The sequence below is a fragment of the Balaenoptera acutorostrata genome, chromosome 9 (genome assembly GCF_949987535.1).
Source record: "Balaenoptera acutorostrata chromosome 9, mBalAcu1.1, whole genome shotgun sequence".
NCBI lineage: Eukaryota > Metazoa > Chordata > Mammalia > Artiodactyla > Balaenopteridae > Balaenoptera > Balaenoptera acutorostrata.
In genome coordinates, this window is record NC_080072.1 from 26,073,100 (window position 1) to 26,136,415 (window position 63,316).

Consider the following 63,316-nt stretch of genomic DNA (forward strand, 5'->3'; position numbering starts at 1 on the left):
GGCCTCAGGTCCTGAAGCTGTGAAATGGGAGCAGACGGGCTGAGATGGGTGAGTCCAAAAAGTCTGTACAGTTTTCAGGATTCAGTGTTCTCCATTAGTGATTCTTAACCCTTCATAGATATTAGAATCACCTGAGAAACTTAAACACTAGCAACGCCTGTGCCCCATTCCCAGGGATGTAAGATGCAGTTGGCTTGTGGTGGAGCCCAGGCAGTCGTGATTTTATAAAAGTTCATCGGATGATTCCAATGTGCAGACAGGATTGGGAACCCGAGATCCTCACGTTTAGTGGGGAAGCGCTCATTAGGAGGGACCTGGTCAATGCTCAGACACAGCCATGGTCTCATGCTGCCTTCTGGTGGTCAGGTTGCTCACTACAGGAAGACTTCCACCTCCAAGTGTTTCAACCTGGGTCAGGAAAAATGTAACTGAGAAGAGGAACAGGAAGAATTAAAAAGAAGAGGAAGAAGAGGAGGAAAGAGAGAAGGCCTGGCTTCTCCATGATCCGTGGGTTCACAGACCTTTCCATTCCCATTTTTCCCCTACAACAACTAATGTGCCCCCAGGACCAGCCCTCTGGATCTCCCTGCTGGATGTAAGGGGAAATCAGAAGGATAAAGGTTCAGAGGAGCTCCTGAGACAGCAAAGCCAAGTAGGAGACTTGAGATGATGCAGTAATATTTGTAAAGTGCCTGGGAAATGGGGGCTCAGTGTGAGCTTTATCATTATTCACTGCAACTTTGGGCAAGATCATTTCTCTGAGCCTTGGTCATCACTGCCCACCTCACAGCACTACTGGTTTTTCTTTCTTTCCATGTCACATTATTCTCTAGTTCTATGCAATGAATTCATCTCCAGGGTATAGGACTTTGGGATCAATTTCTCAAAATGAACTAAGTTTTGAACTCTGATAGCATTTTTTTTAATTGTATAGTATTTAGATTTTTAAAAATCACTTTGTAGTCAATTAAAATAAATACTTCTCATCAGTTTTTCTTTTTTTAATTTTTAAAAAAATTTTATACAATTTTAAAGGATACTTTCCATTTACAGTTATTACAAAATACTAGTTATATTCCCCATGTTGTACAATACATCCTTGAGCCTATCTTACACCCAATAGTTTGTACCTCTCACTCCTCCACCCCTTTATTGCCCCTCCCCACTGGTAACCGCTAGTTTGTTCTCTATATCTGTGAATGTGCTTCTTTCTTTGTTAAATTCACTAATTTGTTGTATTCTTAGATTCCACGTATAAGTGATATCATACAGCATTTGTCTTTCTCTGTCTGACTTATTTCACTTAACATAATGCCCTCCAAGTCCATCCATGTCGCTGCAAATGGCAAAGTTTTGTTCTTTTTTATGGATGAGTAGTATTCCATCTCACAGCATTATTCTGAACACCAAATATTTGTGAACAAAATATTCTGTCAAGGGCCCCAGAACTTTAACAGACTCCAGACTGTGCAAAGTCCAGGCCCATCTGACATGGGCTAGGGCTTCCCAAACCTGGTTGTGAGTCTGGAAAAAAAAAAAAATGGGGAATTTTTTTTTTATTTTTTTAATTTTATTTATGGCTGTGTTGGGTCTTCGTTTCTGTGTGAGGGCTTTCTCTAGTTGTGGCAAGTGGGGGGCCACTCTTCATCGCGGTGCACGGGCCTCTCACTGTTGCGGCCTCCTGCTGCGGAGCACAGGCTCCAGATGCGCAGGCTCAGTAGTTGTGGCGCACAGGCTTAGTTGCTCCACGGCATGTGGGATCCTCCCAGACCAGGGCTCGAACCCGTGTCCCCTGCATTGGCAGGCAGACTCTCAACCACTGCACCACCAGGGAAGCCCGGGGAATTTTTTTTAAACATAAAATGAGAGTATTCAAAAAGTATTACTGTATCATCACAAAGCAATCTATATAGTATATTCTTTACAAGAAAAAGAAATTTTAGGGGCTTCCCTGGTGGCGCAGCGGTTGAGAATCTGCCTGCCAATGCAGGGGACACGGGTTCAAGCCCTGGTCTGGGAAGATCCCACATGCCGCGGAGCAACTGGGCCTGTGAGCCACAATTACTGAGCCTGCGTGTCTGGAGCCTGTGCTCCACAACAAGAGAGGCCACGATAGTGAGAGGCCCGCGCACCGCGATGAAGAGTGGCCCCCGCTTGCCGCAACTGGAGAAAGCCCTCGCACAGAAACGAAGACCCAACACAGCCATAAATAAATAAATAAAAATTTAAAAAAAAAAAAAAAAAGAAAAAGAAATTTTAAAAGCTGGTGCCTTGAAGGCTACAGCCTAAGGATCAGGCTTGGGGGTAGGGAGTAAAGGGGTGGGCTGAACAGCCCCCAGGATGCGGCAGCCACAGGGTCATGTGGGCGTGGGTAAGACCAGGCTGGGCATATATATAAAAGCCCTGGGAGTCTTCAGCATCAGCATTAATTGTGCCAAACCCCACTGCATCAGGCCCCAGATCGGGGAAGATTATGTATTGCACACCTGGATGACCTCACACCTGGATGACCTCACACGTGGGCCAAACTCCTTCCCACCTTTGGTGCATTCCAACCCCTGCATCTAGTTAATTCCAGCACATACTTCAGATCTCACCTCAAATACCACGTTCTTAGAGAGGCCTTCTTTCACACCTTGATCAAGTCAATTGTCCCAGTTTAAATGCTCTCAAAGTATGCTCCATTTCTCCTCCAGGGATCACAGTTTTAACCCCTTTTAAGAAGAATTGTTTTGGGTCAATATCCCCCAAATGAACGGGAGACTTTGATGGAGGGATTCCAGAACCCAGCACAGAGCCTGGCCCACCACATGAGCTCAATACATTGTTGAACAAATGAATCCCATCCTGAAAATAAATAAATAAATCCCATCTGTCTTTTCTCATTGTGCCATATTTATTCGTCATCCCCAATTTTTACTACCATTAATTCATGTAAAAGTAGTTCATTTCAATGTGGTTGACATAGCTACTTTTTCATTACTGTATATCAAAAAGAAATCATTGACTTCTTAGGCTAAATTAAGAACAGATTATCCACACATTAGAAACGGCAACAAAATTAATACCTTAGCATATTATTGAGCTCCACCTTTTTCCAGAAATACTTTATTCTAACATCCTTCCCCTTGCTGCCCATGTATCCATTGGTCTTTCAGCTTTGTCTCTAAGAGAAAATACACACACACACCCCCAGCACTTGAATGGTAGTGCACTCACTGTACAGGCCAAGGGTCATGTTTAGCTCCATAAAATTCTATGCCTGGCCAGAGACAGTCCTGGTCAGAAGCTCACGCGTAAGAATTACGCTCATTTCCCTTCCACAGGCTGGGGAGGTGCCACTCAAATATGTTTCAGAGACAAACAACATGGGCATCACCTTGGAGCTTGTTGGAGATGAGGAATCTCAGTCCTCACTCCAGACCAAAGAATTAGAATATGTGTCTTAAGCTACATTGGTGATACACATGTACATAAAATTTTGAGAACTGCTCTTCTGGACTATGGAATTACCAAGCTGTTCAAAGGTCATGGATTCTATGCGTAATGTTGAGTACTGATTGATCTGGGGCTGGAAAAGCCTTTCTCCTACAATCTTCATGAAATTAAACCTTAACTAAATCTGAAAAGGCTAAAAAAGTTTGTCAAGAATTTTCCAAGTCATTGTGACTAATAAATACAGTAAGTCTCCCACATATGAACAAGTTCTGTTCTGAGAGGACGTTCATAAGTCCAATTTGTTCGTAAGTCCAGCCAAGTTAGCCTAGGTACCCAACTAATACAATCAGCTATATAGTACTGTACTGTAATAGGTTTATAATACTTTTCACACAAATAATACATAAAGAACGAACAAACAGTAAAGAAAACATTTTAAATCTTTACAGTACAGTACCTTGAAAAGTACAGTAGTCCAGTACAACAGCTGGCATACAAGGGCTGGCATCGAGTGAACAGGCAAGAAGAGTTACTGACTGGAGGAGGGAGAGGAGGTGGGAGATGGTAGAGCTGAAGGATCGTCAGCAATAGGAGACGGAGGGCAAGCTGCAATTTCACTCATGCCTGACGTTGATGGCACAGGTTCTGGTTCCTTGCTGGAACCAGATGCACATTTGCAACTTTGAAAGTTCGCAACTTGAAGATTCGTATGTAAGGGACTTAGTATACTGCTTACAAAATCTGCATCGGCCCTCTCTCTCTAATGAATGCTCCATACTTACCTCTCTTTATCTGCTTGATGTTTTACATTGGTTTGGCAAGGAGGTGGTGGGTTGGTCAGTATCACTGAGCTTTGGCCATGTTTAGAGGCTCATTCTTAGCAAAATCAATCAATTTTCAATTAACAATTAACTTTCACAGCAAAAAGTACATTTAAACCTTGACCTGTCTGGCTAACACATCACATGAGGCCATGGAAAACCAGATAAAGGGTAAAGATGGGTAAGCACTAACAGACTCTACAAATATAGGTTAGTGAAAACAAAAGATAACTCATCCCTTATAAGGTGGACCAGCTCACAGGAGCTTCTCATATGATGACAGCTGGTAGCTGGAATCAGCCTACTTTTGAAGCTCAGATTCCTGCCTAAGCAAGAAACCATGTGAATGTTTTGTGGTGGTTGTTGTTGGTTTCCCCTCCTAGAAGAAAAGATAAACTGCTAAATTGGGTTTCTTATCATTATCACTTTCATATGAGTTTAGTATCAAAAGCCAGGTTTCTGATGATCTGACTACCATTAAAGAAGATGAAAAAGACTTTGTAGACCAAATCTGGCAACTTGGACTTAGATGCAAAACGTAAAAGCTACCCTTTCATAACCAGTCAACTAATTGTCCTCCCAACACTGCATGTTACAAACTCTAAGCTAAATAAGGACCTGTTACAGTTGATAGAGCTCTTAAAACTGTAAAAATCTAGTTTAACCATCTTATTGTTTCAGGTGATACTAAGACATTAAATGACTTGCCCAAGATCACACTGATTTTTCCTATCAAAGCAAAAACTAGCATCTGGGCCTTCTGATATGGAATCAGGTGTTATTATCACCTCTACCAGTGGTACCCAACCTATTTGGCACCAGGGACCAGTTTCGTGGAAGACAATTTTTCCACGGACTGGGGCGGGGGGATGGTTTCAGGATGATTCAAGCACATTACATTTATTGTACACTTTATTTCTATTATTATTACATTGTAATATATAATGAAATAATTATACAACTCACCATAATGCAGAATCAGTGGGAGCCCTGAGATCATTTTCACTTGCTGCTCACTTGATAGGGCTTTAATATGAGTCTGCAAGCAATTGATTTATTATGGTCTCTGTGCAATCAAACCTCTCTGCTAATGATAATCTGTATTTGCAGCCGCTCCCCAGCACTAGCATCACCGCCTCAGCTCCACCTCAGATCATCAGGCATTAGATTCTCATAAGGAGCTCACAACCTCGATGCCTCGCATGCTTAGTTCACAGTAGGGTTCGTGCTCCTATGAGAATCTAATGCCGCCCTGATCTGACAGGAGGCAGAACCCAGGCGGTAATGTGAGGGATGGGGAGTGGCTGTAAATACAGATGAAGCTTCGCTCGCTCGTCCACCACTCACCTCCTACTGCATGGCCCGGTTCCTAACACGCCACGGAACCGTCAGTGGTCCAGGGGACCAGGGGACCCCTGATCTATACCACTATGCATGTGAAACATAATGCCCCTCCTTATGGAAGAAGAACAAGAACGACAAAGCAGAAAACAAAAGCACAGAAGGGCAGGGACCACATCTGTTTATCACTTTGTCAGGTATAGCCTAAAATCATGTACACTAGCACTCAGTAAATATTTGCTGAATGACTTGCAACAGATTACAGTTCAAGAAATGTTTTCTGAGTGTTTATGAGTTTTTAAAACCATTGGTAAGGCAGTGTATGGGGCACATTTACATTACTACCTTCATTTTATACAACTCTATTACCATCACCATTATTGTTATTATCAGAGTTGTACACAGTTACCACATAAGGTAAAGATAGAGGTCATCATTTCCTCTGACTCGAGAGAGAAGAAAAAGAAGGGAGGCAGAAAAGGGTGGATAGTATTTCTTGGAACCTGAAGAAAGAAGGGCTCACTTTAGACATAACTTAAAAACTGGCAACTTCTACAGTTTATAAACAATTGTCTCTTTTCACCACGTATATTTTCAGAGGATAAATTGTGATCCTTGAATTTTGACCAGTTGATGCAATTCCCAAAAGAATGTCACTATTAAAGGCAAGAAGTGAAGGGACATGGTCCACGGGTATTTCAATGTTTATAGGTTTTCAGTCTTCCCCAGGAATTGGTGCTTATCAGCTCCTTTTTTCCCTCTTTTTGCATTGAACAATCTAGAAATATGTGAACATAGGAATAAATGACTTAGAAGACATAAAAAAGAATGGCAGTTATGTCTAAGAATCTGTGCCAAAGCTACCTGATCAACATTTTTCAAAAACAGCCTCTTCAGGAAAGCCTGGTCTTTCACTGTAGCTCAGGCCTGTCCTAGGGAAGAAATACAGACAAAACCCATACCATATAGATCTCTTGATTTAGCGTTAAATTTTATTTTTACTGCTGAAGACTTCTACCTGCTAAAACCTTAAGTAAAAGAGAATATAATACGAATCAAGACAGAACTCAGTTACAACTCTGAGCCCACCCCCTACTGTTTCTTAGAGTGGACCCTGGCACATGATGATTGCTGGATCTATGCTAGCAGTGACCATCACCATGGCTATTTTCTCCATGTTGCCATTGTGGTGGCTTTTCCAGGTCTCCTACTCCATCTTTGATGAGCTTCCCTGCATCTGCATGGATCCACATGGATCTACCGTCTCCATTGCTTCTCCCGAGGTGACAAAAAGTCACTTCTGAACTTCTGCACTTCAGCACTGAATTTTTAATCTAGATTAAAAAGTACCTGCTCCATCTTTTCCTGTCTAGTTAAATTACCAAGAACAATTTTCAGGTTTTTCTTCTAAGATGAATATAAAATGTTAAAAAAACAAACAAACAGAAAAACCCCACTACAGCATGTGAGACCTAATACGAATACTAATGCAATACTAATAAATACTACTATTAATAATACAGTATTAATAAATCAACAGGTATGTTGGAGGTAAGAGCAAGAAATAGACATAGACGGAGAGACTGAATACATCTGAGTGTAGGACACCAAAGAAAGCTCAACTGATCCTGACCCCAGTAGGGACTTAAAAAAACAGCAAAGCCAACCTTTTCTGAGGAATATCCCTCAGATACTGAGTCTAAGCCTTTTGACCATTTTGGCGTCATCTTTGAAAGTTATTGACCCTCTTCACAGAGAAACATTCACATACACAATAAATATTGAATAAATACTACTGGTTGACCCTTGAGAATGATAACTGGACCTTATTTGATTCCCTGAAGCCCTTTTTTCAAAAATTTATTTATTTATTTATTTATGGTTGTGTTGGGTCTTCGTTTCTGTGCGAGGGCTTTCTAGTTGCGGCAAGTGGGGGCCACTCTTCATCGCGGTGCGCAGGCCTCTCACTATCGCGGCCTCTCTTGTTGCGGAGCACAGGCTCCAGGCGCGCAGGCTCAGTAATCGTGGCACACGGGCCTAGTCGCTCCGCGGCATGTGGGATCTTCCCAGACCAGGGCTTGAACCTGTGTCCCCTGCGTTGACAGGCAGATTCTCAACCACTGCGCCACCAGGGAAGCCCCATGAAGCCCATTTTTAAAAAGCCTGGGGACTTGCCTGGCGGTCCAGTGGTTAAGACTTCGCCTTCCAAAGCAGGGGGGTACGTGTCCCATCCCTGGTCAGGGAGCTAAGATCCCACATGCCACGTGGCCATAAAACCAAACTATGAAACAGAAAAAGCAATATTGTAACAAATTCAATAAAGACTTTAAAAAAATGGTCCACATCAAAAAAAAATTTTTTTTAATAAAAAATTTTAAAAGCCTTGGCTAGGATTAGCCCCATACCTTTGAAAATAAGGGGACAAAAGTGGACATTCAGTCTCCTAGGAGAGAAGAGGAAGACAAGGGGATCCCCCGACTACCAAGAACAAGACCAAACTCTGCCCTGAGGTGAGGACAGGTGTAATACAAGATGGGAAGCCAGATGTCCCCTGGGAAAGGAGGAAGTTATACTGCCACTAAGAGAACACGGAGCCGCCAAGAGTTGCAGAACCTCCTTAAGGCAGGATTCCTACAAATCGCGGGGTTTGATTTGTTTGTCTGTTTGTTTTGTTTTTCCTTTTCTTGGTAAGAGGAACAAAACTGATTCTATCTAGTCAAGTTTTAGGAGTACAGGTCATTCCTGGCAGTGCCCTTGGCCCACTGTTTCTAGAAGTCACCAACAGGGGTCGCTCTGAACGTCTCTAATCAGTACCTTCAAGGACCCAAGATCGTGCATAATTTTGTCTCTACAAACAAAAGAACTGACTACTACTAACCAGCCAAGTAAGCTCGGGTCTCCAGCAGATTCAGGAAATTTTGAGCATCCTCTTGCGGGAGAGCGAGGGGTTAGGGACTAAATCCCAGGCCTAGTCCTGGTTCCTGCTGGTCCAGTGTTTGTAATTTTCCTGGAGCCATTCCTGGTTTTCCCTTTGGACCCTAAGCCTCTCAGGGTTTTTGCCTCCAGGAGAAGCGAAATCCACGCCAGGTTTTCCTATCCGCCCACCTGCTTGGCTGCGAGTCAGGCAGCGGCTGCAGCCTGTCTTCTCTACCCGCCGCTGCCTTTCCATCCTCTGCTTCTGCCACCCGCCTCCCTTTGGCAGCCTCGCTACCAGGTTTTTCCTTTTGTAGCGAATCTACCTCTTTTAAAAATGGCGCACTCGCTTTGCAGCTGCTATCCCTCCGCTCCCCTCCCCGATCTCAGAGCCCACCCACCCCGAGCAGCTGGATTCCCGAGCTCTAAGGCGCCTCACCCACCTCCTGGACTTGCAGACGCCTGAGATCCTCACCCACTCTCCAGCCCTTCCTGAGACCTGACACGACCCCTGAGAAGAAATGTTTGCCATCCCTAAGGTGGCCCGGCTTCAAATGACCACTTGCAAAAACTAGACACAAAGTGGACGTGTGCCTCTGTGGTCGGAACCCTCATGCGGGAATACAAGGGTACGCACCTCACTGAGGGCGCACGCAGTACAAATAGAGTTCATGGGACACCCAGGGGCAGGGGAGGCAGAACCTCCTACGCGCTCTCAGCTCAGCGCACAGGGTGTGTCAGGGCCGGACAGGGCTGGCCTGGGCACTGCAGTCAGGTCTTGACGCCGAGTGTTGCTTTTTCCCTAAGGGGGAAAGGGAAGGGGGGCCATGAGGGAGTCCCCATTACAGCAGGTCTTCCTGGTTGAGGAAATGGCTTTGTTAGAAAGGAGACGCCTCTGGAGTCCAGACTGTCCTTCCTCTGAGCTAACTCAGACCTGCTGACCAGCACCTTGAATACCACCAAAACACAGGGGCAACCTGCCTGGGTCCCTCCTTAATCAAAGTATTGCCTTCCTTCCCTCTAGGGTCTTAAGAGCACAAACAACATCACATTAATCTTCGTAACCCCCTCAAATACTGAGGAAGGAAAAACCAGCCCTGCCATTCATCAGGCTGGGATAACAGACACAAATAAAGACGGCTGCAAAGTTCACAGTAAACAGTATTTCTCCCAAGGAAACGCTGAAAAGTGCCATAGGACCCCTTCTTAGAATAACTACTGCTGTCCTACTCACCAGAAAACCTGTCCTCTAAAATCAGACTAACAGAAACTTTGCTGTTTGAAGTTATTCTGGTAAGAATGAAACCCCCTCCAGTCTTGCCTGGAATAACCAAGACACTCTGACACAAAGAAGCGACCTTGATTTACAACCCAGGTGCAGACATTCAGATAAAGGTGTCTGGACACAAGAGTCCACATTTATCTTAACTTAGTGGTTTCCAAGGAAGTATGACCCTGGATCCATTTCACAGTCTAGACATGCTGTGACCCTTTTGCACTCACCCTGCATTGCTTAAATGCATTAAAATACCTCCTTCATCTGAATTTTACCCAGATTCCATCCTTCCCCCAAATTCTATAATAACTCTGCTTTTCCCTTTGTTTGTTGAGAAGCTCCATAGTAGCTCTACTGTGTGGTTTTTCTCATTGCAATGAGCCAATAAACCTGACTTTGTCAAACTGCAGGTTTGTCCCTAGTGGTCTTAGGCTGATTGGGCTCTGACAGTAACAAGCACAGAGACTCACATGTGCACTTCTGATGGATTCTCCAAATGGTCAATATGGACTGTGAAATAGATATGGTGTAATTATGTAGAGGTGGGCAGTGTTCATTACACTAAGTGAGTATATTCATTTCTGCAGCATTATCCAACTGTTTTCCTGAGAATACGTAGTATATGAAAAAATGATCAACTTTGTTTTTAAAGTGTACAGTTCAGTGGTTTTTGGTATAGTCACAGAATTATGTAATCATATCCACTGCCTAAGTTCAGATGCTTTTATCACCCCCAAAGAAACCCTGTACCTGTTACCAATCACTCCCCACTCCCTCCTCAGCACATCCTCTGCCAACCACTAATCCACCTTCTGCCTCTTTGATTTGCCTATACTGGACATTTCATGTGAATGTAATCATACACTATGTGTTCTTTTGTGATTGGCATCTTTCATTTAGTATATTTTCAAGGTTCATCCACATTGTACCACTGTCCTTCGGTTTGTTTCATTTCTCTTTTTTTTGGCCAAATAATATTCCATTGTATGGATATACCACAGTTCATTTATCTGTTCATCAGTTGATGGACATATGGGTTGTTTCCACTTTTGGGCCGTTATGAATAATGATGCTATGAATATTCATGTGCAAGTTTTTGTGTGAACAAATATTTTTAATTCTTTTGGGTATATACTTAGGAGTGAGTTTGCTAGACCATATGATAACTTTGTATTTCACATTTTGAGGAACTGCCAAACTGAGAGGTCTTACGCTAGAACTAGGACCCACTATTTTGAGCGAACTCTGTATTATATAAACCAGTCATTATCTGTTTGGTCCTTAACACAATTTTAATTTGGATAGATTTATTCTAGTCACGTCATGTGTCAACATGTAAACTTGTTTGGATTAAAGAATTTTTTATCAAAAAAAGGTGACTGAAAATTTTTATCTTCCCACCAGCAATATGTGGGGTTTCCAATTTCTCCACACCCTCATCAACATTTGTTATCTGTCTTTTTTATTATAGCCGTCCTCGTGGATGTGAAGTGCTATCTTATTGTGTTTTTTATTAATTTTATTTTATTTATTTATTTTTTATACAGCAGGTTCTTATTAATTATCTATTTTATACATATTAGTGAATACATGTCAATCCCCATCTCCCAGTTCATCCCACCACCCCCCCTCCACTTTCCCCCCTTGGTGTCCATATGTTTGTTCTCTACATCTGTGTCTCTATTTCTGCCTTGCAAACTGGTTCATATGCACCATTTTTCTAGACTATTGTGTTTTTGATTTGCATATTCCTAAGGACTAATGATGTTGAGTATCTTTCCATATGCTTATTGGCCATTTACGTATCTTCTTTGGAGAAATGCCTGTTCAAATACTTTACCAGTTTTTAACTGGGTTATTTGTCTTTTTATTGTTGAGTTTAGGTGTTCTTTATATATATTATATATGAATAGTATACAAGTATATATAGTATACAAGTCCCTTATCAGAAATATATTTTGCAAATATTTTCTCCCATTATATGGGTTTTCTTTTCACTTTCTTGATAGGGTCCATTAAAACACAAAAGTTTTTAATTTTGATGAAGTCCAATTTATGTATTTTTTCTTTTGTTGTTCATAGTTTTGGTGTCATATCTAAGGATCCATTGCCAAGCTCATGAAGATTTACCTATATGCTATCTTCTAAGAGTTTTATGGTTTTAGCTCTAATTTAGGTCATTGACCCATTTGGAATTAATTTTTGTATAAGGATCCAATCTTATTCTTTTGTATGTGACTAGCCAGTTGTTCCAGCCCTATTTGTTGAAAATATTATTCTCTCTTCACTGAATTGTCTTAATATCCTTGTTGAAAATTGACTTAAATGTGCAGGTTTGTTTCTAGACTCACAATTTTATTCTGTTGATCTATATAATTCTCTTTATGCCAGTACTACACTTTCATGATTGCTGTAGCTTTCTAGTAAGTTTTGAAATCAGGGTATGTGAGTCCTCCACCTTTAATTCTTCTTTTTCAAGATTGTGTTGGTATTCTGAGTCTCTTGCATTTTCATATGAATTTTAGGATCAGCTTATCAATTTCTCCAAAGAAACCATCTAGGATTTTGATAGAGATTGAACTGACTCTATAGATCAATTTGGGAAGAACTGTCATCTCAACAATAAGTTTCCACTTATTAAGGTCTTCTCTAATTATCTTTCGATAATGTTTTAGAGTTTTCGGTGTAGAAGTCTTGCAATTTTGTTAAATTTATTCCTAAGTATTTTATTGTTTTTGATGCTATTGAAAATGGATTTGTTTTCTTATTTTTCATTTTGGATTGCCCATTGCTAATATATAGGAATACAATTAATTTTTGCATATTGATCCTATATCCTGCCACTGTGTTGAACTTGTTCATTAGCTATAGTATTTTTGTGTGTGTGTGGATTCCTTAGGATTTTCTACAAACAAGATCATGTCAAATGCAAATACAGCTTTACTTCTTCCTTTCCAATCTAGATGCCTTTTATACCTTTCTTGTTTAATTACCCTGACTGGAATCCCCAGTATAATATTAAATAGAAGTGATGAGAGCAGACATCTTTGTCTTATTCCTGATCCTACAGGTAAAAGCTTTCAGTCTTTCCCTGCTAAGTGTGACATTAGCCGTGGGGATTTCATTTCATGCCTCAGTCTACTGATTCAGTTGTTAATCTCACCCAGAAACACCCTCACAGACACATCCAGAATAATGTTGGACCAAATGTCTGGGCATGCCATCGTCCAGTGGAGTAGCTAGATAAAATTAACCATCACACCAGTTATCACTGTAACAACAAAACAATACAAATGTATAAAAAGAAATAAAATAATCATCTCCCTTCATGCCCTCTTATTTTCCTCACTCACCTTTTCCACAACATCCCCGTCTCCATCCCCAGAGAAGCCACTTTAAAAAATATATCTTTTTACACCTTTCTCTTTGATTTTACACACACACACACACATCCATGATAACATTGTTTCTTTCCCCCCAAAAAGGACTCAACTGAATTTATAAGTTTGAGCTTTGAAAACACTCATAACAACAAGGACAATAAAAAGTATATCTTTCTGGAAAAAGAAGTTCTACATACCTCATTTTTCCCATTACATACTTAGTATATAAAATACTGTAACTTAGTCATGGTATACCCAACAGATATATTCCTAAAAAATTTAAAATTAATGAAAAGCTTTCCATATGGTTTAACAGACTGCATTCCTTGACCACATTTAGATCCTTGAAACATGTCCTTTTCATAGGATAAAGTAGGTTTTCAATATATCTTTGCATGCTAACTTCATCAGCTAAGTACAGATAAGAAACAAAAAGACATTTAATTTCTATGAAGTTCATTTTCTGCCGTAGTTACTAATAATATAAACCAGGCTCTAAAAATAGATGACCTCAATCAAAAGAATCCCAGTTTTAAAAGACAGCATATAATTAAAAATGATAAGTCTGCATCGTTAATAATCCCATGAATGTCTCGGACTGATTAGGCGTGGAAAAAAATTCTAGCTCCTTGAAAACAGTCACACATCTAGGCTTCATTTTCTCTCTACAAGCATTTTACTTGGCAAAATCCGAACCATCCCATGATGTTCAACTCAGCTGTCACATTTTTTAGGACGCTTTCCTTCACTGACCCGCCCATTGCTAAATTAGTCACTTCCACATTTGTGCCTTCATGACGCTCTGCTGACACTGACATTATCCCAGTTAATCTCACTGCAAGTGTCAGTTAAGGTCAGGTTTCTCTTGTCTCTTGAACTGTCAGCAAAATGTGGGAAGATTCCATGGTGCTCCCTGCTCCTTTGAGCACATGTGAGTACACACACACACAGAAATGCACCAACACTTACACACACATAGAGCAAGATATGGAACTTACACGTCAATTCCACTATTTTCTATTCCTAATTCCTTCCATTATACTTTTCTTTAATTTATATACATATATATATATATATATATGGCTTCCCCTAGGTGTATTTATTCTTTTACAACTTGAGTGCAATGCTTTGTATATCTATTTTTCTTCCTTGTCTAATACAGAAATATTTAAGGTTTTTAATTTGCTTCTAGGGAAAGTTTTGGCAGAAAAATAAAAAATTTTATTATATGCCATTCTGGTTGTCATTACTGTCAAATAATTATGTAATATCTGCTTTAATTTCTTCTTTGACCAAAGAGGTTTTTAGAGGATATTTTCATTTATTTGCTTTTTGAGGCTAAACTGGTGGGACTTTGAGAATATACACTTATTATTTGTTTCTGATTTTACTATATTTGGGTCAGAGAATGTGGGTCTGTACTACTTCTATACCTTGAACTCAGTGCTTTGTCTGTAGCCTATTTTGAGAGTCCTTTAGAAATAGGTGACAAACTATTTAAAAGTTTGTCAATTTGACCCAGCAATTCCAAACCTAAGATTTATGCTATGAACATAACTGTAACAATTCACAAAAATGAATGTACAAGGATATTTATCACAATGCTTTTATTATAACAAAATTGGAAATTGTCTATATTTCTCATAATAGGAGATTAAGTAAAATATGATGCACTCCTATTAAGGAACATACATTTAGTCATTAATAATGATAATGTAGATGAATATTTCCTAAGGAGGAAAAAAGTTTACAATCTGTTCCAAAAATACAAGTTGTACAATAATATAAGGAGAATCCTTTAAAAATATTTATGCATTTCTTTTTTATTATATTTGTGTGTTTATTTTTTATCTTTCCCATTTTATTTTTTTCAGCTTTATCGAGGTATAATTGACAAAATTGTAGTTAAGTGTACAGCATGCTGATTTGATATACATGGCAAAAGGAGTCCCGCAATCAAGTTAATTAACACATCTTACAAATTCACCTTTAAAATTTTTTTTTTTGGTGAGAACACTTAAATTCTACTCTCTTTGCAAATTATACAATACCGTGTTATCAACGACAGTGCACATGTCATACAGTAGATTCTCAGACCTTATTCTTTTTTTTTTTTAATTAATTAATTAATTTATTTATTTTTGGCTGTGTTGGGTCTTCGTTTCTGTGCCAGGGCTTTCTCTAGTTGCGGCGAGCGGGGGCCACTCTTCATCACAGTGCGCGGACCTCTCACTATCGCGGCCTCTCCTGTTGCGGAGCACAGGCTCCAGACGCGCAGGCTCAGTAATTGTGGCTCACGGGCCCAGTCGCTCTGCGGCACGTGGGATCTTCCCAGACCAGGGCTCGAACCCGTGTCCCCTGTATTGGCAGGCGGATTCTCAACCACTGCACCACCAGGGAAGCCCTCAGACCTTATTCATTTTATAACTGAAAGTTTGTACACTTTTACCAACCTCTCCTCACCTCCCCCACCACTCAACCCCTGGCAACAGCCTTTCTTTTCTCTGTTTCTATGAATTCAACTTTTTTTTTTTTTTTTTTTTAGATTTCTCATATAAGTGATATCGTGCAGTATTTGTCTTTCTCTCTCTGGCATATTTCACTTAGCATAATGCCCTCAGGGTTAATCAATGTTGTCGCAAATGGTAAGATTTCCTTTTTTTAAGGCTGAATAATAGTCCACTGCATTATATACCCTGCACTTTTTTATCCATTCATCTATCTATAGACACTCAGGTTGTTTCCATACCTTGACTATTATGAATAATGCTGCAATGACTATAGGAGTACAGATATTTCTTTGAGATAATGATTTTATTTCCTTTGAATTTTTACTCAGAAGTGGGATAGTTGGATAGTTCTATTATTAGTTTCTTGAGGAACCTGCGTACTGTTTTCCATAGTGGCTGCACCACTTTACATTCCCACCAACTGTGAACAAGGGTTCTCCTTTCTCCACATCCTTGACAGCATTGGTAATTGCTTGTCTTTTTGATAATAGCCACCCTAACAAGTGTGAGGTAATATTATATTGTGGTTTTGATATGCATTACCCTGATGATTAGTGATATTGAGCACTTTTTCATGTACCTGTTGGCCATTTGTATGCCTTCTTTGGAAAAATGTCTGCTCAGGTCCTTTGTCCATTTTTTAATTGGATCATTTGGTTTTTTGCTATTGAGGTGTATGAGTTCCTTGTATATTTTGGATATTAACCCCTTATTGGATATATGGCTTGCAAATGTTTTCTCCTATTCCATACATTGCCTTTTCATTTTTTTTTTTGGTTGGTTTCCTTTGCTGTTCAGAAGCTTTTAAGTTTGATGTAGTCCTACAGGCTTATTTTTGCTTTTGTTGCCTTTGATTTGATAACAAATCCAAAAACTCATTGCCATGCCCAGTGTCAAAAAACTTACCCCTATGTTTTCTTCCAGGAGTTTTACAGTTTCACCTTTAAGCCTTTAATCCATTTTTTTTTTCCTTTTTTTTTTTTTTTAATTTTATTTATTTATTTATGGCTGTGTTGGGTCTTCGTTTCTGTGCGAGGGCTTTCTCCAGTTGAGGCAAGTGAGGGCCACTCTTCATCGCAGTGCGCGGGCCTCTCACTATCGCGGCCTCTCTTGTTGCGGAGCACAGGCTCCAGACGCGCAGGCTCAGTAGTTGTGGCTCACGGGCCTAGCTGCTCCGCAGCATGTGGGATCTTCCCAGACCAGGGCTCGAACCCGTGTCCCCTGCATTGGCAGGCAGATTCTCAACCACTGCGCCACCAGGGAAGCCCCTTTAATCCATTTTTGGTTGACTTTTGTGTATGGTGTAAGATAGTGGTCTAGTTTCATTCTTCTGCATGTGGAAATCTACTTTTCCCAAAACCATTTTTTGAAGAGACTATTATCCCTTATTGTATATTCTTAGTGCATTTGTTAAAATTAACTGACCATTAGTTAATTAACTAATGCATTAGTTTATTTCTGTACTCTCTATTCTGTTCCATTTATCTATGTGTCTGTTTTTATGCCAATACTATAATGTTTTGATTAATATAGCTTTGTAATACAATTTGAAATCAGGAAATGTGATGCCTCCAGTTTTGTTCTTCTTTCTCAAGGTTGCTTTGGCTATTCAGGGCCTTTTATGGTACCATACAAATTTTAGGATTGTTCTATTTTTGTGAAAAATGCCATTGAAATTTTAATAGGGATTGCATTGAGTCTGTAGATCACTTCGGGTAGTATGGATATTTTAACAATATTAATTCTTTCAATCCATGAACATGAACTATCTTTCCATTTATTTGTGTCTTCTTCAATTTCTTTCATCAGTGTTTTATAGTTTTCAGGGTACAGATCTTTCACTTCCTTGGTTAAATTTACTCTTAAGTATCTCATCTTTCTTGATGCTATGGTGAATGAGATTGTTTTCTCAATTTCTCTTTCTGATGATTTGTTGTTAGTGTATAGAAATGCAACTGATTTTTGTATATTGATTTTGTGTCCTGAAACTTTACTGAACTAACTTATTAGTTCTAACAGTTTTTTGGTGGAGTCTATAGTGTTTTCTACATATAATACCATGTCATCAGCAAACAGAGATAATTTACTTCTTTTCTGATTTGGATGCTTTTTTTTTTTTTCTTGACTAATTCTTCCTTGTGTTAATTATTTACCTCTTGTCTTTTCGCTTGTGGCTGCCCTTATGTATTCTATTCAGTGATGGTGGGCCTGTAAGACTGAAAATGACACTTCCCCAATGCTTCTGCAAGCTGGATTCCTATTGGGCACTGCCTGTTGGGAAGCACTGGCAGGAGACTGGACGGAAGGAGGGGCGGGGGAGTCTCTTGCTGTTTCCCAGCCCCTGCGTGTCTCTCTCCGGAGGTCTTCAGGCACTCTGATCCCCAGCCCCAGGATGCCCTTTCGGATCCAAATCACTAGCTGTGAAGTTGTCCTTGTCAAAGGTCCAATACCAATCAAGTGGTATCCTTTCGAGTAGGGTTGCCAGGACTCCTCTATATGACATGTCTTGTGTTTAATGATTATGCTCTGCATTCTGTACTGACTTTGCCCCAATGCCTTCAATGCCCTCTAGACAGCTTTTCTTTTCCAATAAATTACCAAGTATCAGCAGTTAGAGTATTTTTTTGCAATTGAAGCTTAAGTCACTTAAATGCAACATAGCTGAAAATCATACCTCCACAAATATAGTTATGGACAATCCCACATGGTCTGTCCTGCAGGTTTGACTTAGGATAGACCAAAAAGGAGGTTTGAGAATTAAAGTAGTGATTCTTCTTATCATCAAGAAAGAAAAAGATTGTTCTTTGGTCAAAGTCCCAAGTCATGAACAAGAAACCACCACTAATTAGAGATAACCTGTGTTCTGAAAATCAACCAGTCAATGACAGCCTCACTCCAATAACCCACACTACGGAAAGTTAGCAAATCACAGATAGCCTCCAAACTTCTGAAATTGAGCCAGTCGGTGACAGCCAGTACATGTCAGCACACCAGCTCACAATGCAATTGTTGAGCGTGTTTTCTCATTAATGGACGTTCAGTAGACAAAAGAACAAAATAAGCTGGATGTGACCACTGTAGAAAATATTTTACAATGTAAATGAAACAGACTGTAAATTCAAGGACTTATACATGCAAATTCTGCAACACAAAGAACGTTAGGGAGACCCAAATCACCAGGGAAATATAATTAAAGAAACAGGTAGGTAACTTATGTAGTTATAATATATTTCAGATAGAGAATGAATAATGTTTTAGTATAAATATGTCCCATGTGATATTTTTCTTTTATTTCAATGTATATGCACATAAGCAATTAGAAATCATTCAAATTTAACTGGGTTTCCTGGTGGCCTTTTTTTTTTCCTTTGTTTTTTTGTTGTTGTTGAAGGTGGTGATGGTGGTGGTGGTGGTATGTGTGTATGTGTGCTAAATCTGGCGACTTCAAGACTCTGAGTATCTGCTGTGAGTTACCTGCTGTAATATGTTTGTGATAGGGACAGAGTAAAGGGCCAAAGTAGGTGATTAAATAGTTAATCCCACTAGGGGATTGTAAGTAAAAAAAAAACAAAAAAAAACCCTGTAAGTTAATGATCACTCAAGGAAGCAGGTTTGCTTAACTGCAAAACCAAGCAGCCTAGCTTAGTAACAAAACCATGCAACAAAAGCATGAGACATGCCCCCAAACAATAAAACAATGGTGGCATGAAATCCACATCCTGCCCAGTAAGCTCAGTAAATTAATAATCCCTAGGACATGATCTCTGCACACATGAAAATAATAATTTAGGGAAAGGTGGCACTTCAAAGCGAAAGACCCTCATTGTACTAAAACCTGAAATAATTTTACCAGAGTGCCCTGACAGTCCTGGCTTAACCATGTAGGGACAAGAAAACTCCCCCACCTGATAAGGAGGAGCTAATAATGGAAATTTAATGTCTACTCAAAAAAAAAAAAAAGGTGGTCTTTTCCCCCTCCCCACTTTTCTTTTAATTATGAAACTGTAGCCCACTAAGTTCTTGGGGCACAGCACCCTCTCACCCGCCCACTTGTAAGCCTCACAAGCATCCTAGCCTAATAAATCACTTCTTATCTATCACTTTGCCTCTCACTAAATTCTTTCTGAGCTAAAGCGTAAAACACCAGAGCTCCTCGAAGCCCCCCGAAACGCCACCTAGCGATTTCATTAGCACCAGCTGTGAGGTGACCCCTCTCAGAGACCTTGACGCCAGCTGCATGGGATCCCTCCCTTAGACATCTGATCATTCGCTCCTCAGGAGCCATCCTTCCAGCTCCTCTGTTCTAGAACCTCTTTTCTGTTTTGTTTCCAGAGCCCTGGGGTGGTAGCTGCTTCTGGCAGTCCTAATTTCTGGATCCCCTCAGTATTCTTTCCCTGCTCTTTCAGCCTTTCCACATTGTCTAACAAGTCTTTGTGTTAAATTTCCACTTTTGAAATATGGAGCATGAATTCTTTTTCCCCAAAGTAACCTGATACATTCCTCAACTGTGTGTTATTCCATGATAAGGGGGTGGGGTGGAGAGAAGAGTGTCCTCTTCCCACTTACGTTTTCCTCTGTGCCTGCTCCTTGACTCCCAGGTGCCCAGTTGCTCAGCCAAGGCAGAGGGTACTATGACAGTGTGCAACTTACAAATGGCCCAAGACAGCTGAACAGGCCAGGCTTGTAGAGACCACCAGGTCATCACTGGACAGACAGGCAGAGTGGGACAAGAACGCAAGTTTTTTCAGCAGCAGTAGCTTCTATTTGTGTCAAAAGAATTTCCAGTTGGGTATCCCCATCATTTTGGTGGTTCCATTGGTGTAGTGGATTAGAGCATAGATTCAATGGGCTGCCATGGATAGACACAAAGCCCATATATGCCTCATCAGTCTTTTTAAGTAGCTTGTTTTCCTCTAGATTTTGTCACTTCATAACTATGTCCACAGGGGATGCCCCATATTGGTATGCCTCTATTAATTCAGTCTTTGGGTGGCCCAATGGCCTGACCAATTGCTAGGCCATTAGGGATGCTGTGTGTGTGACAGCCATGGAAATAGCTCGGATCTCCTGCTGCAGGTAGCATCATTAACTGACAACTCCAGTTTGATCCCCGCAACGCTTTTGCATCAAGGTCACACTTCCTCTGGGGAGCTCCCAGTCCAGGACTGACCATGATGGGGTGTTAGCGCAGGCCAGTCCTGTGGGTCTCCGGACTACTCTAGTGGGCAGCTTCGGCTCAAGGACTCTCCATCGGCCCGGCTGAGACATTCTCAGAGCTGCAGTCCAGTCTGAGATTCTTCCTTCCCAATCCTCTTTCCTCCACCTTCTCTTTTCCCAAGCATCAGAATTGCATCATGGTCTGAGGCTCTTTTTGCCTGTTCTCACTCCCTATTTTTTATCCCTCACAACCCCTACTCACAACCGCAGTGCATCTCTCAGGAATCTAATCCTATCCCAGCATCTGTTTCTTGGAGGACCCTAATGGACACACGGCGCAAAGGTTTTTTTCTGTCCCTCTTGGGGCAGTGTGCCCTACAGCCAAGAATAGCATCTGAAGTTTAACCCATTGTTCAGCATGTCTAGGGCTGAACTCCACAATTTATGGCTGTGGCGTTCCATGGGGTTTGCCCATCTCAGAAGCAAGCGATTTCATCAGTGAACCATGCTTCTTTGTCATATGGAAGTCCTGTTGGAGAGGTCCCCAGTGAGCCAGCTGCTTAGGTTTAACAGTAGGTGGGTCTCTCTGTGTCTAATGGGTGGGCAGCCACCTGTTCCTGAAGTTGGCTGAGGTCTCAGGAAACAGGCTTGGGCCTTGACTGGAGGGACCATTTCTATATCACTACAGAACTTTCTGGGTATTCCAGTTCAGATGGTATAGGACTCAATGCAAGTTGAGAATGTCAGGTGGCAGAGTCATTTTCTTTTCAGTGACAGTCTCTTTTTCCAGAATGGGCTAGCTTCAGGCTTGGCAACAGAAGGAAGTCCTTGTAGACCTGGCTGACGAGAAAGTGGAGTCCCATTTCCACAGTCTACAACCTGCTTCGAGATTGAACACTGATATCTGTGATTCCATGGGTGGGAAGGAGATAGGAGAGGAGGCCTCCAGCACAGGTTTGCTCTACTGATGACTGGATCACTTTCCAGGCTTCTTGCCACATGTGCCCCCTCCCCACGTGTGGTTGTTTGTCTGGTATATAAAGGCTGTAGTGAAATTCCTCGGTACGGAGAGTGTTGTTTCCAAAATAGGCCAATCAGAGGTTGGGCCTCCATTCCCATGGCTAGTAGCCACATAGGAAGCACCCAAGAAGGTCCCATGAGTGACAGAAACATTTCTTCTTCTTTTTTTTTTTTGCTTTTACAGATATTTGAGGTATAGTTGATATATACCAAAAGTTTCACATATTTACTGTATACATTTTGAAGAGTTTGGACATATACATACCCCTGTGATACCATCACCATAATCAAGGTAATAAACATATCCATCACCTCCAAAAGTTTTTGAGCCCATCCATCTTTGGTCAACTTTTCCAAGGTGGGACATGATGGAATGCATGAAGTACACTCAGTGCTTGTGTCATCAGTATAGTGGAATGTTTGGCCCCAAGCAGCAGCTCTCACTGTTTTAGCCTGAGTTCAACCCACTGATGATGTACTGGGGAGTTTCTTACAGTACTGCTTGCCTGGGTAGGTGAAGGCAAATGATATCAGTCAGAGTCTTACAACAAAACAGACAAAACTTTCAAAGGGACATTACTGAACAGAATTCAATGAGGAGATCATGTAAGAGGTATGAGCAGGATGAGGGAACCAATAAGGGATGGTGAGGTGCCCAGGGGTTAGTAAACAGGGGGGAGATGTCTCCAAGCCTGAAACAGCAATGGGAAGGAATAGTGTTACCATAGTGGGACAAGCCAAAGACTTCAAAGAGGGCACGAAAAAGTTTGGTCTACAATGAGAAATACCCTAGCTGTCTTTCCTCCCCCTCCTCAGTTGCCGACCAATGCTTTCCATTGGCTGAACCCCACCAGAAGCCAGATGACAAGAGAACCCAGGTGAAGGAGGTCATAGAGATCAGCCTCCCAGGGCACAGAGATGAGCATAGGTCAGAGACTGAATTTTCCCTTCTTCCTGGAAAGTATCCCGCCACCCCACCAAAAAAAACACTGGCCCATCCAAGCCCACATACCAAGCATCACTAGTTCAGCCACTCTTATGATGTCTGTCAGGCACTATAGGAACAACAGTGGACAAACTGACCTGCATAAGCCTCAGAAGGACACAGTAAGACTCCAAACACTAGTGGCTTCCCCAGCCCTGCAGGCTATGAATTGGATGGCGTTATCTGGCTCCCTGACCTGTATAACATCTTGTATGAGAATACTGCATTTTTCTCTGTCCCTGGAAGGAGCTGTTGTTTCCATGATGCAATCTTGGTAAACTTTGGGATTACAGGCCATTCTTGGCCACACCTTCAGTATTCACCATATTAGAAGCCACCAATAGGGGACACTTTGCGTCCAGTAAGCAGGTCCATTCACCATGTGTCCAGAAAGTTCATATTAATTATACAGGTTGCAAGAAATCAAGAAGCATGTTCCAGACAAAACAAAACAACAGACATATGCTCAGCAAATTCAGGAATATTGAAAGTCTTGCCTACGGGAGGAGCAGGAGTCCCAGAACCTCGTTTGTATGACAGCTGGAACTGTGCGTTTAAATCTTACCTTCATTCTAGGCTTCTCATTAGCCATGGGTTTGTCTGTGTTTTTGTTCCACAGAAACAGTTAAATCCCTTCCAGATTTTTGCATCAACCCATCAGGCTGGATGCCTTTCTGAGCAGCACTGACAGCCCCTAACCTCCCTACCACCCTGTAATTTTATTCTTCTCCTTGCTTTCAGCCATGAAGCATAAGCATAGTCTTGAATTTTCCTGGGCTCTGCAGAGGCAGGCCCTCTTTTGACCAATCACCAGCAGCCTTGCAGCCCGGTTTTTCTTCTGCATGACGCACTTGTCTGGGGGAGCTGGTGTCTGGCAGTCCCATCCTGGTCCTCCCACCGCCTCATCTGCCTCACCACAACTAGGACAGCTGACACCAAGGCTTGCATGGTCCAGTCCCAGGCCTGCCCTACAACCTGCCAGGACCCCCTGAGAATCTCCTGAGAATGTTTCCTGCCCCTGAGAGGCCCAATTGGTCAAGGCCCTTTCCCAAAACACTGAGCATGAGACAAAGTGGAGTCTGACCTTCATGCAGCTGCTATTCATGGGCCCAGGACGCACGCCACCAAGGCCACGCAGTGTCAACACACAATGTTCGGGGGGGTCTACAAGCAGAGAAGGAGGAGAATGCACGTGAACTCCCACCCCACCACACCTCCCTCCCCATCCCAATTCACAGCTTTCATTGTCCCACTGGGAGGCGCACCTAGGCTCGGCAGAAGAAGATTGGACACATCCCAGAGAGTGGTCAATAGAGAGGGACCCTAAACTATGGTGTTTTACACATGGGGGGGCCCCTGGGCACCATTTACACCATTTAGCAAGCGCCTCTAAAGCTCAGTGTCTGCTGACTGTCTGTCCTGCTTGTCAGCAAACTCAGATCTGCTGATGCAGCTACTTGCTAAACCATGAAAACGAGGGAGAAAACAGACTGCAGGGCCATGCGGATTTGTCTCTCCCCGAGCAAACAGGTGTATCTCTCACCTTCTAAAGAGTAATTGCATCAAAGCAGGAACAGCACTGTGTCTTGATCCCTTCCAGTCCTGAGCCCAGACCCTTGCATGTGATTAGGTATGAATGAATGTCTGAGGGATTTACCAAAACAGCCAAAGGGAACCTTGAAGCTCAGGTGTAATCATGTGTAAGGAGGTAGGCATTGTGCACTAAAAACTGCTTGCCAGTGAAGGCGACACTGGGCTTCTAAAGAGAACATGTGAAGTATATTTATTTCTCAGGCATTATCTCTATTCCTGAGAGAATAGAGAAACCTTTTTTTTTTATGCCACACGTGAACTCTTCTTTCAGAACCTTGTGCTTTCTGATCTACCATAGGAATATTAATGGCAGGCAAATTCTGTTTTGGTGAAATCCTTCCATGCCCTTTAGAGACTAGCTTCCAAAACAATTAGCAGACTCGGAGAAACTGTTTCTCCCACCAAGGCGCAAAGGCTGTGGAGCCCTCAACCTCAACCTTAGCCCAGGGGACCCAAATAGCCAAGTCTCGGCTTCCTCTTCCTACCCCTTTCCAGCCATGATTAGGGGTATGGGGGGTGGTAACAGGAAGCCACAGCCCAGGAAAGGGCTGTCCTGGGTCCTGCTCAGCTACATTGCGCCCCCAACTTCCTCTACCTGCTTCCTACCATGTTGGGAAGAGAAATGGAGCCTGGGCTGGGACCACTTCCCCAGGGAGGTATGGGCTGTCACAGCAGGGACCAGGTGTCACTCCCCAAGGATGGCAAGAGCTCTGAGCCCTGCCACATGGGAGAAGCAAGTCCCCTGCCTGAGCACCCCCTCCTGGCCTTATAGGAAAAAAATAACCATTTGAAAAGACATAAAAACATATATTTAAATGCACATATTTTTCCTTTTGCCTAGGCTCCAATATGGCTTGCATAGCACTGTGGGATCCCGTTTTTGTTTAAGATTTTGTTCATCATGGGTTTTTGCATTAATTTTTTAAAAGTATTTTATTAAAATATTAACATCATCTTGATTATTGAAGGGTTTTTTGGTACTCCCTTAAATTTTGTGCCCCAGGTGAGCGTAAATCTTGCCTCACCTTAATCCTGGCCATGACAGATTAACTTCACACTTCTGGTCTTCTCATTAGGTCATAACTGGACCAAGTCCAAAGGGAAGGAAAATGCAATAAGATAGCAGAAGCAAATGCAGTCTACTTGAAACTCCTACCAGTTTCTGGATTTAAAACAAGTAAAGTAGCCCATCTGAGGGAGAAATAGAGACAAACATGAATCAGAATCAAATGCCTTTATAAGCATTTACCTGTATCAACAGGCAAGGTTCCCTTGTAAACAGAAATGACAGTTCTGTCTTCATCCATTCAACCTGAACATAAACTTTCTACTTGTTGCAGAAAGGCCTTGGGGTTACAAGGATGAAAAAGACAGAGTTTACAGCCTGGTGAGAGAGACAAACAGGGAACAACTGACCTGAATCCAGTTCAATTAATGCTCTAAATATGTGCATAAATAGTTTGGAAATACAGAGATGTAAGCAGAGGGTTTTGTTTTGTTTTGTTTTGTTTTGTTTTAGTTTTTGGTTTTTGCTGGGTGGCTCTCATTTTACCTGTGGGATTTTAGTTTATGAAGGTGACTGAGTGATGACATGGCAAGATCAATGCCACTGAAAGAAGATTTTTATTACATTTCCCTAGAGAAAGGGGCACATGACACTGTGATGGTTCCCAGTGGAAGCATCAGGTTTGGGTCAGGAGGCAGAAGCAGGAGCAAGACGCAAATTTAGGCCAGAGCCTTTATTGGAGTTTGCACTGGGCAGGGCAGAGTAAACAGTTTGGGATTGGCTAATTTGAACAATAAATGGTGGGCTTTGGGCTATAGAGGTGTTCTCTCATTGCCTGGTACCTAGCCCTGAGACAATTTAGGGCAGGGGAAATAGTGGCTCGGTGTGTGACAGTTAGATAAAGGGGGTGGTTGGCTTGCATATGAGAGGTGTGTCCATGTAAGTTGTTTGCTATCTTTAGGAACTAGCTAGCCCTGGGGGGAAGGGGAGCAGTCTCTCCCCAGCCAGCAGGATTTTTAGGATGTCAAAACATCATAAGACACAGAAAATAAAAAATGTAATTAATACAGTGGGGGTGGGGAGGAGAAGGGTTATAAAATTAGACAAAACCATAATTATAAAGCATTAATGGCATGGTGAATTGAGGAAATGGAGTGTTTTATTGTTGGGGGTGGGTGGGATGGGAGGGGTAGAATCATTTCCACTTTTCCAAATAGTTAGGAGAAAACTTTCTCCAGAATGTGGAAGAGTTTGGAAAACTTAGTGATGGATGTATACTTAGGCTTGGGAAATTAACATTTATTGACTATCTAGCCAGGCACTTTACACAAATCTTCATCAGCATCCATAAACCACTTTAGGGAATGGTTGGTTTTTAGAGTAAACAAGCTCATAGAACTTAGATATAGTTAACTAGTCCACCATCTCACTTCTAGTAAATAACAGATGTGTGAAGTTCGAGTCTGACCGGACTCCCCACAGCTGCTTACACCATATTGCCTTTGGAAAGAAACGGAAAAGAAGAAATCTGATAAGTGATATATTCCTTAGCTCACAATCCATGACAGTCTCCCACCCCCATTTTAATACCATCTTGTCTAAGCTGAAGCGTGGCCATCAAGTGCCTCAATCAAGCCCAGCCGGGTCTCAACCCATCCCTTCACACTGGAAGTACTTAACCCACCGAGATTAAATCTTGGCCAAAAAAAAAAAAAAAATCCATTTAATATACGCTTTGCATTGCCCTAATAGGCTGAAAAATAACCGTGACAACCGAATTGAGAGCGGCTGACCGTTAGATTCAAACCCCATGCACCGTTTCCTTGGGAGGGCGTTAAAATCATGCCCTCGACGACCATTTCCCTAGTTTGGAAGAAGAGCCTCTAGTTGATTCCCAACTCTGCCCACTACAGAGCGGAAAAGGTTGCTGCTCTGTGCAAGGGACACGCCGGGCGAGGGAAGCTGAAGGGAGAGATGAGGAATTTCTAGGTCGGAAAACGAAGAGAAGCGATGGATTTGGGGGCCAAGGGCAGAGAGAGAACTTACTGTGAGATTTGGGGGCACGCTTCGAGGATACTGGATGTAAAATTTCGCATGAGGGGCTGGAGTGACCCAAGCAGATTCAGTAATAAAGGTTCATAGGGGTCCGGGCTGGGCAAGTTTAGGGACCGGAATGGGAGGAGAGAGACCGGGAGATCTAAGGGTGAGCGTGTGGGCACCTGGCAGAGCTCGCACAGCTTGGCTGAAGAGGTTCCCGAGACGCAGACGGACGCCACCGCGCGGGCCCTAGACCCGCAGGGCGGTGGGCGGAGCCTTCCAGGGAGCCGCCCATCGGCCTCCCCGTGGGCGGGGCTATCCTGTCGGTTACACAACAAACCTGTGCGATCAGCTAGGGAATGGAGAGGGCGGTGGCGGAGGGGGCGGGGCCGGGGCGGGGCCAGGCCTGCACTGGGCCAGGCAAGATGGCGGCCGTGGAGACAGAGTCGGCGCCCCTGACCCTAGAATCGCTGCCCACCGATCCCCTGCTCCTTATCTTATCCTTCCTGGACTACCGGGACCTAATCAAGTAATGGGACGATGCGCACGGCAGGGGTGGGGTCACGGGTGGGGGAGGAGGCGTAAGGCATGAGGGACGGAGGCCCGGCTCGCCGACAGGACCTGGACTCCCGTGACAGCCAGGAGGTGACGCCAGGGCCGCCCTGATCCTGCAGAGCCACCCGGGGGCAGGGGCGAGACCGGGGCGGAAAGGGCCCCGCCTTGAGGTTTTCCTCCCGTCCCGGGCCCAGGCCTGAGGAGTGACAACAGCTCTCTCTCCCAGGCCTTGGCGAGGCCCAGTTGGAAGGGGGGCCAACTGCTCCCCGCTGCCGCCGCGCGGACCCCAGCGCCCAGCACCTCCCGGCCCCCGTGGTCTTTTCCTGCTAAGGGCAGCCCTGGCCGCTTTGGAAAAGTCCCTGTCCGGGCCGAGCGCTCTTCTCTGCCTGGGCCGGGAGCCTGCAGAGTCAGGCGCCAAAGTGGGCAGGTGGGACGCCGGAGAGGAGCCAGGCGACCCCCTGACCCCTGGGTGCGACTTATGCGGCAATGTAATATCTGGCAGGGCTCACTTTCGGACTTCTGTGCTAGATAATTGTTTCGCTTTCAGCCTTCCTTCTCACGGTTGCATGTTGGATTTTGTGTTTTGGTACTGACTTCCGGTGGTGCGGTACAGGTGACCATCTTCCCTCCTGTATGCTTTGGGTTTCCCAAGTTACCGGCATCTGTTCCAAAAATAAACACCGGTTGCTGGTAGGGGTGGTTAAATGCCCAGTTCCTTCAGCGCTTGGGACCGTCTGGGATGGTGGAAGAAATGGCGCTGTTTACACCCTTGACAGCTGGTGGCATGGGTCTTTCTTGTGCCACCACATATATTTGCAAAGGAGGCAGAATCGCCCTCTTAAGGATAGGTAGGCGAGATTCATTTTGTTTTGTTTTGTTTTTTGGATTAACCATTGGATTTTAGTCGTTTGCTGATTGTACCCTGTGTTGTCAGGGATCCTTTTAGAAATACAGCCTTCTTGAAGTTACTGGTAGCTGTTGGTTGGTCTAGCTAAGTGGTGACAGAGGGATAATTCCAGTTTCTGGCTGCTATCTATATTAGTACCTGTAACACTTTTATTTTTCTAGAAAACAAATTTTTCTCTACTCAGGCTTGTAATAAAGTTTATCTTTTTCTTTCGAAAAGACTGTTACAGTTGCAAACTATTTTCATCTGAAATACTCTGTTGCTATAGCCTTTTAGAAATCTAACACATACACACACGCTTTTTGATCTGTGGGCCACATTGCTTCCAGAGTGATTTTTCTAAGACAGGTCTGGCTGTCACCCTCCTTAAAAACCTATAATGCCCCTTGTTATTTACAGATTATAACTTAAACTTCTGGGAGCATTTAAGGCCCTTATTATTTGGCATAGTCTACTCTGGCCAAATAGACCTCTGCCAGCACACTTGTGTTTTTTTGTTCTGTGGCTTAAACTCTTGACCCTGCCTGGAATGCCATACCCCCTTCTTCTCAACCTGGCAAGATGGAATTCCTTTAAGGACCCCCTCTCCTGAGTCCAATCTCTACCTTTCTCCTTTCTCTGCAGAAGGAGAGGTATTTACCATACCAGATAGATTATGCATTTCTTAAATGTGAAGACTGTCTTGTTTATCTTTGCAGTCACCATTTATTCAACAGATTTTCTTTTTTTGAGTGCCTGCTGTGTGCCAGCCTATTAAATGTTGGGGAAACAATAGTGAACAAGACAGACAAGGCCCCTCTCATAAGCTTACAGTCTAGCGGGCAAGATGGAAAACAAATAAGTGCGTAATTACAAGAGCTGCTGTGTGCTACGAAGGAAGTGAACCAGTTGGTCTGTTAAGGAATTGATTCAAATTGGAAGGAGCTGCCATATATGACGGATAACATAGAGCAGTCCTGGCAGAAGGAACGGTGTTTTCAGAAGCTGATTGGACAATAGCATAGCCTGTTGGAGGAGCTAGAAGACTGGTGTTGCAGGAATTAGGGAATGATTCACAGGCAGAGAGGCTTGAGAAGAGACTAGTGAGATCATGCAGGACCTTGTAAAACAAGGTGAGGAGATCAGATTTTATTTTAAATGCTTTTGGTAGAAATCAACATTTTAAACAGAAGTGATCCCTCCATAAATGTTTGTGGAAGTGAACTGAGTTGAATACTGTATTAGGGTTCTTGAGAGAAGCAGAACCAATAGAGAGAGAGAGAGAGAGAGAGAGAGAGTGTGTGTGTGTGTGTGTGTGTGTGTGTCTGTGTGTGTCTGTGTGTGTATGGTTTTTTATAAGGTATTTGCTCATGAATTATAGAGGCTGAGAAGTCCTACAGTCTGCCAAATGCAAGCTGGAGACCCAAGAAAGCTGGTGGTATAGTTTGAAGGGCTGAGAGCTGGAGAGCTGATGGTGTAGATCCCAATCTGGGTCTGAAGGCCTGAGAACCAGGAGTGCCGAGGGCAGGAGAAGATCAGTGTCTCAACTTAGCGGTCAGACAGAGAGCAAATTCAACCTTCCTCTGCCTTTTTGTTCTATTCAGGCCCTCGATGATTGGAAGGTGCCAACCCACATTGGAGAGGGCCATCTGGCTAACTTAGTCCACCAATTCAAATGCTAATCTTTTCTGGCAACATCTCACAGACACATCAAGAAATAATGTTTAGGGGCTTCCCTGGTGGCTCAGTGGTTAAGAATCCGCCTGCCAATGCAGGAGACACGGGTTCGATCCCTGGTCCGGGAAGATCCCACGTGCCGCAGAGCAACTAAGCCCATGTGCCACAGCTACTGAGCCTGCGCTCTGGAGCCCACGAGCCACAACTACTGAAGCCCGCGTGCCTAGAGCCCGTGCTCCGCAACAAGAGAAGCCACTGCAATGAGAAGCCTGCGCACCACAAAGAAGAGTAGCCCCCGCTCATTACAACTAGAGAAAGCCCGCACACAGCAACGAAGACCCAACGCAGCTAATAAATAAATAAATAATTAATTAATTTAAAAAAAAATAATGTTTAACCAGCTATCTGGGCATCCCTTAGCCCAGGAAAGTTGACACAAATGCCGTAGAATTTTATGCACAGAAAAGTTTCCAGTGTACTGCAACTTCTTTCCTGTAGTTTATAGCCCAAATTTGTCAGGTGTCCTGCCCATTGCTAAGCTCTGAAGGTTATGGTACATATTTGCTGAACTGGATTGGGTTGGATTGAATTAGTCCATTGGGATCATTATGTAATATAAACTGCATAGTTTGACTCTCGCTGTGTATCAGAATTACATGTGGCACTTTTTAAATATACACATGCCTGAGGTACAGATCTCACCCCATGCCAACTGAGTCAAAAGCTCTAAGACAGTAGTTTTCATCCTTGACTTGCATCAAAAATCACTTTTGGTGCATATTCCAGAGATTCTTTTATGTTAACTCTTGGGACAGTGATGGACTCTGAATTCACAAAACTGGAAGGATTCCTATGTTTGCAAATGTTAGTTTGGGCATCTCCTGAGCTTGGCAGAAAAGGATGAGGATTATGTTTGTATAAAATCTGAAAAATGAACAAAGGCTAATCTGTTTACCATCAGTTGTTTTTTAACATGCCCCACTTATGGCCTTGACAAATCCCATGTGATTTAAGATTCCCTTAATTGATTAGCTATTGCCCAAGTGAAATCTTTTTTTTTTTTTTTTTAATATTTATTTATTTATTTATTTTTGGCTGTGTTGGGTCTTCGTTTCTGTGCGAGGGCCTTCTCTAGTTGCGGCAAGCGGGGGCCACTCTTCATCGCGGTGCGCGGGCCTCTCTTATTGCGGAGCACAGGCTCCAGACGCGCAGGTTCAGTAGTTGTGGCTCACGGGCCCAGTTGCTCCGCGGCATGTGGGATCCTCCCAGGCCAGGGCTCGAACCCGTGTCCCCTGCATTGGCAGGCAGATTCTCAACCACTGCGCCACCAGGGAAGCCCCCAAGTGAAATCTTTTATACCTACTTTCTATAACTTGTGATTTTTCTTCTGAAAGGATAGAAATGCATTTTTTAAAATCTTAAGTTCATTCTTTTTGCAAATTAATTATGTAGGGTAGGATTTACAGGATTCAAGCACTATTGTGTTAGAAATCTCTGTATAAAAAGAAAATTATTTGTTTCTAACATTCCAAATTTTTGAGCAGCTGATACTAACTTGAATAACTATGGATATTGAATCAGAATTGAGAATCTGACACCTTTTATAGGTGGGCTTTCCAATAGTTGCTATAGTTAAAAAGTGTTTTTGGCTGTAATATTTCTTTCTGTTAAGAAACAGAACAAACAAAAGCCCTGTGTATTTAGTATCAAATGTCACAGATTTTAAAAAGAAAAAGCACTTTGTTTACACCTGAATAACATTTCTATATGTAGAAATGATTACTGCTCCAATAATAGATATAGGAAAACTCTTTGATTTGAAATTAACTCCAATGGTTTGTATGTTTTATAGACTTTCGTATGAAAATTACAATTGTAGACATTTTGTGGTTTGTGAACTCAAATAGTTAAGATTTCACTACTCACAAGGTAATTATACTAGCTAACATGTTAAACAGGTTTTAGAAAAGATTGTTTTGCAGTTATAAAGGTAGATAGTGGCAGAAAAGCAAAAGGAATAAAACAAAACTTAACATTGAATATTTTCATCTTACTTTTAAATTGTTTTCTTGTTTTCTTTTATACTAACCATGAATCTGGTTACTGCCAGTTGTTGCTATGTCAGTCGAAGACTTAGCCAGCTATCAAGTCACGATCCGCTGTGGAGAAGACATTGCAAAAAATACTGGCTGATATCTGAGTGAGTATTTGGGAAATGTATTCTTGAAATTTGGCCATTGGCTTTCATTAATGCCAGTCTATCCTGATTCTCCTCCCTAACCCTTGTCTCTTTAACTCCTTTGGTGGCCTTTCTTGTGCCTGCCAGTAAATGCAGGTGTTCTCCAAGCTGCTGCCCTTGGCTCACTACTCTTCTCTCTCTGTGAAGTCTCCTGCATGCACTGTTGCACTTTGTAGAGACTACTTGTATGCTTCTAACTCCCAAACCTGAGTGTCCACCCCTAACATTCCCACTGAGCTCCAGATTTCTTTGCACAGCTGTCTGCTGGATCTTTCCACTGGATGACCCACAGGGTTCACTGAATTCAGTAAATTTTAATAAATTTGATAGAATAAAAGGGTAGATGACAGAAGGTGGGAGTTGGGAAAGATGAAAGAGGGTAGGATTGCTAGTATCTTTTTCTTAGGTTGAGGGGAGTCAGGTAGTGACTGAAGTTGGTGAAGCAAGAAATAGAGGTTTAAATATATTATTTAAAGCTGCAAGCTACTCAACAGAACTAAAAATTAATAACAGAGCCTCCAAACATTGGGAGGAGGAAGAATGGGGAAGAGGGAATTTTAAGTATTGCTGTATCCTGATCTTTTACTTTGGGGTATCAGTAGATAGATATAAAATTGATAAACCAAGAACTAGAGGCATAAACATTTAGAATTATAGAGATAACTTCCAGAAATAACTAAAGATTCCTTTGAGAGGCTGGACTTAGAACAGGAGACTGCCTAGTTTTTCATCTTAAGTTCTTTAGTACTTTTTGGTTTTAATAATATATATGTATATTACTTAGATTAATAAAAAGATACTTGCCTTCCACCACTGCCCCCACCCCGAAAAACACACGCACATATATACAACACCCTGAATTGTTCTTTTCCTCGTCCCTAAACCTGAGCCTCCTGCATTCATATCTTCATAGCAGTACCATCCATCCCGCCCTCCAAGCCAGAAACAGGAATCATTCTAGATCTCTTTTCTCCTTCTGTCCCTACATTCATTCAATTACCAGGCTTTTCTGATTTTAGCCCCTGTATATTTCTTGAATCTTTCTTCTCATTTCATCTAGCCACCACAGTTTTAGCTCAGTTCATCATCTCATACCAAGACTGCTGCAAAACCCTTCCAGTCCGTCTCTGTGGCTCTAGTGTACACGCTTCCCAAACCACAACCACAATTCTGCTCTTTTAACTCTCCTGTTAAAACTCTTCAGTGGCTCTCCATTCCCTACAGGATAAGGTCAACCTCATTAGTATGTTACCTTAAGGCCCTTTCTGGCTGCCTTATCCTGTACCACTTCTGACTCTTAAATTTATACTTCCTTCTTTCTCCCTGATTAGATTATACATTTTTGAAGGCAAAAAATGTGCCTTACTTTCAATGTCCTCAGTGGCTAAGTAGACAGTAAATGTTTGTGGAATTGTACCAAATAGGAATGTTGAATAGTGTGATTCCTTTGATATGCTATATGATTCTCTAGCTAATCCAATGTAGATAAGCTAGATTAATGTTATTGTATCATTAGATTCTAAATATTCTCTAAAATAGAAAAATTAAATATATCTTTAAAAACTGTATAACTGGTATGTTTTTAGGAGTAAGTTGAAATTCGTATCCCATATACTATTCACATTATATCTTATCAAGGATTAGAAAACTTAGAAAAAAAAATAAGTAGAAAGTAAGAAAATAAGTGACTCATAATCCCACCATGCCAGCAGTAACTTGTCAAATTTTTTGATGTATGTGTCACTTTTTGTTATCTAGTCTTCATTTGTAGCTAAAATAAATGAAAATGAAGACAAAAGTAACCACAAATTCCCAAAAAAGTATGTTGGTATAAGTGTCTAAAATATATGCTAATTTCATTTCAAAAGATTTTTAATTTTATTTTTTAAATCTATTTAGGGAAGAGAAAACACAGAAGAACCAGTGTTGGAAATCCCTCTTCATTGATACTTACTCTGATGTAGGAAGATATATTGACCATTATGCTGCTATTAAAAAGGCCTGGGATGATCTCAAGAAATATTTGGAACCCAGATGTCCTCGTATGGTTTTATCTCTGAAAGGTATTGGGAATGCAGGGTCTCCCTTCCCCATTTTAGTTACATAGTATAAATAAGTTAAATAACTTTGGGTTTCTATCATCTGTGCTAATCTGTGCTAATCCAGCATTATCTGTAATTCACCATTCACATTTGGTCAAGCACATAGAAAGCCTAATTTGCTAAAAGGACCCTGGTTCTAGTGCTTGCCCTATTTTTGCCTACCTCAGCATCCCCATGATTATTAGAAGTGAAAGCTGAACTCTTTTTATCCTTACATTTGTTTTACATAAAGAAACTAGTAATGTTATTGCTTGAGGATAACTTGTAATTTCTTTTAAAAGACTTTTTTTTTTTAATTGAAAAATTGCCTGCTGTATCAACCCTCTTCCCTCTTTTTAGTACAAGTAAATGTTTATTTGACAATCTAATATTTGAAAGACCAAATATTACAGACCAGGTCTTTAAGCATGTAGGAGCAGCATAATAGAGTAGGGAAAACTTTCGTCCCTATTTTGACATTTACAGAATAACGAAAACTAAGATTTGAACTGAGGTCTATTTGACCCCAGAATCTATGCTCTCTCTACTATACTATTATTGTCCAATTTTGGCAAGAAATATTAACAAGCTATTTCCCATTACTTTGATTTTTAAATTTATACCCAAGAAATACATAAATGGATTGCAGATATATTGCTACTTATCTGCTTTAGCCTCCAAGTTTTTTTCAAGTTTCTCCACTAAATGGAATTTTATATGTGTTTTGGTTTTTCTAAGCTGAAATTGGGATCAGTTCTTCTCAAATGTATACCTTTTGAACTAAGGACTCCTTTGAAACGGCATTCCTTTTACATTTCATATTTCTGCTGTACGTTTCCATGCAAATATGAATTTCATACAAATCATGATTGCATGACCAGGTACTTAAAACTGAATTGCTAGGAGGTAGAAGAAAGAATGATTTGGCAGAGAGAGTACAGCTTTGAAAGAAAGTACCCTTGATTCATATTTTTAATAGCTTTTTTCCTTGGAAGAAAAGAAAAATATTATCCACTTGGTGTGTGGGGTTAAATAATTTCAAGAGGAAAATAATTCAGAAAATAGGTATTTGGTAATGATAAGTAAAATATGTAAGGGTTTGCAATAGCTGTTATTTATTAAACACAAAGCTAGGTACTAAGCTAAGTACTGTATATTATTCCATTTAAGTTGCCAAAATCCTATGAGGTAGGTAATTACTATTCTCATTTTATAGGTGAGCTACCTGAGGCATAAAAGGCTAAGTAAGTTGTTTGCCATCACAAAGGAGAGCAGAGCCAGGATTTGAATATAGGGCTGACTCCAGAGATGTGGTCTTACCAGCTGTTGAAGGGAGAGAAGACCTATCCTATTTTGTTTAGAATGTCTTAGGAGTCTTAAAGAGCTAGTCTAATATTAGAATATTTGGAATACGGGAATATAGACATGGTTCTCCTTTGAGGCACAGAGCTACCAGGAAAGGAAGAAACTAAGGATACATAGCAGCTTCTTCCTTTTTCCTTTTTCTTTATTTTTTTTATTTTTTAATTTTTTGAGGGGACACTCGATTGGTATTCTCAGGCTCCCTGCTCACTGTTTTGTACTTAATGGTTGAAGGTGAGGTTGTCAGAGAATTCCTTGTCAGCCCCTGTTTTACTCCCAGGCGCCAGTTCTCTGGGGTCTTTGCCGTGAATTGGAATAGGACAAAGGCTCTGATATCTAGAAAGCTGGGGATTCTATTAATGTAGACCTATAAGTTTTAGGACTGAATCAGGAAACTAGCTGCTCATCTCAGAGGCCATAGTCCCTGACTCAGTTTCAAGGGTATAGAGATCACAGATAGGAAGGAAACTTGGAAAGCAAATAGGCACTGGGTTTGGGAAAATTTTTATTAAGTATCTTGAAATTATACTATATTGATGTACATTCTACCAATCTATCTCATGGTATATATCACATATCTTTGAATTTCATATTAACCTTAAGTATTGGCTTAAAATTTTAGAGTCAGAAGGGACTTTTAGAGATCATTTAGACCAGGGATGAGCAAACTTTTTCTTTAAATGACCAGATAGTAAATATTTTAGGCTTTGAGGGACAGATTGCCTCTGTCACAACTATTTAACTCTGCTATTGTGGGAAAGCAGCCATAGACAATACAACAACAAATGGGTGTGGCCATGTTCCAAGAAAACTTTATTTATGGAGATAGGCCGCAGGCCAGAATTTGGCCTGCAGGCTGTAGTTTGTGGATCCCTGATTTATACCAGCCCTTTCATTTTACAGGTGAAGGAACAGGCTCAGAGAGTTTAGGTGACTTATTCAGGGTCCCATAGCTAGTGAGTAACAGAGATAGAACTCTAATCTAGGTTTCTTGGCTCCTAGTAATCTTTTCACTGCTTCCTCATACAGATAGGCTAGGGGCAAGGGAAGTACATAAACACTTATTGTATGCCAGGAAAGCACTTTATTAAGCACATGAAGCTTATTTAATCCTCACTGTAATTCTCTCCGGTAGGTGGTATTATCTTCTGTTTTGCAGATGAGGAAACTGGATTAAAGAGATGAAATAACTTGCCAGAGATCACAGTCAGTGTAGTCATTCCTTGGTATCCACCAGGGATTGGTTTCAAGACCTGCTGAGGATATTGAAATATGCAGATGCTCAAGTCCCATAGTTGACCCTTTGTATCCTTGAGTTCCACATCCGGATACAGAAAGCCAGCTGTAATTGGTAGAGCTGAGATTTGACCCTGGTCTGTCTGGCTCCCAAATTCTATTATAGTAGGATGCCCCTCTAAACGTATTTCCTTATATTTGTCTTTTGCCATGTTTGCTTCTTGTTATTTTACTTTTTTTTCTGCCTTGCTCTCTTTTCAAGAAATTCTTGGTTTCTTAATGTTACATGTTAAATGTCCAACATGTAGCACTAACTATATAAATATTAGTGTTTTTTTTCTCATTCACCTTCTGGTTCAGGCAGCTATTCAGCTTGTTTTCTTTTGTATTGAACTTTTTAAAAAATAAACTTTTCATTTTGTAGTAATTTTAGATTACAAGGCAGTTGCAAAGATAGTACAGAGAATTTCTGTACACCCCTCACCCAGTTTCAGTTTCCCCTAACGTACCAACCCATGGGACATTTGTCAAACTAAAGTCTTCACTGGCACATTACTACTAACTAAATTCTAGACTTTATTCAGAATTCACCAGATTTTCCATCAGTGGAATCCTTTTTCAATTCCTGCATCCAATCCAGAATACTACATTGCATTTAGCTGTCATGTCTCCTTAGTGTCCTCTGGTCTGTGGACACTTCCCAGTCTTTCTTTGTCTTTCACACCGTTGACAGTTTGAAGGAGTACTGGTCAGGTATTTTGCAGAATGTCCCTCAAACTGACTTTGTCTAAAGTATTACTCATGATTAGACTGGAGTAATGTGTTTTCAGGTTACCAGCGAGGTGAGGTGTCTCTCTCATCACATAGCTGGGGGTGTGTGATATCCACAGCCTATCACTAGTGATGTTAACCAACCTATAGAAATGTGCACAGATCATAAGTGTACAACTCAGTGAATTGTCACAAGGTGAACGTGCCCATTGTAACACCCATCAGGTCAAGAAGTAGAATAATTATGTGTACCTAGAACCCTCCGTCTTTCTCAGGGGTAACCACTATCCTGATTGCTAATGCCACTGAGTAGTTTTCTCTCTTTTTGAACTTTATATAATTGGCATGATTAAGTATGTTTTTTGCGTGAATTATTTCTGTTTCATTTTGTGAGATTCAGCAGTGTTGTGTGTAACAATATTTTGTTCATTTTTGTTACAGTATAAATACTACATTATATGATTAGACCACAATTTATACATTCATTCTACTGTTGTTGGATATTTGGGTTGTTTCTAGTCTTTGACTATTACAAATAATGCTGTAAATCATTTTTGATGTACATATGAACATATTTCTATCAGGTAAATATATAGGATTGCGTTTGCTGGGTTGTATAGTGTGCTTGTATTAAACTTCAGAAGATACTGTTAATTTTCCAAAGTGGTTTTACCACTTTACATTCCTACTAGGACTTTAATGTTGTCATTCTTTTTATTTTAGCCCTTCTAGTGGGTGTGTAGTGGTGATTTTAATTTGCATTTCTTTAAGTATGTAGAATGATAGTTTTATCTCTAGCTTTCCAATCCCTATATGTCATTTCTTTATTTTTCTTGCTTTATTGGACTGGCTAGAACCTTCAGTGCAGTGTTGGATAGAAATGATAATAGTGAGTATCCTTATCTTTCTGACTGCAGAGGGAAAGCTTTCAACATTTCTCCTTTAAAGATGATGTTTGCTGTAGATTTTTAGTAGACACTCTTCAGCATGTTGAAGAAAGTCCCTTCTGATCCTAGTTTGGGAAAAGGGTTTTTTGTTTCTGTGTTTTAAACAGATAATTGAGTTTTATCAAATGCCTTTCCAGCCTTGTCATTATCATATGATTTTTCTACTTCCTTCTGTTAATGCTCTGAATTACATTGATTGATTTTCTGAATGTTAAACCAATTTTGCATTCTTGGAATAAACTTACTTTGCTTGGAATGTATTATCTTTTTTATGTATTGTTGGATTTGATTTGCTAGTATTTGGGGGTTTTACATCTATGCTCATGAGAGAGTTTGGCCTGTAATTTTCCTTTCTTGCAATGTTCTTGTCAGGTTTTGGTATCAAGATGATGCTGGCCTTGTAAACGAGTCGGGAAGTGTTGCCTCTTTTTCTGTTCCCTGGAAGAGTTTATGTAAGCTTGGTCTTATTTCTTGTTTAAATGATTAGTAGAATATACCAGTGAAGGCATTCAATCCTGGAGTTTTCATTGTGGGAAGGTTTTAAATTAAGGATTCAATTTCTTTATCAGATTTAGGACTACTCAGATTTTCTACTTAGTCTCATGTCAATTTTGATAAGTTGTGTTTTTCTGGGAAATTGTCTACTTCATCTACATTTTCTAATTTATTGTCATAAAGTTTTTCATAATTATCCTCTTTGTAATGCTTGTTGGCTCTCTAGTGATTTCACCTTTCCATTTCTTATATTATTTGTGCTTTCTCTCTGTTATTCTGGATCAGTTTTGCTAGGTAGGGGCTAATCAGTTTTATTAGTCTTTTCAGAGAACTGGCTTTTACCTTTGTCAATCCTCTCTATGTTAATATCTTATTTCTTATTTCATTAATTTCTCTGATTACTTCTCTTTGAGTTTACTGTCACTTTTCTCCTGACTTGAGATTATTACTTAGATCATAGATTTTTCAGCCTTCCTTGTTTTCTTCAAACGCATTTAGGGGTATAAATTTCCCTTTAAACATAGCTTTAACTTCATCCCACAAGTTTTACTATGCTGTATTCTCATTAACATGCAGTTCAAAATATTTTGTGATTTCTTCTTTGACCCATGGATTATACAGAAATGTATTGCTTGATTTCTAAATATTGGGGGCTTTTTTAGTAATCTTTTTAATGTAATTTATATTTTAATTCCACTATGATCAGAGAATATACTCTATATGAGTTCAGTCATTTGAAATTTATTGTGATTTGTTCTGTGGTCCAGCATATAATTTATCTTGGCAAATGTTCCATGTATACTTAAAAAGAATGTATATTCTGCCATTCTTGCCATTTAGTACTATGTATATGATTAGGCAAAAACTGTTGATCTTGTTCAAATCTTCTGTACTCTTAATGAGGTTTTTGGGCTCCTTGTTCTGTTAGTTACTGAGAGAGGTATGTTAAAATTTCTCACTGTGGTAGGCAGAGTTCTGAGATAGGTCCCAAGATTCTCACCCACTGTGGTACGTGCCTGGTATAATGATAGCTTCCCCTTGAGTGTGAGTTGTACAATGGATATAATTGATTTCTGTCTTGTGATTAGGTCATATTAGATGACAAAAGGGTTTTACAGATGTAATGAAGGTCCCAAATTAGTTGCATTTGAAATAATCATTAATCAAAAAGGAAATTATCCTGAGCAGGCCTGACCCAATCAGGTGAGCCCTTAACAGGAACTGGGCCCTTCCAGAAGTCAGAGAGATTCAAAGCCTGGGTGTGTCTCCTACAGGTCATGAATAAGCAAACTGGCATGTTGTGGAGAGGGTCAGGTGATAAGGAATGGCAGGTGGCTTCTAAGAGTAGACAGCCTCAATCCTGCAACTGCAAAGAACTGAGTTCTGCCAACAACCAGTGAGTTTGGAAGAGAACCCCAAGCAAAAGATGCATAAGGTGCACTAGCAGCCCCAGTTAACACCATGATTTCAGCCTTGTGGGACCTGAGCAGAAGATCCAATTCAGTCATGCCCAGAATTCTGACCTACAGACACTGTGAAATAATAAATGAGTGTTATTTTAAGCAGCTAATATTGTGGCAGTAGAAAACTAATACACCCATTATGATTACAGATATATATTTTTTCCATTTTAATTCTGTCCTTTAAAAAAACATATTTTGAAGCTGTGTTATTAGATGCACAAAATTAAACTTATAATACCTGTGTAGTGAATTTAACCTTTTTGCCATTACAAAAAGTCCTCCACTACCTCGAATAATGCTATTTGCCTTAAAGTCTATTTTGTATGATTTTAGTAGAGCTATTTTAGCTTTCTTTTCTGTATCTACATCTTTACGATGTGCCTCTTGTATATGATTGTGTTTTGTTTTTCATCTGGTCTGTTAGTCTGTCTTTTAATTAGATTATTTAGTTTGTTTATATTTAATGTAATTACTAATACATTTGACTGTAAATATACCATGTTTCTATTTTATATTGGTGCCACCTGAGCAGGTATTCCTTTTTTGCGTTCTTCTTAATTATCTTTTATTCCATACTCCCTTTCCTTTCTTATTTATCTAACTTTTTCTTTAGTGATTAGCCTAGAGATTAAAACATGTATCTCTGACTTAAAGTCTATTGTAAATTAGTATTTTTACCACTTCCTGAACAATGAAAGAACCTTAGAATACTTTAATTTCAATTACCTCCCTCCTGTCTTTTGTATTATAGTTTTGTGATTTTAGTTTTCAACATATTTTATATCCTTGAAAACATTATTATTATTTTACATGTTCAGTATTATTTTAGATTTACCTGCATATTTACCTTTTCTGGTTGCACTTTATTTCTTCCTGAATCTTCATGCTTCCATCTGGGATAATTTTTCTTCTGCCTGAAGAATTCCTTTTTGTTTTGTTTTGTTTTGTTTTGTTTTTAACGAGGGAATGCTATTGCTGAATATTTTCAGATTTTTTTTTGTTGTTGAAAAATATATTTATTTCATCTTCACATTTGAAGTATATATTCACTGGATATAGAATTCTAGTCAGCACTTGAAGATACCATTCTTCCAGCTTCTATTGTTCTGTTAAGAAGCTGTCTTATTGTTGTTCTTCTGAAGATGACTGTGGCTTTTCCCCTTCTCTGGCTGCTTTTAAGATTTCTCTTTGTCTTTGATTTTCAGCAGTTTTCCAGTAATGTGTCTAGATAATGATTTTCTTTGTAATTATTCTCCATGGGGTTTATAGTGCTTCTTAAATCTATGGTTTGATGTTTTCATCAATTTTGGAAAATTCTCTCAACCCTGTGGTACTGCTGAAAGCTTTGCTCAGCTTCTTGGCCTCTCAGCCTCATGTTTGCTTTCAGAAGTGGCAATTGCCTCAAAGACAAGGTGGCTCCAAAGCCCTGGCTAAACTCTCAGTTTCCCTGTTCTTCTGGACCAACCTCCCCCCACCCCAAGCCTGCCAGTCCTCACTGTCTTTGAGGTTTTCCAAAAGCCTTGAAACCAATTTTCTGTTGTTCAGTTTTTTCTAGTTCTCAGCAAAACGTTTGGTCCAACAACCTGGTGGGCCATTGCTGGGAGTGAATATCTTCTCTTAGTATTTGTAATTACTGCTTTTTAAAGCTAGAATATATGGCAAGCTTATAAACATGAAAATCAAATTCAAGGTAATGGCCTCCTCACAGCATGAACCTACACCTATGTCCTATATTTCCCATTAAGAGACTAGGTTAAGACTCTTGAACAACATCCATTTAGAGAACTTCTGGAGAGTTCTTTAAATAGAGAAATTTGAGTATATTAGATTAAGAAAAATAAGATATGCTCTAAAGTTTTGTATTGTACTGTGAAAAAACTATTGTGGATTAGTTTCACTGGTGCCTGCCATTCCATATTTTGCTTAGTGCCAGTGTTTTCCCCATGGAGAGGAAACTGAGAAATTTGCTTCCTCAGTGCTTCAAACATCAGAGCTAATCTAAAGTGATATAATGTTTCTCTGAATTTTCAATTCATTTCCCTGTATTTCAGCAAGTACATTTTGGACAGAATTCATTTGCTCTAAGATTGTATCACTGGCTAGCAGATAGATTGCATTTCTTCTTAGATTTAAGGCTTATGGTTTCTTGATAATTTGCTTTTTTGTGCATCTGCAGAGGGTGCTCGAGAGGAAGACCTAGATGCTGTGGAAGCTCAGATTGGCTGCAAGCTTCCTGATGATTATCGATGTTCATATCGTATCCACAATGGGCAGAAGTTAGTGGTTCCTGGGTGAGATGTTCACTGTTTGAGTTATTTTTAATGATACAAGTTATTTTCTAGAATGTAAACAAATTGTATTTGTAGTTACTCTTAACAGATTAAAAAGTATAAGAATTTCCTCTTGTTCCTTATAACAATCCATAAGACAAAATCTATAGCCTGACTTTGATTTTACCAAAATAGATAATGTCTCAAAAACATGGTTTCTATCAACACATCTTTACAGTTAAGATGGTTGGGGTGGGCCTACAGGACAGGAGAGGAGATGTGTGTGTGGGTATAATTTAACTAAAATTTAACTAAACCTGTTCGGAATCCTTGAAGTGTTTATCCTGTTACAGGCCAAGTAAAGTACTTTAGAGAGCTTGATATAAGTTCTATGAATCATACATGTTAAAAGTAATTTGTTCAGAGCTACATACACTTAACTAAAGAAAATATTAGTTTTATCCTATTCAAGCATAGTCTATAATTGAATGGCCTATTTTAAACTTACTTCTAAACGATAGGAAGTATTCACTGTGGAACCTTTTGGTAAAAGCAGACCATGCAGTAGCTCTCAAATTTACTCACAGTTTTTAAAGCTATATGCTTCGAATGGTTCTACTCTCTTTGTTCCCTCATGAAATTAAGGTATTTCAGAGACATTGCACTTGTGACATACTGATAGGAATTTAGGTAGAACTTTGCGTTGTTCGTATTAGAACTTGGTATCTCTTTCTGTGTGAAGAACCATATGAGGCTCTGTTACCATTTCAGATCAGAGTTGAGTGAGTACAGGGAATCTAGGAGGTGATCATACTGAGGTTACAAGGTGGTATTCAGAAGTCAAATATTGGGCAGTTAGGACTAGATAAGCCTAAATCACTGGGTTTTTTTTCTATTCTGTTTTCCTGTCAAACTGAAACTTGACAAAATGGAAAAATTGTCATATTTCAAGAACCAACAGGAGAGAACTATACTAAGAGTTGCTCAGAATTGACATGACAAACAGATCATGATTTCAACACAGGGATTTTTATCTACCCACAGCCCAAACAGTGAGACTTAGGATGAGACTCTCATCAAGGACCGACACCTGTGTTGTTCTCATACGTATGAGTTTAGACCCCATACATCCCAAGTTTATGAAAATTTGGACAAGGATTAAGCTGATTTCCATTTATACTGCCTGGTAGGATAGTGTAAGCTAAAGGTTGTATCAAGATAAAGGTATCAGAGAGAACATTAAACATTAAATTAGTCATACATACATATATAGCAAAACACTGGCAAATTATGGCAAGATAGATTTTTGAAAGCAATAAAACTATTTTTCTTTTTAAAAGGTTGGCATTTAGACAGTTTAGACATTTAGGCTTTTAATTTAAATCAGAATCTTGCCACTCAAGAGTTTGAATTTAATATATGCAGAAATTGTAGTGCTTGGGGTATTCCTGGTTTAGAATTGACATGTTAATCGTTCTTATAAAGTTGTCAGTGTGAAATTATTATTCATCAAAAAGATTGCAGTTGACTGAATTTTTGAGTCTATATTCTCAGGTTGTTGGGAAGCATGGCGCTGTCTAATCACTATCGTTCTGAGGATTTGCTAGACGTCGACACGGCTGCTGGAGGCTTCCAGCAGAGACAGGGACTGAAATACTGTCTGCCTTTAACTTTTTGCATACATACTGGTTTGAGTCAGTACATAGCAGTGGAAGCTGCGGAGGGCCGAAACAAAAATGAAGTCTTCTACCAATGTCCAGTAAGTAGGAAGCGTGTTTAAATGTGGCTTTAAGATGTGTTCTGATGGGTGAATAAAATGTGCATTAGGAATTTTCAGGGTTGTAGAATGGGTATAGAGCATTATGCAATTTGATTATAGACGGATCTAACTAGAGGGCTAATAGTCTGATATAATGGCATGGAATGCTAAAAGAAAATTTCACCAATGGACAAACAATGCAAGCTATTGTGCGTACGGAGGGAAGCTGTGATTTGTATTAGGACATTTTAAGTTTAAGAAAAACTAATGAGAAAAAAAAAAACTAATGAGAGACGCAAGAGGGAGGGGATATGGGGATATATGTATACGTATAGCTGATTCCCTTTGTTATACAGCAGAAACACACCATTGTAAAGCAATTATACTCCAATAAAGCTGTTATAAAAACAAAAAAGTGAATGAGCTTTTTGTTGAAGTGATTAATTGTAATATAAATTTCTAACTTTAGCTTTTGGACATCATCCATCATCATTCGTTTTGGATTCAAGTTCTGAGTGCAATAGAAACTTTCTAAACTCTTTCTTCAGTAGGTATTTGAGTTGTTGAAAAATGTAGATCTTTTTTAAGAGGTTTTTGTTATGATTTTAATGTAAGCACAGAAAATATAGCATTTGGTTTCATTCTTATTTCTTCAATTCTCAGTCATTCCTCAGTTGCAGACCTTCTGCTTTCATTTTTGCCTAGATGTGAACTTAAATAGAAAATATTTTTCAGGGACTTCCCTGGTGGCACAGTGGTTAAGAATCCGCCTGCCAATGCAGGAGACACGGGTTTGAGCCCTGGTCCGGGAAGATCCCACATGCCGCGGAGCAGCTAAGCCCATGCGCCACAACTACTGAGCCCACGCTCTAGAGCCCGTGAGCCACAACTGCTGAGCCCACGTGCCACAACTACTGAAGCCTGCGCGCCTAGAGCCTGTGCTCCACAACAAGAGAAGCCACCACAATGAGAAGCCTGTGCACCGCAACAAAGAGTAGCCCCTGCTCGCCACAAGTAGAGAAAGCCCGTGTGCGGCAACAAAGACCCAATGCGACCAAAAATAAATAAATAAATAAATTTATTAAAAAAAAAAAATTTCATAGTTATCTGAGACATGTGACTCCATATAACATTTAAATTATTTAAAGAGCTTGCATAGCTTTTAATTTTTTTCTAAGCATTTTCACATCTTTTATCTCATTTTTGACTTGATAGCTCTGTAAGGTTGTAGGATGATGACTTGGTCTCTCCATTTACTGAGAGAAGAGACTAATCTAGAACTGTTCAGGTCCCTTGACTGAATTCAAAACCCTGTCTTCTGGGTTCATAGGCCATGTGTCTTATCACGGTTTTAATGTCCTAATTGTTTTCTTGAAGGATAATTTATTAGTTCATTGTAACTAATAGGAAGAGCCTAAATATAGAAATCATAAGAGCAGAAACTGAGAAGTGAGGAATGTCTGAGTATTGGTTAGAGCACTTAAGTTATTTTTATCTGTTTTGTCTTGTCCCCAGGGAAGGATACAGATAGTGAACAATGGGGAATTAAGTACAATGTATTTTCCTTGATTGCAATATTCTTTTTCTCACCTAGGACCAAATGGCTCGGAATCCAGCTGCTATTGACATGTTTATCATAGGTAAGAGAAAAGTCTCTTCTTTCTGGTCAAAAAAAATTAAGTTGGTAAAAACGTTACTGTTACTTGATCAACTGGCAATTTTATATTTGTATTTCTTAAAGCTTGCTCGTTCATAAAGTACTATAACTAGGTTCTCGTTAGAATAGCCCTTGTACTTTATTTGACTTGGGTTTCCATTTGGAAGAAAGCCATGCCATATACAACCTTGTGCTCTTAGGATTTTGCTGTAGGACAGTGAAATGTATAGAACTGCTAGGAATGTGTATATAGTTCCCTTACACACACATGCATTTTCCATCGATCATATTAATACATAATTAGAGATATAGATACATAAAATAACTATACTTTTTCTCTTCTGGTGCCAGTGCTATAGTAAAATACTGATAAGTCACACCAGAGACCTCAGACCAGCAGTCTTCAGAGACCAGTATAAACTGGGCCTTATAAACTGCTTGGCACACCTGGTTTTTCTTGGCCTTAAAAGCGTATTTCTCATAGGATTTTGAGAACAATTCAGTTTGTATTCAAGAGCAGCTCACCCCTTTGCTGTTCATCCATTCTTGTTTTGCTTAGATTTTGCTCACGTAGAAGAAAAAGAGAAGCTTCCTGACTATCCATTCTGCTTTTTAAGGCATTTCTGGAACATATTAAACATCATTATATAGTAAAAGGATCTTGCAGGCCAAGGCATCTGTATTTAATTGTATCTCCTAATTGGAACCTTGAACAGAGTATAAGTCTCTGTGTATTCAAACTACGGCATATTCTAGGTTTGTGAAATACTTCACAGTATCAAGAAGTTCTCACCCCTACGCAGTCAGTTATAAAACACTTTTAAGCTTGGTTCCTAGCGTTCAGCTCACCCTGATTCCTGTGGTCTATGGTGTCTAAGTTAAGCACGCTCTGGGGGTTACGGCCTTGCTCGCTGCCCTCTTTGGCGTCTCTGGGTGGCACGTACTCTGAGAACATGATCGTCCTGGCTCTAGTCCAGTGGAGCTGCTCGGTTTATAAACTAAAGGCTGCCTGAGCTCTAAGGTAAGCTGCCGGCTAGGCGCTGTGAGTTTCTTAGTCTTAGTTTGGTGCTGGTCTGACATGGTGTGGAAGACCCCACCACTACAGCAGAGTACTAAGGTCTGAGAATACTCTTCTGGGAGTTGGGGTTTCTCCTAGAATGAGAGGGTAAAGCAAAAGATTTGAGATGCACTGGAAGAAATGAGGTGGGAAGTTAGTGCTGGGAGGAAAGATGAGAAAGCATCTGATCTGCCTTTACACTGCCTTGATAAAACCCCAATACTCTCAAAGGAACTGTAAGATATGGGCTTACTTTAAAAGGTAAACTACTATAGAACATATAAATTACATCTTAATTCAGGTAAGTTTGACTTTCTTGGAATTTTTGGTAAAACATAAGATGGAATCTCCTGATATTCAGTGCATTATTAATACATATTTAAGAAAACTGGAATCTATGTGCAGATAAGTTTAGTGGTGAAGGCTGCATGGAAAATTTTATCCTTATTTTAAAGAACACACTTTGGTATGTGTTGTAATAAATTAAGGCACATTAAAATACACCATGCCAATTTCTTTTTTAATGTAAATCATAAGAAATTTCTTTTTTCTTATATAACATTTTAGTTCATAAAACTTACAAAATGATTTTTTAAACTCTGCAGGGAAACTGCTAGTTCTCAAAACAGAAAATTGTACCTTCTATGAATTTTAAAAACATTCATGTGGCCCCTTAATATCTAGCTCAAAGTGGATAGAAGATGATCAGTGATCATTTGAATAAAGTTGCATTTAATAAATAAAGGGTCAGAGTGGGCCATTAATAGACATTGAAAAAAGAGTAAACTATTGTAGTTTACCTTCTGTCAGTTGATACCTTTAAAATTTTAAAGCTGTATATTCTCAGACTCAAGCTTAAATTGTATCTTCAATCATTCCCTAAATAGAATTATAAGTAAATACATACTATAAATTTAGCATCTGACTTTCAGTGTGGCAGAGTGCAGGAACTGGGTTAATAGAAACAAGATTATGAAGAAATTCATTGAACAACATTGATTAAGGGACTAGTATGTGCTAGGCACTGAGCTGTATTAACAGTAAATGATGGGGGTCTGAGAAAGTTATGTTGTATTACCTACAAGAGGCAACATAATTCATGTAAATACTTGTTATTGATCCAATCACTAGGTCACGGATATATGGTCTGGACTGGACTATCCCAGTCATTCTTCTCTGCTTTGAGCTGGTCACTGAGAATATGGAGGACCGCTGTACATTTGAATCTGTAGTAACGCAACTGGGCTACTTTGGGATTGGCCTGATGCCCAGAACTCCACAGTGCTATACCCCTATTAGATGTCCAGACTGAGCCTGGCTTCTGCCAGAATTCTGTGCATGAGTCAGGATGTGCCTGGACCAGGGATGTACCCTGATCATCTGAGGATAGGTGCTGATACTTTTTCTGTAGTTTCTTCCTAGACATAGCTATATCTCCTTTGTTCTATATGTTCCAGAAATTATAGACAGAAGGCTTTTCATTCTTGTACCAGAACAAATTAAAGTTTAAAAGTCAACTATTTCATTTTAAGTGTAAAAAGTAGTTTGAAGGTAGTCGGAGGATTCCCTAGCAAGGTAGTTTGGAATAAGATTGATAGAAGTGAGGATAGAAATTTACCTTATAAAGGATTAGTAGAATGGTATATATAAATGTTTCTAGTTTTGATATCACTAGATATCACTATTAGGCATAGAGAAATTGTCGTTTTTTCCCTTGTTTCCTGTATAAATTTTAAAAAACTATTTGTCCTTTTCTCTTTTTTTTCCCCTTCCTTTTTTACAGGTGCTACTTTTACTGACTGGTTTACTTCTTACGTCAACAATGTTGTATCAGGTGGCTTCCCTATCATCAGAGACCAAATTTTCAGGTATTTCACTTGGGGCTTTTTGGAGTGGAATGATTATAAATCAGAAAAAAACATCAGTTACAGATCATGAGTTGAAGTTTCCCACGAGGGTTAATAACAGAACCTCTCATCTTAAATCTCACTATTTTATTCTCACTTTAAAGCCAAAACATCCAAACAGTTGAACAGCCAGTATTTTTTTCATCTGGAAGAATCAAGAGAAAAAACTGATTTTGATTTAGAAGCTGTGGCTTTATAGTAGTTACATAGTTTTTTTTTTTTTTTTTTTTTGGCGGTGGAGGGGGAGGCTGTTGCCAATAACAGATTTACTGTGAATAGCAAGTCAGTAACTATTAGCTTCTGGAAAATATTAGTCATTATCTCTAAATGGAACATTCAGGTATTATAGATGGAATTAGAGGTTGGTTCACAGTAGCCCAGTTGGCAGAAATGATACATTAATTACACATTAGAGGCCTCTAGAATAACAATACTAACACATTTTTATTGTCAGAGTCACTGTGTATAGGGCATAGCTGGGTTTTCAGACATTCCAAAAGTTTCCTTAGCTCTGAAGACTGAGATAAGCTCTTTTTAGTTTCCAAGTTAGTTACTGATCCATTATTTGAACCACTGGTTGTTGAACCTTGACTGCTATCATTATTGATTCAGAGTCTTCAAGGTTTTCTAGATTGTTTGTTCTTTTAAGCTTAATAACTATACCTTTAAGGTGCCAAATATGATTTAAATTTGTTTTTATCGTAAAGTAAAATGTAAACTATTTTGCATTGTGTCTTTAAATCTTTTATCTTACAGAATTGACGTTTGTTGATTAAAAAATACTTAATTTTTTTAAATTACCTAGATATGTTCATGATGCAGAGTGTGTAGCAACGACTGGGGATATTACAGTTTCAGTTTCCACATCGTTTCTGCCAGAACTTAGCTCTGTACATCCACCCCACTATTTCTTCACATACCGAATCAGGTGAGAATTTTAAATGGGGTCACCTTTTGGGATGTATCTTATGGATGTGTTGTTATCACCCCATTTGACGTGATATAAAAACACATTCTGAAAGGCAGCTTCTTGCTAAAGTGTGGAGGTAGGTGGATAACAAACAAATTTTCTACAATATAGTGTTTGTAAAGCACCTTGAGTTTGCATCAACCTTTAAGTTATTTCTTCAAATATAAGTATTGTGCCAGGTACTTTGAGAGGTGGACCACTAAGCTGTAATCATCATGAAAGGTCAGTATTAGAGTTATAATGCGTTCTGAAGCTATGAAATTGCCCAAGATAAAACCATGCATTTCAATTTTATCTTGCCTGTCTATATTTAATTAAAAGTGTAATAAATATTTATTGCGTACAGCCTGTATATTAGACATAGTGCTGAGCAAGCCCTGGATTTGGTTAAATAAAAAACAAATATTAAATACACTTTAATTAGAAGTACTCTGTACTGTGAGGTAAAGATAACTCATTGCCCTAAGGGATTAAGAATGCTTTGTTTTCAGATGTATTTTTAAATACTTTATGATATATATTTTTAAAAAATACATATACATGCATATATACATACTAGAAATAATAGTAATGTATACTTAACCAGAAAGCATTCTAGGATTTTGGTATTGTATGAAGCCTTTGATATGTCCAGTTACACATATTCAGATGAATGTTGTTTTAATTGTTTAATTTAATCCTGCCTAGGATTGAGATATGCTTAAAATAGTAATACCTACACGTGCTTGTACGGTATTCTAAATGAAAATAAGAGTCAGCAGAGTCTCAGAAAAAGGAGGGAAATAATAGTATTGGAAAACAGAGTCAAGGTATAACCCCAGTAACTGAATAGTGGATGCACGAAATAGTGACATTTTGCTCTGAGCTTTCTAGAAGCTAATGGAGAAAAGGGCTGTATAGCCTTGTAGTGAAAAAAAAGACTCCATTTTTTAGAACAGAAGTTTTTCGTGGCACCATATTCTAGAAAGTGTTTCCCACATTGGTCTTTATTTGAACAGCAAAAGATTGTTGTCACCACTGTGTTTGAAAAATTTTATGTTGCCCTTTCTATTGTTAATCCTAAATGAAAGTCAAGTGTGTAAATTGAATGAAAGCATTTCTGTGGGGGAGTCCAGCTAATTAGGCCAGTATCTTTGCAAACTTACAGGAATAGATGATTTACACAGACTTCGGGTTGGGTTTCTTAATTTCCTTTGGAAATCCCTTTCACTGGCTTAGCTCAAAATACGGTAGCTCTTAAACAGAAAAAAACCAACGTGTCTCTACCACTCCATTCTCTTCTCCAGGATTGAAATGTCAAAAGATGCACTTCCTGAGAAGGCTTGTCAGTTAGACAGTCGCTACTGGAGAATAACAAATGCTAAAGGTGATGTGGAAGAAGTTCAAGGACCTGGAGTAGTTGGTATGTGTCCCAAGATTTGGGTTTATACATCAGTTGCTTCTAAAACATTTTGGAGAGTATATATGTGATACGTAGCTTGGCAAATGCATGATGTAGTTAGTGGATAAGACTGCATCTTTTTAATAGCTGTGTTTCAGTGTGAAAGATATCATAGATTCTGAATTCTTCTCCTAATGCAATATTTTGCTTCATAAATATAATGTGTAAAGGTCATTATTTTATCAGTTTAGTACCTGAAACATGAACTTTTCTAAAATTATAGCAAACTCAATTATTCAGGGATTGAATTTCCATTCTGTAGATCACACGGGTTTCTTGCTTTTCCTTCTTAACTGCTTTATTTTGTTAGCTGGATAATTATTCATTATCATATTCTGTAGGGTTACAGGGTGTATGGCAGAAAGAGAAAATAAATTTCATATTGGTCATCTTTCTGAAATTTCAGGAGAAATATTAAACTTAATAGCACAGATTTTATTGTTTTTTGATTTCAATCATCTCTAGCCTTTGATTACCGTTGACATTTAAAAAAATTATGATTATCATAAGTTTCTGAGACCTCAGATTCTTCACGTTTTGTATGTGTACTTCAGGAAAATAATATTATTTAAGCTATGTGCTTTTGTTATTGGTCCTAAGCATATGTAGAATTCAGTTTAAATTGAAGTTGTTTTAATTAATTGCCACAAATAGATTCATATTCTACGTGTCTTTTTAAGGAATTTTTCCTGGATATTAAAGAATTTTATTAAAGCTGTAATTCTTTTTCTGTCGTTTCGTCTATTGGTGTAAAACCTTTCCCTTGTGACTGCCATTTTGTCTGGGCTAAATGCTTAAGATGCATCTTCAGAGTTTTATGTTTTAGTCTCTTGCTACATTTAAACATTTAGATTATCCTTATCTCTGTTTGAACTAGAATATGTGACACTTTTTATTACCATTGTCTTAAAGATTGTCTTCAATGCCTCTCCTTTTTTTTTAAATTATTTTTTTATAAATTAATTTTATTTTATTTATTTTTGGCTGTGTTGGGTCTTCGTTGCTGCACACGGGCTTTCTCTAGTTGCGGCAAGTGGGGGCTGTTCTTCATTGCGGTGCGCGGGCTTCTCATTGCAGTGGCTTCTCTTGTTGCAGAGCACGGGCTCTAGGCACACGGGCTTCAGTAGTTACAGCACACTGGCTCCGTAGTTGTGGCTTGTGGGCTCTAGAGTGCAGGCTCAGTTGTTGTGGCTCGCGGGCTCTAGAGCACAGGCTCAGTAGTTGTGGCGCACGGGCTTCATTGCTCCGCGGCATGTGGGATCTTCCCGGACCAGGGCTCGAACCTGTGTCCCCTGCATTGGCAGGCGGATTCTTAACCACTGCACCACCAGGGAAGCCCCCCTCTCCTTTTTTAATTTTCATTCTACTGGATATCACCCCCCACCCCCCAACACACTATAGGGAATTAGGAGAGTACAAAAAAATGTCAAAATACTCATAATCCCATCCCAAAATATTAACATTTTGTTATATTTCCTTTTAGATTTTTTTCTAATTATGCATTTTCTTTAATATAGTTTAAAAAGGACATATCGTGTTTGCTATAATGAAGAACTAAATATTATACTTTAATTTATTGTTGCTGTTTTCTCTGCAGGTGAATTTCCAATCATCAGCCCAGGCCGGGTATATGAATACACAAGTTGTACCACATTCTCTACAACATCAGGCTATATGGAAGGATATTATACCTTCCATTTCCTTTACTTTAAAGACAAGATCTTTAATGTTGCCATTCCCCGATTCCATATGGCATGTCCGACATTCAGGGTGTCTATAGCTCGATTGGTAGGTTAAATTTTCCTCTGGTGCTGATTTTACATGACTTTGTAGAATGAACTCCACAGAGGGTCTTTGTTGATTACCCAGGCAGATAGTTTGTAAATGGTATTTCAGAGAACCGGAGAGATTTTGAGGGAAATATCTTTGGGGGAAGGGGTAGATGTGGTAATATGTTGGGGGGGGTGGACAGTAAGTAAACTAGGCTCCAGATTCTTCAATCAGAGTAACTCTACTATTATGTTTTTGTTGTTGTTTTTATTTGTTTGTTTGTTTTAAATAGACTTTATTTTTTAGAGCAGTTTCAGATTCACAGCAAAATTGAGCAGAAGGTACAGAGATTTCCCATATACCCTCTGCTTCAACTCATGCATAGACTCCCCCATCATCAATATCTCCTGCCAGAGTGGTACCTTTGTTACAGCTGGTGAACCTACATTGACACATCATTATCACCCAAAGTCCACAGTTTACATTAGGGTTCACTCTTGGTGTTGCATATTCTGTGGGTTTGAATGTATGTATAATGACATGTATCCACCATTACAGTATCATATAAAGTAGTTATTAGTTTCAAAGTTTCAGTGTCTTTTCTAGTTTCCAAAAACAGTTTTGTTGCCTAATGAGAATCACCACACTAGACCAGTTAGAATCGCCTTTATTTCATTTCATTAAGACTGGGGAAGCAATTTCTTACAGTGGTTTTGCTAGAACTCCCAATTTTTAAAAATAATACAAATATCCTATAAAATCATTACAAAGAAGATTTAATGGGTAGACTTGCACTTTTAGTAGTCTCTCTTTGGGATCATTTCCTAAGTCAACTAGTTGTATTTTTGAAATCTCATTTCTAGGGTGACAGGTATAGTGGTAACCCCAATCTTACAGGCTATAAAATGATTAAAGAAAATTATGACACTTGAGTTATACAATAGGAATAAATTATGAATTGCATACCCAGAATATAATCAAGTCATAGGTGTCAAATGTTCAAAAAAAGCCCTCTAGCTCCTGGGATGACCCCGATGGGTGGGTCTAACATAAGTCTGGGAAGATAGACATGATATTGATCTAACTTAGAGCGGATACATTCCCAACTCCAGTTTGGAAAGAGAAAGATGATGATGAGACTTTAGGCCATTATACTTGTGGTATTTCTGGTGAAAAGAATCTACAGCCTGGGTTTGGAAGTGAAGTTTAGCTTCCCTCCCAGTGGTATATTTCCAGTACTGTGAATTTGCTACTTCCTATAACAGTCTTCCGTTTTTGACTAGCCCCATTTCTGTATGAGATTGGTATCATCCTTAAATGTTTGATACAATTTATCAGTGAAGTCATCTTGGGCTGGATTTCTCTTGTGGGAACGTTTTGAGATATAAATTTTATTTCTTTAATATTCATATTTTGTTTCATGTTTCACTTTCGGTAATTTTGTGTCTTTCAAGGAATTTGTCCATTTGTTCTAAATGTTGAATTTATTTCCATAAAAGTTATTTGCAGTATTCCCTTGATATCCTTTTAATGGCTGTAAGAGCTATAGTTATATGTAGTGTTTTGTTCTTAATATTGGTAATGTACATCTTCTCTTTTGTTCATCAACTTAGCTAGGGGGTTGTCACTTTTATTGATTATTTAAAGGAACAATTTTTGGTTTCACTGTTTCTCTCTATTTGTTCATTTTCTGTTTCATTGATTTCTGGAGTTATCTTTATTTCTCTCCCACTTACTGTGGGTTTAATTTGCTTTTTTTTTTACTTCTTAAGGTGGAAGTTTAAATTATTGATTTTAGACCTTCTCTCTAAGCACTGTTTTAGCTACATTTCACAAATTTTGATGCATTATTTTCATTAACATTTAATTCAAAATATTCTCAGATTTCCCTTGTAATTTAATTTTGATCTATGTCTTTTCTAGAAATGTATGAATTTCCAAACATTTGGAGCTTTTCCAGTTACCTTTTGGTTATTGATTTCTAGTTTTGTTATGGTTAGAGAACTCGCTGTGTATAATTTCAATCTTTTTAAATGTTTTATGGCCCAGCATTATGGTCTATCTTGGTAAATGATCCTTGTGTATTTGAAAAGAATGTATATTCTGATATTTGGGGGAATATTAATTCTATAAATGGCAAGTCAAATTGGTTGACTATTTTTCAAGTCTTCTATATATTTACTGATCTTTTGTATGTGTGTGTGTTCTCTGAGAGATGATTGTTGTAATCTCCAACTATAATTACAGTTTTCTCTATTTTTTTAATTCTGAATTTTTATTCTTTTTAATTTGCTTCATGTATTTTAATTATACGCAAATATGTTTAGGATTGTTACGTGTTTTTAATGAAGTGCTTCTTTTATTGTTATAAAATCTCTATCTATGGCAATATTCCTTGCCCTAAAGTTGCTATATATTCCTGACCTAAAGTGTAAAGAGTGTTGACATTTGTTTACACAGGTAGTTTGTGTAGTTAAGTTACTATTGGGTCAGTCGATCCTGTTGAGGCTTGTTTTTAATGTTTGTTAGGGTGGGGATAGAATAGTCTTTACTTAAGGACAGTAGTTCTCAGACTTTTCCATCTCATGATCCCCTTCAGCTCTTAGAAGTTATTGAGGACTCCAAAGAACTCTTGCTTATATGGGTTATATGACATTTATCATGTTAAAAATTAAAACTGAGAAGTTTTATAATATTACTCCTTTTTTAAAGTTTTAAATTTTTAAATTTATAATTTCAAATTACAATAATAAACTCATTACATGTTCAACCCTCTCTTAACTATGTTCTTACTTAGAGTTTTAGTTTCCTCCCAACCACAAAGAAGGATATAAAATCTTGATCTGCCTTGTGGAAAATGTTTCCTCTTTCTCGAGGATGAGAACTCAATAAAATGAAATGAGAATTCTGGACTTATTTCTAATCAACATGAAAGAGGCAGTGGGGATTGTATTTGTATTGTGTTTATTTGTATTGTACCTTTTCTGTTTAAAAATTAGTTTTCTTGATATGGACGTTGAGTTGTTCCCCTATTTGTCCACTAACCATATATTATCATACTTAATACTTCCTTTTGCTTTATACTTTGAATGTTGCTATAAAACATTTTTTGATTGGTCTTAAGCCTTTTCTTGGTCTAGGTAGTTTGTTTTTGGACACGTTAGAGGCTCCTGCTGCTTATTTATTTCCATTCTTGTCTGTGTGTTCCTCTTTCCATCTACTGTTTGTATATGTACACTTTTGTCTGAGATCATCAGCAATCTCCCTCTTTAGCTACATTGATTTAACAGTTTTTCTGTTTTTTTCCTTAAGATAATTAATAATCATACTACCTGGATTTAATGTTTCAGAATTTCCTAAGCTTTAATCCTCTCCCCCTTTTGTACCTTCTACTGAATTTTAAAGTCTTTATTTCCCAGATTAAAAAAAAATCAAAAGATAAAAGTAATGAAATATATTTATGTATATTTTCTCTGATTGTTGTTGTTAGTGTTATAATAAATCCCAAGTGACAGTTCCTTTGACAAATTCTAAAGGACATTTCCTTTCCCCCACGTTAATTAATTTGCTTGCTCAACAGATATTTATTGAGTACCTACTAGGTGCTGGGGAAAATGCAGTGAACGATATAATCAAAATCTCTGCCTTCAGGGATGTGATGTACAGCATGGCGACTATGGTTAATAACACTGTACTGCATATTTGGAAGTTGCTAAGAGAGTAGATCTTAGAAGTTCTCATCACAAGAAAAAAGCCCTGTAACTATGTAAGGTGATGGATGTTAACTAGATTTATTGTGGGGATCATTTTGGAATGTATACAAATATTGAATCATTATGTTGTACATCTGAAACTAATATAATGTTGTATGTCAATTATGCCTCAATAAAAATAAAAAAATAAAAAAAGAAGAAAGTTGAGGAGATTAAAAAAAAAATCTCTGGCTTGGAATTTACATTCTAGTTGGAAGAGACAAAGTGTAGCAAATACACACGCCTCACTATGTCAAGTAGTAATACGTGCTCTGGAGAAAACTCAGAGTAAGGGAGCTAAGAAGTATGTTGTTGGGTTGTTCTGATAGACAGATGTGTCAGGGAAGGCCTTGGTGACATTTGAGTTCAGACTTGAAAGAAGTAGAGGGAGCTGGGTGGATGTGTGGTTGAAGGGTGTTCCAAGCAGAAGAACAGCAAGTACAGAGGTGCTGAAGCACTAATGTGCTTGGTATGTCTGAAGAACTGCACGGAGGCCAGTGTAGCTGGAGGGCAGTGAACAGGGGAGAGTGGTTAGAGACTCGATCACGGGGTAGTGGGATGCTGCATATGCAATGCCATAAAAGCCTTGGTGGAAGGACTTTTGCTGCCATCACATCCCAAGTTTCCCAATACTTCCCACATTACCAGCTAGGTCCTCCTTGCCCTTCAGAATTCTGTCCAATACAGTAGGTCCTCTCACTGAGTCTTCAAATGTATGAGAGAGAAAACCAACAGCAGGATGGGTCAAGACTCAATTAGAGACACTGCTTAAAAGGAACTGAAGTTCCCAAGAGATGTTCAGATATTGGATGTTCAACATCACTACTGCCTTATTCCGAGAGCCTTCAACAAATTAATTTAAAAGCAGAGTCTAACGATGCTGATTGTCTTTATACCAGGAGCTCAACAGAAATCTCTTAGACCTCCTGTTGACAGTACATAAAACTTACCAGTAGAGGTCATACCTTAGTAATATTTTCAGATCCTCTTTTCTGTAAGCATGTAGGTTAATAAAGAATTGTTACTCAATACACTAATAAGTTCAGTAAAATTTTATCTTGGGTTGTTAGGAGTGGTCTGTTTGCTACATTGTGTGAATTACCAACCACCATGTAAAAAATAAGTACTATATTGATGAAATATATTTACCATTAAAACCACATTGAGCATTTTAAAACTTGTGATAGAATATATACTCTAGAATTTGCATCAGCATGTGCATTATGAAAATGTATAAAAGGCTATAAAATTCTATTTTAAAAATCTATAAACATTCTCTGAGAAGTCTATAAAATTCATATTTGGCATGCCCAGTTGTTTAGATTCTAGGTAAATGAGAATTTATATTAAATAAGAGTAAAAAAACTGATGGAAGTTCTTATCAAAAGATTGTTTTCTCTTTCAAGGAAATGGGTCCTGATGAATATGAAGAGATGGAAGAAGAAGAAGAGGAGGAGGAGGAGGAAGACGATGATGATGATTCGGCAGATATGGATGAATCTGATGAAGATGACGAGGAGGAGAGACGGAGGAGAGTCTTTGATGTTCCCATTCGAAGACGCCGCTGCTCTCGCCTTTTTTAGCAAGCCTCTGCTGATGGAAGCCCTGGGGTGAATCAGCCTGTTAAATAGATTTCTCAGTAATGTAAATAACTAAATTGTTCTCAGTTTATAGAAGGAAAACTAGCATGAAATATTGTGCCAGGACCTGGGTTCTATATGACACTACTTTAGGAACTGGATGGTTTGAGTTTGCTTAGTGTTTTTGAGGTAGAGGAGGAAATGGGAATCTTTTTTTCCTCTTCTAGAAGTCAGTGGGAGAATAGTTCTCTAGCTAAGGAACAGACATTTTTTTGTTTAAAGATATTTTATACTTATAAAAATATGGAAATGGGAGGGAGTAGAATAAGGATTTAAAATGAAGCAGAAATACCTACACAAGGATAGAGAGAAACTGTGTGACTGAATGATTCTGTGAAAAGACTTATAAGTTATTTAGAAATGAACAGAATTTGTAATTAGGCTAATCCATTTAGTGAGTCCTATATATTTTGTACTCACAGGGAACTAATTGACTAAATAGCTTGAATGCTAGTTGTCCTTTCTTAGACAATCTGTTCTTAAATTTAGAGTTTTCATCACAACAACCTTGAATTTAAAGTCTATCAGTATGACTTTGACCTTGAATTTAGTCTTCAACTCTGCCAACCTTGAATTTAAAGTCTTCAACACTATGACCTTTATCACATTGTTCACAGATGCATCATTTTTGAAGTGTAGTGTGTAAAAGTATGTATTGTGTTGTTTATTAACAAAAGATTCTTCACAATATCTCATGTAGTCTAAATTTGGAAATACTGCTTCTGTTTTGTTTCCCCCCTATATACTTGACTGTCTAACTTTGTGATAAGTGACATGAATTTTAAGTTAAGATTAAGTCTGTTTCCCTAAAACATGGATTTTTTTGTAATTATATAATTGAGAGTTTGGAATGAAATCCTCCAAGTGTCAAAAACTCACATTTTGAAAACGTATTTTGGTTCCGATCCTGTATTTTGTATAATTGCCTATTTCCCATAAACTAATATTAATAAGCCTTTGCTCTTAAGATGGAAGATGAGATCAAAACTCATTGGCCTATTGCCAGAGGCCCATTCAAAGTCATTTCCTGGCTTTGATGATACTCTGTCATGTACTCCACCTTGCAATTCCCCCAGGAACAGTTCTTTAGTAGGGAAAACTGTAGGAAGAGGGAGGTATATACAGGATTAAGCAGCTGCCATCAGGGACCATGAAGGCAAACTTAGTCTTTCATACTGGCACATGTCAAAATGTTCTGAAGTGGAGTAAGTAGTTTTTCCTGCTTATTTCTTTTTAAATAGGCTCCCAAATCTATTATGCCTATCCTTTTTTTTTTTTAATTTTTATTTATTTATTTATTTTTGGCTGTGTTGGGTCTTCATTTCTGTGCGAGGGCTTTCTCTAGTTACGGCAAGCAGGGGCCACTCTTCATCGCGGTGCGCGGGCCTCTCACTATCGTAGCCTCTCGTTACGGAGCACAGGCTCCAGACGCGCAGGCTCAGTAGTTGTGGCTCACGGGCCTAGTTGCTCCGTGGCATGTGGGATCTTCCCAGACCAGGGCTCGAACCCGTGTCCCCTGCATTGGCAGGCAGATTCTCAACCACTGCGCCACCAGGGAAGCCCTATCCTTTTTTTTAATCAACCCACTGGTTTTTTGAAAAATAAACTTCCCCAGTAAATCAATGATTTAATTAAAACTAGTTAACGTTGGAAGTTAAAGCTGGCGCCAGGATACCTTGCCATTCTTTGCATCTTTCTTTTTTCAGAATGGCCTCTCTTCTCTCAGTTCCCAGAGTACTCATGATGTCCCAAATCTCCCTGCCACCCCATCCAATCCTTGCTCCTCAGAATGCTTCAGGCTTGCTTATCCTTCCATCAGAATTCATTCTCTTAGTATGTTGAATGAATGGTCTCTAGTTCATACTAAGGTGTGATTGATTAGTTGATAACAACCTCAGGTGTTTTATTTCATTGGCAAGAATGTGTATTCACACAGAAAAGGGATCTAACAGTTGGTCAGACTATGCTTTTGGTGGAGCGAAGCCCATTTCTGGCTCCTAGGTCCCTTCAGAACACCACTTATCTTTTACTCATTTGTCTGAAGCTTGATGTATCAGGAGAGGCAGATATGTAAATAAACCGGAGCTTAAATAGCTTAGGGTTTTTTTTTCTCTTGTGAAAAGTAGGAGGTAACTAGCTCAGGACTGATAACGTGGCCCAATGGTGTCAACATTCTAGGTTCCTTCCATCTTCCTGTTCTACCATTCGTAGCAGACTTTAACCTTGAAGGTCACCTCATGACTGCAAGATAGCAACTGCAGTCATATTGTATTCCAGGAAGGATGATGAGAAAAGGGAAAAATTAAATGGAAAGTAAAAAGTCAATCATAAGGCTGAGAGAGGTAAACCAGCCAGGTCTCCAGCAGGTGGATAAGTAGAGAAGGGGCAAGAGATGCAGGTATTAACATGGGCAGCCTGGAAACCTGGTATGAAGGAATTGTAATGGCCCAAGTAAGACATGCTACAGGCATGAATTAGGGCAGTATCAGTAGGAGTAGAGTGAAGAGAGGATGAAATTGAAGTAGCTAAATGATAAAATAGGCAGGAGTTGGTGATTGCATGTGTGGGAGTGGAAGAAATAGAAGTTGATTCCAGGTACGGGGCTTCATTTATGAAAAAAAAATTGCAGGAAAAGCAGTGGAACATTGGAGATGAGTTCAGATTTGGACACATTTTGAGTTCAAGGTGTTTGTGGGACATACAAATGGAGTTGTCCAGTAATCAGTTGGATATGAACATGAAGATCCAGGGAGTGGTCGGGACTGGAGAATAAAGATTTGCAAATCATCTGCAAACATACATACAGTCATCCCTCGGTATCTGCAGGGGATTTGTTCCAGGACCTCCACAGATACCAAAACATGCTCAAGTCCCTTATATAAAATGGTGTAATACAGCCAGCCCTTGGTAACTGCATATTCTGCAGCTGGTTGGCCGAACCTACAGATATGGAGGGCCAACTGTATTCCCAAGGTAAAACAGTGGGTGCACTATAGTCTCCCAGGGAAAACATACAGCCATGGTTCTCAGTCCAACCCTGGCAACACCACATTATGAGAGGGTAATGGAAAAGAATCTCAAGACCGAAAGGTCAAGGAACTGGACGCAAAACCAGGAGAGAGTGGCATCTCAGAACCCAAGAGAGTTTAAAGGAGGGAAGAGCTTATAGGATGCATAGAAAATGCATGTGGAAGAGCTTTGTAAACAAGCTATCATAGGAAACACATGTATTAGCTGATTTAAGCAGACACACTTTAAATATCAAAGCAAATCTTTCTGATTTTAGAATCCTGTTTGTATAGAGAAAAACCGAGATTAAGGCACCACCAAATGAAATTCATTCCCTGACATCCCAAAGCCATCAGAGGATCATGGTAGAAGGCATGTGTCATGATCAGTTGTCATATATTTCCCCTGCTTGAACTTTGTCATGGGTTCCTCCGCTCCCGATTCAACATGAGCAGTCCTGAGATGCAATGCCTTCTTACCCTGATCCTCAAAGAGTTTCACAGTCCCAACAGAGGTCAGTCTCTTGGAGAAAGACCTGTACTTTTGGCCTGCTTTTCCCACTCCCCCTTGTATGGCGCTCTTTAAGCCGGTTCTGCAGTGCGTAGTGACAAAGTGATAACCAGAAACTTCAGATTACATCTTCACCTAAAAATAACGTTCTAGGGACTTCCATGGCGATCCAGCTGTTAAGACTCCCGGCTTCCAATGCAGGGGGCGTGGGTTTCATTCCTGGTCGGGGAACTAAGATCCCACAAGCTGCAGGGCACGCCCCCCCCCCCAAAAAAAACCCACAGCAGAGTTTCATCTTGGTTCCAAACAAGTCACAGAGGTGACTATGGCTGAAGGGTTACCTGGAGGCTACCAGAGCCCGAGAGCAGAAAGGAGCCTCAGG

General features: G+C 39.5%; 1 protein-coding gene across 1 annotated transcript; it reads left to right on the forward strand.

Moving 5' to 3' along the window:
• Positions 1 to 27,879: 27,879 nt before the first annotated feature.
• Positions 27,880 to 60,308, forward strand: FBXO3 (F-box protein 3). The gene is made up of 11 exons (XM_007181046.2): positions 27,880 to 28,009; positions 32,709 to 32,798; positions 34,737 to 34,900; positions 43,369 to 43,483; positions 45,017 to 45,221; positions 46,816 to 46,861; positions 49,719 to 49,803; positions 50,648 to 50,770; positions 52,099 to 52,214; positions 53,851 to 54,041; positions 59,182 to 60,308. Exons 1-11 carry the CDS (start codon positions 27,906 to 27,908, stop codon positions 59,356 to 59,358), a joined length of 1,416 nt encoding a protein of 471 aa, XP_007181108.1. The 5' UTR covers positions 27,880 to 27,905; the 3' UTR covers positions 59,359 to 60,308.
• Positions 60,309 to 63,316: the final 3,008 nt, after the last annotated feature.

What these genes read in the sequence shown, in the direction of transcription:
- FBXO3 (XM_007181046.2), top strand. Translation starts at nt 27,906, where the DNA reads ATGGCGGCCGTGGAGACAGAGTCGGCGCCCCTGACCCTAGAATCGCTG. An exon ending in TATTGACATGTTTATCATAG is followed by an intron (nt 46,862 to 49,718) that starts GTAAGAGAAAAG and finishes CCTTTTTTACAG; the next exon opens with GTGCTACTTTTACTGACTGG. An exon ending in ATCAGAGACCAAATTTTCAG is followed by an intron (nt 49,804 to 50,647) that starts GTATTTCACTTG and finishes TAAATTACCTAG; the next exon opens with ATATGTTCATGATGCAGAGT.